This window comes from Salmo salar, chromosome 10, assembly GCF_965601325.2.
Source record: "Salmo salar chromosome 10, fSalSal1, whole genome shotgun sequence".
NCBI lineage: Eukaryota > Metazoa > Chordata > Actinopteri > Salmoniformes > Salmonidae > Salmo > Salmo salar.
Genome location: NC_138300.1, coordinates 62,696,122 through 62,768,210, shown reverse-complemented (window position 1 = coordinate 62,768,210; position 72,089 = coordinate 62,696,122). Strand labels below are relative to the sequence as shown.

The 72,089-nt window shown below is 42.2% G+C and overlaps 3 protein-coding genes and 1 long non-coding RNA gene across 4 annotated transcripts in view; 2 read left to right on the top strand and 2 right to left on the bottom strand.

Annotated features, from left to right (window-relative positions):
• Nucleotides 1-4,207: 4,207 nt before the first annotated feature.
• taf6 (TAF6 RNA polymerase II, TATA box binding protein (TBP)-associated factor) lies at nucleotides 4,208-15,343 on the top strand. The gene is made up of 15 exons (XM_014123787.2): nucleotides 4,208-4,426; nucleotides 8,292-8,452; nucleotides 8,656-8,742; nucleotides 9,123-9,276; nucleotides 9,548-9,604; nucleotides 9,764-9,880; nucleotides 10,153-10,274; nucleotides 11,161-11,238; nucleotides 11,611-11,712; nucleotides 12,645-12,827; nucleotides 12,970-13,044; nucleotides 13,133-13,258; nucleotides 13,566-13,739; nucleotides 14,000-14,191; nucleotides 14,473-15,343. Exons 2-15 carry the CDS (start codon nucleotides 8,297-8,299, stop codon nucleotides 14,767-14,769), a joined length of 1,920 nt encoding a protein of 639 aa, XP_013979262.1. The 5' UTR covers nucleotides 4,208-4,426; nucleotides 8,292-8,296; the 3' UTR covers nucleotides 14,770-15,343.
• A 19,988-nt stretch (nucleotides 15,344-35,331) lies between these two features.
• Nucleotides 35,332-58,454, top strand: sat2b (spermidine/spermine N1-acetyltransferase family member 2b). Its single transcript, NM_001173905.1, is given in 6 exon segments — nucleotides 35,332-35,432; nucleotides 40,099-40,150; nucleotides 40,240-40,323; nucleotides 57,289-57,390; nucleotides 57,642-57,682; nucleotides 57,886-58,454. Coding segments are annotated over 6 exon segments (522 nt in total). The 5' UTR covers nucleotides 35,332-35,369; the 3' UTR covers nucleotides 58,066-58,454.
• LOC106560680 (uncharacterized) lies at nucleotides 36,839-37,985 on the bottom strand. The gene is made up of 2 exons (XR_001318649.3): nucleotides 37,510-37,985; nucleotides 36,839-37,175 (listed from the first exon to the last, which is right to left on the bottom strand). It is a non-coding gene; the product is annotated as an uncharacterized LOC106560680 (long non-coding RNA).
• A 10,456-nt stretch (nucleotides 58,455-68,910) lies between the features above and the next one.
• The window catches only part of LOC106560679 (ATP synthase F(0) complex subunit g, mitochondrial), a 9,133-nt gene continuing 5,954 nt past the window's right edge, over nucleotides 68,911-72,089 (bottom strand). The window contains exons 2-3 of the mRNA XM_014123786.3: nucleotides 71,134-71,294; nucleotides 68,911-69,088 (exon numbers count right to left, since the gene is read on the bottom strand). Coding sequence (XP_013979261.1) covers nucleotides 68,990-69,088; nucleotides 71,134-71,294 — 260 coding nt within the window. The 3' untranslated portion in view covers nucleotides 68,911-68,989. The remainder of the gene's footprint in view (nucleotides 69,089-71,133; nucleotides 71,295-72,089) is intronic.

Below are 72,089 nucleotides of genomic sequence, written 5' to 3'. Positions count from 1 at the left end.
GGAGTGCCAGACGAATTCAAAGCTAGAAACCAGATATGGCAGGATTGGAGTCTAGCATTTTCTGGTGGTCAACTCTCAATAAGAACGTAGATTGGATCAATTATATATATTATAATCAGCAGCGGTTCATCAACTATACTAGGGATGCTATAAAAGGGCTAGCAGAGCAGACTGATGCTACTAGTCTAATGGCATGGCAGAATAGAATCACATTGGATATGTTACTGGCCGAGAAGGGTGGCGTATGTGTGATATTCGGATCAGCATGCTGTACTTACATCCCCAATGACACAGCTCCAGACGGATCAGTGACTAAGGCCCTCGCAGGTTTAACCACCTTAGCCCATGAGTTAGCAGAAAACTCTGGGATAGACGCTTCCCTTACAGGATGGTTTGACAACATGTTTGGGAAATGGAAAAGTGTTGTTAGTACTCTATTGTGGGCTGCTTTCACCTGTATGAGTGTGCTTGTGTTGTGTGGATGTTGTCTCGTCCCATGTGTGAGAGGTTTAATCACCAGGACTCTAGAGAGATCGATGACGCAGCAGTTGGAGAGATATGGACCGATTCCGAGCTCCGATCAGTGGGATGGCGAATGCGGGCCTCCAGGCCAGGAAGATGGCTCCGTCTCTTTCAATAACGAGGAGCCAATGTTTGATGAAACAATTTTCAACATTTAGATAAACTGTTCCTTTAATGAAAATTATTCTGAAAATCCTAAATCGAAGTGTCATAATTGGAAATAGGCCTAGGACAGTAATGGAGGAGTAGGAGGAATATTCATGTATTGGTCTTGTTTAATCCTTGTATCACAATTAAGTTCCATATAGCGTGTGATTTCACAATTATGTATTTCCATATAGCGTGTGATTATTGTATTTCCATATAGCGTGTGATTATTGTATTTCCATATAGCGTGTGATTATTGTATTTACATATAGCGTGTGATTATTAGTGATTACTTATAGCATGTGATCATCATGGTGAATTAGTGAATCATTTAAGGGTGGAATTGATAAGAGAATGATCTAATAAAGGTAAATGAATCAATAAACCATGATGAATTATTAGTCATACAGCAGGTTTAATGAATAATCAATGTAATGATCAATGTAGGGATCGATTAGTCTGATTAGTTCCGGAAAGTCCAGGAACCACTGGAGAGGGAAAGAAATGTGTGTATGCAATTAGTATATAATCAGATACAATGGAGGGAAGAGAACAATTCATCAGGTCTATTATGCCTCCACAGCTATTTGAAGTGCCAGCTATGTCTGTACACTATATTTCCAAATCTCTTCCCTAGCAACTCTAGTGTTGATGTGCTTTTCAATCAAATTCAATCAAATGTCTTTATAAAGCCCTTCTTACATCAGCTGATGTCACACAGTGCTGTACAGAAACCCAGCCTAAAACCCCAAACAGCAAGCAATGCAGGTGTAGAAGCACGGTGGCTAAGAAAAACTCCCTATAAAGGCCAGAACCTAGGAAGAAACCTAGAGAGGAACCAGGCTATGAGGGGTGGCCAGTCCTCTTCTGGCTGTGCCGGGTGGAGATTATAACAGAACATGGCCAAGATGTTCAAATGTTCATAAATGACCAGCAGGGTCAAATAATAATAATCACAGTGGTTGTCGAGGGTGCAACAGGTCAGCACCTCAGGAGTAAATGTCAGTTGGCTTTTCATAGCTGATCATTCAGAGTATCTCTACCGCTCTTGCTGTCTCTAGAGAGTTGAAAACGGCAGGTCTGGGACAGGTAGCATGTCCGGTGAATAGGTCAGGGTTCCATAGCTGCAGGCAGAACAGTTGAAACGAGCAGCAGCACGGCCAAGTGGACTGGGGACAGCAAGGACTCATCAGGACAGGTAGTCCTGAGGCATGGTCCTAGGGCTCAGGTCCTCCGAGAGAGAGAGCGAGAAAGAAAGAAAGAAAGAAAGAAAGAAAGAAAGAAAGAAAGAAAGAAAGAAAGAAAGAAATTAGAATTAGAGAGAGCATACTTAAATTCACACAGGACACCAGATAAGACAGGAGAAATACTCCAGATATAACAGACTGACCCTAGCCCTCCGACACATAAACTACTGCAGCATAAATACTGGAGGCTGAGACAGGAGGGGTCGGTAGACACTGTGGCCCCATCTGACAATACAAGGCCAAACAGGCAGGATATAACATCACCCACTTTGCCAAAGCACAGCCCCCACACTACTAGAGGGACTATAATTTGTTTTTCAACAGGACAATGACCCAACACACCTCCAGGCTGTGTAAGGGCTATTTGAGAAGCAGAGTGATGGTGCTGCATCAGATGACCTGGCCTCCACAATCAGCTGACCTCAACCCAATTGAGATGGTTTGGAATTAGTTGGACTGCAGAGTGAAGAAAAAGCAGCCAACAAGTGCTCAGCATATGTGGGAACTCCTTCAAGACTGTTGGAAATGCATTCCAGGTGAAGCTGGTTGAGAGAATGCCAAGAGTGTGCAAAGCTGTCATCAAGGCAAAGGATACTATTACTTTTAAGAATCTCAAATATAAAATATATTTCTTTAACACTTTTTTCGTTACTACATGATTCCATATGTGTTATTTCATAGTTTTGATGTCTTCACTAGTATTCTACAATGTAGAAAATAGTAAAAAATGTAAACCCTTCAATGGCCAATCCCTGCTGTACAACAAAGTACGACTTGTACATGGACATAAAATCTTGATATACAGTATCCAGCCGTCTTTTAAATAACTTGGATGGATCAAATCCCTCCCTGTCTTTCTGCAATCTCTCCAACATTTGTAAATCAACTACTTGAGGTGGGAGTAGCCACTCACAGAGATAGGTATCGTGGGGCTAAACTCCCTGCCATACAGTCCCATCTGCCTCACCTGGGTATCACCCACCCATCCAAAGCTTTTATCATTATTCATTTTTTATAATTCTTTTGTCATTTGACACACTTTTTCTCCCCAATTTTGTGATATTATGATCTTGTCTCATCGCTACAACTCCCCAACTCAGGAGAGGCGAAGGTCTAGTCATGAGTCCTCCGAAACATGACCCGCCAAACCACGCTTCATAACATACTCTTGCTTAACCCGGAATCCAGTCGCATCAATGTGTTGGAGGAAACACCTTTCAACTGACAACAGCCTGCAGTCGCCCGGCCTGCCACAAGGAGTCGCAAGAGCATGATGTGCCAAGTAAAGGCCCCCCGGCACTGAACCCGGATGACACTGGGCCAATTGTGCGCCGCCCATGGGACTCCCGGTCACAGCCAGTTGTGAGACAGCATGGGATCGAACCCCAGGCTGTAGTGACGCCACAATGCTGCGATGCAGTGCCTTAGACTGCCTGTAACACCCCTTTTGTGGGGTGAGACATCCCATGTCCCTGTCAATTAATAAAGACGACCTGTAACTCAACCAGTTGAGGCTGCTGAGGGGAGGACGGCTCATAATAATGGCTGGAATGGAGTAAATGGAATGGTATTGATACCATTCCATTCACTCCATTCCAGCCATTATACTCCATTACAGACATTATTATGAGCTGTCCTCACCTCAGCAGCTCTACTGAACTCAACCAACGATTTAGCAGGAATTTTTAATTTTATTTAACCTTTATTTAACTAGGCAAGTCAGTTAAGAACAAATTCTTATTTACAATGATGGTCTATCCCGGCCAAACCCTAACCCGGACGATGCTGAGCCACTCAAGGCCGGTTGTGATACAGCCTGGAATCAAACCAGGTTCTGTAATGACGCCTCCAGCACTGAGATGTAGTGGCTTAGACCGCTGTGCCACTCGGAGCCCAATCCGGATTATAGATTGGTCCCCAGATTAAAAAGAAGTGGATAGGTGTAAGAAATATTATGATGGCATTCCTTTCAAACCTGTGGATTAGGGTTGGAATGCGTTGTAGGAAGTAGATTTAGGGCAAATAGCTCAGAATATAACTAGAACCGTCACTGACAGGCAAAACTAGCCGATTGGTGAAAACATCCAACTAATCTTTACAGATGTATAGTATTAAATATTTCTAAAATCGTTAAAATCGTTAAAAAATAGTATATTGTGAGGAAATTATTATTGAAACTACATTTTACAATAAGACCAACTTCATAAAAATGTATACCACCATAGATACAAATTTACCACGGTTCAAAATATAGGATGACATTACATTCAAGTAAACATGTTTGAGGACCTTGAAAAACAAAACAAGATGGCGGATTTTCTGAAAAAGGGTTCAGAGCTGCAAACCATAGCTAAATCAGTTAAAAATAAATCTACAAATAAATAAATACTGTAATTAGTTAGGTTGGCAAAGGAATCACCGTCAGACATTTAAATAGTATTTGTTTGTTTTGAATAATTTTGTACTTTCTCCTGTTGCTGTATAACGACCGTATTGGTAACTTTAGAAAGGTAAGAGCGCTATGCTAGGCTAATCAACTTGGCTCGCTAGCATTAGCTAACCATTAAATCAGCAAAATGCACCGAACTGTATAAAAATTGTTTGAATAACACATATCGCAGAATCTGCTGCATATGTTGTTTTTGGTTCTGATATGTAATTCGCTTGCAAACTATCTAGTAAAATCTCAGTCCGGGTAGGTAACTTAGACTGGAACGGTCTAGTAGCTAGCTATGCTAACTAGCCTGCATGCCAGCAAGTTGTTATTACATTTCGATGACTACCGTTCACTCTCTTTGAGTTTTAAAGAAGAAGCCTAACGTAGTTTTATAGGCTGTTGACACTATGTAATCAATCAATTGGCTAATTGTTTGGATTCAAATACCAGGCTTGAGCTTCTTGTCATCTCATTTTATCTTATCTCCTGGATCGAAGGCTGGTTCAAAGATTAAGAAATGGCAGCAATTTTCCTCCACAACACACAAGGAGTTTTGAACTGATGAGAACAACCCTGCACTGTAAAAAACAAAGAATGCTGTTGTTTTTACAGTAACTTAATGGCAGACAGTCACCTGTAAGTTACTGTAAACATAGTACAGTATGTTACCCTAAATTCCAAAGAAACTTTGGTTTAACAGTACAGTATATTCCAAATAAACGTTGGTTTAACAGTACAGCACTGTTAAACCAACGTTTCTTTGGAATTTACGGTAACATACTGTACTTTTTAACATTAACTTACAGGTAACTGGCTACCAGTAAGTTACCATTAAAAAAACAGTTTTTTTACAGTGTGTGGGAGGAGCTCAGTCTATGGAAAACATGCAGACGAGGTGGTAGGAAAATGATCAGCAAATTGAACTGCGAGCAGTACAACATGGACACCGGGGTCCAAGATCACTTGCCAGTTCTGCAGGCAGACCCTCGGGCAATTGACGTGACCCACTCCAAGCCAATCCTGTTTATAATGTACATGCTCCCTCTCGGCCAAATCGTCAGAGATTATAACATCAACTTCCACGCTTTCGATAACCAGGTTTACATTAACACCAAACCGGACACCATCTCTGCCCAAGCAAAACTCAGCAGCTGCCTAGAGGACATCAGGGCATGGATGAAAGATAACTTTCTCCAACTGAACAGTAGCAAGACTGAGGCTTTGCTTATTGGGACATCCAAACAGTTTACCAGTGCTGCAAACATCTGCCCTACAATCACTGGCCAGGCCATCCACGTGTCCTCTGTCATCTCCAACCTAGGAGTCAAGTTTGATCCTTCTCTGTCCTTCGATGCCCACATTAAACAAATATGTAAAACACGTTTTCCTTTTTACACTGAACACAAATATAAATGCAACATTTTCTCAGATTTTACTGAGTTACAGTCCATATAAAGAAATCAGTCAATTGTAATAAATAAATTAGGCCCTAATCTATGGATTTCACATGACTGCATCTGTTGGTCACATATACCTTAAAAAAGGTAGGGGTGTGGATCAGAAAACCAGTCAGTATCTGGTGTGACCACCATTTGTATCATGCTGCGCGACACATCTCTTTCACATAGAGTTGATCAGGCTGTTGATTGTGGCCTGTGGAAAGTTGTCCCACTCCTCTTCAGTGGCTGTGCAAAGTTTCTGGATATTGGCTGGAACTGGAACATGCTGTTTTACACATCGATCCAAAGCATCTCAAACATGCTCAATGAGTGACATGTCAGGTGAGTATGCAGGCCATGGAAGAACTGGGACGTTTTCAGCTTCCAGGAATTGTGTACAGATCCTTGCGACATGGGGCTGTACATGAATGGCACGACAATAGGCCTCAGGATCTCGTCACGGTATCTCTGCATTCAAATTATCATTGATAAAATGCAATTGTGTTTGTTGTCCGTAGCTTATGCCTGCCTATACCATAACCCCACCGCCACCATGGGGCACTCTGTTCACCATGTTGACATCAGCAAACCGCTCGTCTCCACGATGCCATACGTCTGCCATCTGCCCGGTACAGTTGAAACTGGGATTCATCCGTGAAGAGTACACTTCTCCAGCGTGCCAGTGGCCATCGTTGGTGAGCATTTGCCCTCTAAAGTTGGTGAAGCTGAACTGCAATTAGGTCAAGACCCTGGTGAGGACGACGAGCACGCAGATGAGCTTCCCTGAGACGGTTTGTGCAGAAATTCTTTGGTTGTGCAAACCCCCAGTTTTATCAGCTATCTTGGTGGCTGGTCTCAGACGATCCTGCAAGTGAAGAAGCCGGATGTGGAGGTCCTGGGCTGGCATGGTTACACGTGGTCTGTGGTTGTGAGGCCGGTTGGGCGTGCTGCCAAATTTTATAAAACGACGTTGGTAGAGAAATGAACATTAAATTCTCTGGAAACAGCTCTGGCTGACATTCCTGCAGTCAGCATGCCAATTGCACGCTCCCTCAACTTGAGACATCTGTGGCATTGTGTTGTGTGACAAAACAGCACATTTTAAAGTGGCCTTTTATTGCCCCCAGCACAAGGTGCACCTGTGTATTGATCATGCTGTTTAATCAGCTTCTTGATATGCCACACCTGTCAGGTGGATGGATTATCTTGAGAAAGGAGAAACGCTCACTAACAGGAATGTAAACAAAATCTCTCAAAATTTTAGAGAAATACGCTTTTTGTGCGTATGGAGCATTTCTGCAATCTTTTATTTCAGCTCATGAAACATGAGACCAAGATTTTACATGTTGCATTTATATTTTTGTTCAGTGTAAATGCCTTCATGCCTTTATCTTCTCTCGGATCGACTACGGCAATGTGTTGTTTGGGAGCCTCCCAGCTAAATCACTACAGAGGCTCCAACTAATCCAGAACAGTGCTGCCAGGGACCTGACCAGGACCAAGAAGTCAGATCCCATCACCCCGGTCCTGGCCCAACTCCACTGGCTACCGGCCAACTACAGGATTGACTTCAAAATCCTCATCCTTGGATTTAAAGCCTTGAATGGATTGAGGTGCACCTACATCAGTGACCTTATCTCAATCAGCGAACCACCTCACTCTCCGCTTCAGCAACTCCCTGCTGCATCAAGTCTCCAAGACACGTCTTTGAACTATGGGGGACCGAGCCTTCTGCTCCCTTGCCTCTTGCCTATGGAATGCTTTCCCTGACCATCTGAGAGCTGCTCCGTCACGCTGAACTTTTAAAACGGCCTTAAAACCCACTACTACAGGCTTTCATAGTCCGAGACCCAATGTAAAATGTATTTAGCACCTAGCCCACTATTGATATTTTACCTCCATTGATTCTAAATGTATGTTATTTTTATTGTATATGTTTTACTTTTTTCTTCAGTAGAGCTTTGAGATAACTCTACTGAAATGCAGTTTTACAAATGAAATGTATTATTATTATGTCAAGTTGAAAACACATGCATGCAAAGCTTTTGCCCATTCTGACAGAATGAGGGAACATCCGCTGACTGGCAGCTAGTATATTTGTGCTGCCTTCAATGAGAGGTGAAATGTGTGTTTTAATGACGTTACAGTAGAGTGGCAAAGCTGGTGGTCAGTCATCTGATCTGTAATATCTTTATCTCTAATCATGAGTTTTTATGTTTTTATTTATGCAATCTTGCATTCACCATCCATTCATGAATTTACAGAAGCCTAACCTTAGATACAGTGACAGCCTGGGATGTAGCCTGGATTCAGAGGCATGCTTTGTGTTCAAAACAAGATGAGTCGTTTTTAAATGAATCAGAATAATGTTTGTTTTCAAAGATGCAGCTGGAAGTGAGTTATAACATGGCCATTAGAACCCCAAAAAAGGGAAAAATTGTTTTCTTTCAGCTTGACGTCCCTCCTCATTCACCTCCCAACTATCCCTCTGTCCCACAGCCACCATGGCGGAGGAGCGGAGGCCGAAGCAGTGCACTGTGGTTTTGCCCACTGAGTCCATGAAGGCCATGGCAGAGTCCATAGGAGTGGGGCAGCTACAGGAGGAGAGCTGTGCTGCCCTGAGCGAGGAGGTCAGCTACAGAATAAAGGAGATCGCCCAGGTAAGAACAGGGCCGTGTTCAGTAGGGCATACCGTAGCAAAATGATTTGTGGAAAATGAGAATCTGTTCTTATTGGATGACTCACTCTGACATGTTGCACCTCAGTTCATATCAATACCAATGAACACAGGGTAATTATGTTATGTTATGAAATGTGATCCTTTGCTCATATTTTCTGTTTTCCCCCTCCCTTTGTCTTCCAGGACGCGTTGAAGTTTATGCACCACGGAAAGAGACGTAAACTGACAACCAGCGACATAGATCATGCTCTTAAACTGAAGAATGTAGAGGTGAGGGGGACTATACTACGCAATCATGGAGAAATGGTTCTTTCTTTGGAGAACTTTTCACAGGACCTCAATTAAATATATAGGCTATATTGAAAGCAACATTTTAGATGTTATTTACATAAACAGACTTGGTTGAAAATGTCAATAGAGCAATTACTAAGCTATCATCAGATAAATGATTAAAGCCACTGTACAAATTCAACCAAACCTGTTTTTGGTTGCTAGTGTTACAGAATGTATTGATATCAGTCAATTGGTGGTATAGTTATTGATGGAAGTCACTACACATGAGTTGCACATTTCAAGTCACTGCACATATACATGCACCATTTCAGTTTCAGTCTGTATCTATGCAACCATCCCAGTGCTCTCCTCCACAGCCTCTGTATGGGTTCCAGTCGCAAGAGTTCATCCCGTTCCGCTTTGCCAGCGGAGGAGGGAGAGAGCTTCACTTCTACGAGGAAAAGGAGGTGGACCTTAGTGACATCATCAACACACCCCTCCCTAGAGTCCCACTTGATGTTTCACTCAAAGGTATAGTTCTATTTTGTTTTGTAAAAATGTTATATTGATTTTACAAAAACATATCTCCACACAGAATGATACTGACGCATTCAAACATTTCAAAGGTATAGGCCTACTTGTATTGATGTTGATTGTATTTTATTAGATACACTTCCAATGGTGTAGATTATGTCCTGTGTTATCCATATGTCATATGATGGTATTATCTTTAAACAAGTGTTTGGGTTTGTTGATTATACAATCTCTTGTTGTAGCTCCTCTCTTGTTTTCTGTTCCTCAGCTCATTGGTTAAGTATTGAAGGTGTCCAGCCTGCTATACCAGAAAACCCACCCCCAGGTGAGATGTCTGTGTCTGTCTGTGTTTGTCTGTTTCCATCCTTCTCTATCATCTACTTGAGTAAAGCAGCATTCTTCTCTAATCAACCACATTTGCTTCATGTGTATATTTTCACTGTGTATATACCATCTCACCTCTTTCCCCTTCTCTTTCCCTCAGCCCCCAAAGAGCAGCAGAAGGCTGAGTCTACAGAGCCCCTCAAGGTGGTCAAGCCTGGTCAGGAGGAGGAAGGCTCCATCCAGAAGGGCCAGGGAGCTACATCTGCAGAGGCTAAAGGTCAGGAGCTTCTGATGTGTCTGTACGCCATCTTAAAATTGTATGTGAACAAGTATACCCTTTTCACACATAACGTGTCAAACCGAACCATCTATGTTGGCTCTGATATTTTCTTTTCACATTGTCCTTTCCAGCACGGTTGGTAGATGTGTAACTAAGCCAGTGAAGTGCAGCTTGGCTCAGCACGGTAGTGTGAAAAGGATACTAGAAAAGCTATTCTTATTTAATCAATGTTTGTGGTCCCTGTGTCCCTCTGGTTTGGTCCCTCCCAGGTAAGAAGGAGGGTCTGATGAGGATGAAGCCCCGCAGTACTCACGAGCTCTCAGTGGAACAGCAGCTCTACTACAAGGAGATCACAGAGGCCTGCGTCGGGTCCTGTGAGGCCAAGAGAGCTGTGAGTCAACCGTTTGTGTGCACACGTGCGAGAATTTTGTGTCTGAGTCAACCAGGTTTTTGGCTAAAATGTCCTGGTACTGGGTAATGTTCATGATGCTGTTGACCTTAACAAGAGCCTAGGACCAGTGGAAACAAAATAGCCCCATAACATCAAAGATCCACCACCATATTTTACAGTAGGTATGGGGTTCTTTTCAGCTTATCACATCCTTCTCTCAAAACCATCACTGGTGTGCGTGACCAATTGAGATATATTTTAATGTCATCCAACAAATGTAAATGCCTGCATTTTGCTAAACGGCATTGGCACTTAGATTGGAACCGGTGCTATGGTCAGATGACATTAAAATAGAGCTCTTTGTCCAAGTACACCGGTGGGTTTGGCGTCGAAAGAAGAATGTGATTTTGCAATGGCCATCTCCAGACTTGAACCCCATTGAAAAGCTGTGGTTTGAATTAAAGAGAGCAGTCCACAGATTCTGTATGGAGGGATTAAGTTCTGTAGTCTCATAAAACATGATAGAAACAGGCATAGTGCCTTTATCCTCCTAAGGGGAGGGGGTATTGAAAACGGTGCCATCATTTTGACCCCTATCTTCTTCAGAGAAAATACATTTTACCTGTTAAACAAAATATCTTTCTTTGAGCAATTGTTTTAATATAAAATAATAAATCATTTTCCTAGAATTTTTTTGCATACAATATAGCTAATTATTAATATTATTTATTTTATACAGTATTTTTTGCACATTTTTATCAAGGGTGCCAATCATTTCGGTCAGGACTGTATGTATGCATTTATGTATTTATGTGTGTATGGGTTTGTTATTGTCACGTTATAATGCCATCTCTCTGACCCAGTATGTCTCTCTTGTCTTCTTCAGGAGGCTCTACAGAGTATTGCTACAGACCCTGGGCTCTACCAGATGCTCCCCAGATTCAGCACTTTTATCTCTGAGGGGGTGAGCTGCTTTTCCTTCCTTCCAATCTCTATTCTGCCGGCCTGCCATCTACCCTCCAAGATAGGTTTCTGCTGATGGCACACACTATTTCTCAATTGTCGAAACGAATCTTCCCTTTCTTCATCCTCATCTTATTCACTGCACTGATCTGAAAGAACTGACCAGGTGAAAGCTAGCCTAATGATGAGCTTAAACTATATTGTTTTCACCTGTCAAATCATTTCTAATCAGTGCAGGTGAAGGAAAGGAGATGAGGAGAAGACATATTTTCAAGTTATTTAGATAGAGCCAAAGTGTTTCAGTGCAGTAAAGATCATGACCCTGTGACCTTTAGCTTGTTCTTCTCTCTTACGTCCTCCTCTCCTCCTGTAGGTCCGTGTGAACGTGGTGCAGAACAACCTGGCCCTGCTCATCTACCTGATGAGGATGGTCAAGGCCCTCATGGACAACCCCACCCTCTACCTAGAGAAATATGTAAGAGTTCTAACACAACTAAATATCATACACAGTAAACTGAAAACTAAAGCAAAACACATGACACAGGTCAATATTACACACAGTAAACTGAAAACTAAAGCAAAACACATGACACAGGTCAATATTACACACAGTGAATTGAAAACTAAAGCAAAACACATGACACAGGTCAATATTACACACAGTAAACTGAAAACTAAAGCAAAACACATGACACAGGTCAATATTACACACAGTAAACTGAAAACTAAAGCAAAACACATGACACAGGTCAATATTACACACAGTAAACTGAAAACTAAAGCAAAACACATGACACAGGTCAATATTACACACAGTGAATTGAAAACTAAAGCAAAACACATGACACAGGTCAATATTACACACAGTAAACTGAAAACTAAAGCAAAACACATGACACAGGTCAATATTACACACAGTGAATTGAAAACTAAAGCAAAACACATGACACAGGTCAATATTACACACAGTAAACTGAAAACTAAAGCAAAACACATGACACAGGTCAATATTACACACAGTAAACTGAAAACTAAAGCAAAACACATGACACAGGTCAATATTACACACAGTGAATTGAAAACTAAAGCAAAACACATGACACAGGTCAATATTACACACAGTAAACTGAAAACTAAAGCAAAACACATGACACAGGTCAATATTACACACAGTAAACTGAAAACTAACGCAAAACGCATGACACAGGTCAATATTACATACTGAAAACTAAAGCAAAACACATGACACAGGTCAATATTACACACAGTAAACTGAAAACTAAATGATAATATAATTCTAATAACCTTTATTTCTGGAGCATTTTGATACAGACAGACCTCAACTCAGTGCTGATCATAAGCTGCCATTTGATGTGTCCCTCTCTTGGTTCCCTGGACGTGGTCTAGCTGCATGAGTTGATCCCAGCGGTGGTGACGTGTATAGTGAGTAAGCAGCTGTGTTTGCGGCCTGACGTGGACAACCACTGGGCTCTGAGGGACTTCGCTGCCCGTCTGATGGCCCAGAGCTGTAAGACCTTCAGCACCACCACCAACAACATCCAGTCACGCATCACCAAGACCTTCACCAAGGTATGATGCATCCGATTCATCAACTTTTACTTGGAAGGAAGTGTGTGTGTTTAGTTGAAATAAATAACATATAATACTGGGATTGAGACAGTAAGCGTTATTCTGAGCCATGAAAATCTCCTTCCCTTCATCTTTCTCTCAGAGCTGGTTGGATGAGAAGACCCAGTGGACGACACGGTATGGCTGCATCGCTGGACTGTCTGAACTAGGACCTGACGTGAGTACTGCCATTTGAAGAAATATTCTCACCCTGTTCTGAGCTGTGGTATAATAGTGTACTCTCATCTCTTTCTCCCCCCCTCCAGGTGATCAAGACGTTGATCCTGCCCAGGCTCACTATAGAAGGAGCTCGTATCAAAGCTGTGTCTGAGGGACCCGTGGTCTCCAACATCGATAAGATAGGAGCAGACCACGTCCAAAGCCTTTTACTGGTGAGCCAAACACAAACTGTTATTGTTCTACTTATTATTGTTGACTAAAATGTTAATATTCCATTGAAGATGCATCTTTATGATAAAACATGTTTGTTTTATTATTCTATTGTTAAAACAAATAGGACCACAGGCAACATATTATATTGACCGATACATACATATAGGGCTGGTTTCCCAGACACAGATTAAGCCTAGTTCTGGACTAAAAAGCTCCACTGAACATGCTTTTTAGTCCAAGACTGGCTACACATACCCACCTTGAAGAGAGACATTGATCCTTGACTAATATCCTCTTTTCTCTCAGAAACACTGTGCCAGCGTTATTGCCAAGACTCGTCCCCTGCCTGACAACATGGAGCAGTACCGGGCAGACTACGGTTACCTGGGGCCCATGCTCTGTTCCCACGTGGTTAAGGCCCGGGCCCAGGCAGCACTACAGGCCCAGCAAGTCAACAGAACTACACTCACCATCACACAGGTAGGACACCTAGATGTGTAAAATGATGTATATGAACTGCCTAAGGTTGGAGTCAATTCCATTTCAATTCAGTTCAATTTATATTCCAATTCAAATTTTTCTCATTGAAAAATGATTTAAATTTCTGTTTACTTCCAGAACTGAAATGAAATTGACCTCAATGCTGATATGAACTGACAATATCAGCAACTGTAATGATCCAACGTAACGTTACAAAACACTATCTGAAGTCCTACTGTATCTGTCTGTCTGTGTTGCAGCCTCGGCCCACCCTAACGGTGTCTCAGAGCGGGATAGGAGGGTCGGGGGGGTCCCGTTCCCCCAGCATCATCAAGGTTCCCAGCTCCCTCACCCTCATGTCCACCCGACCAGGCACCCCAACACAGCCATCGCCCCCTGCAACCAAGTACATCGTCATGGCAACCAGTGCAGGGGCATCTTCCACCCAGCAGGTACTGGACTTGTTGTTTTTTATCTTGATTTGCAATTATATGAAATAGTAACAAAAACAAATGTATTTAAACTCAGAAATTGTATTCACTCTATGTCCTTCTAGATTCACTTGTAAGGTGTGGTCGTAAATAAACATTTAATATACAGTCATTGATATCCTATACATTCCCTTTTTTATAGACCTTCAAGTTTCTCTGATAAAAGCTTCCATGAAAAGTGATTATCTAGATGCCCTAGTTAAGTGTTGTGATGTGTAATGTAATATTCCCCTCTCCTCCAGGTGATCACCCTGAGTTCCTCCTCGGGATCCTCGGTGACCAGCACGGTTGCCAGCGCTACCTCCACCCTGCAGCCTCTGGTCAAGCTGGAGTCCAGAGGGGCTGGCGGCCTTGGGGGGTCGCGACCCCTCCAGAAGTACATTGTGGTGTCTCTCCCCACGTCCGCCTCTTCCTCCCTGGAGAGTAAGAGTGGCATGCTCCCTCCCTCCTCTTCCTCCACCTCTCCCATCTCGCTGGAGGCCGGGATGAAGATGGATCGCTCAGACTCTCCCGGGGCCAGCACACAGTCCCCGCACTAAGATACTGGCTGCGTCCCAAATGGCACCCTACTCCCTATATAGTGCACTACTTTTGACCAGGGCTCATAGGGCTCTGTTCAAAAGTAGTCCAGGATCCATAGGGCTCTTGTCAAAAGGAGTGCACTATATGAGGAATAGGGTGCCATTTGCGACGCAGACACTGGCTTGTAATTGGCTTAGGGCGGTCAGACAGCCCTCTGATTGGCTGTTGATGGTGATAATGAGAGATACCTCTACCTCTCCGATAGGACAGAGATTAGGTGCCTGAAGAGGGAGGAAGGGATTACATTTGGAAGCAGGGGTGGAAACTAGCTACTTCTGAGTCTAGAGTAGCAGAAGAATTGTCAGAAAATGGGGATATTATGCGAAAATGATTGATAGAGACCAGATGGGATGGAGGGAGGAGTGGATGGATGGGTGCATGCAGTAAAGTGCACAAATCGCATCTCTTTTCTTATTGTACATACATTCACACTTGTCTAAAAGCTGTGTGGGCATTTATAATGGTTCAACCAACATTCTAATTGATTTCATGTTCCTTTTTTACACTATAATAAACCTGATTTTGTAATGATTTTATGGCGATTGCTTCGTATTTTAATTAGTGGAGGTAGCCTGGGTGTCAGTCAGTTTCTGCTCTCTTGTCAATTCCTTATGGATTTTTCTTCCAGACTTGACATGTTTGGCTTTACAATGACAGCAATGGAGTTGGCATGAGAGCAAACGGATCTGGAACTAAGCTAGAGTGCAGGAGGATGATTGACAATATGGTTAACAGCTGACAATAGAAATACAATTCAGTAGCCTAAAGACCTACATTCCTTACATAAACATCCTTACATTCTTAGGAAGCAATGCAGGTTGTTGTTGCTGACACTTAACATTGAAGAGGTGGGAAAGGAATTGTGACAAACGTGCCATATACAGTGACTTCTGTAAATATTGGGACTTTGAAGTGTTTTTTTCTTCTTTTGACTCATTACTCCAAAAGTTTGGATTAGAACTCAAATAATGACTATGAGGTTAACGTGCAGACTGTCAGCTTTCATTTGAGGGTATTTTCATCCATATCTGGTGAACCGTTTAGTAATTACAGCACTTTTGTACATAGCCCCTCCCATTCTAGGGGGGACAAAAGTATTGGGACAAATTCACTTATGTGTATTAAAGTAGTGAAATATATTTGGTCCCATATACATCAAGCTTGTGACTACACATTTGTTGGATGCATTTGCTCTTTGTTTTGCTTGTGTTTCAGATTATTTTGTGCCCAATAGAAATTAATGGTAAATAATGTATTGTGTCATTTTAGAGTCACTTTTATTGTAAATAAGAATAGAATATGCTTCTAAACACTTCTACATTAATGTGGAGGCTACCGTGATTACAGATAATCCTGAATGAATCGTGAATAATGATGAGTTACAGGTGCACAAATATCATACCCCAAAGACATGCTAACCTCTCACCATTAGTGGTAGGTCAGCATTTTTGGGGGGGTATGATATTTGTTAACCGCTAGGCTAGCTGCCGCTAGGATGCTGCTCATCCTTTAAACAATTAAAGAGCTGTGCCTGCCTTAGCTCTGGTCCTGGGCCCGTTTCCCAAATCAAGAGCTGTGCCTGCCTTAGCTCTGGTCCTGGGCCCGTTTCCAAAATAAAGAGCTGTGCCTGCCTTAGCTCTGGTCCTGGGCCCGTTTCCCAAATCAAGAGCTGTGCCTGCCTTAGCTCTGGTCCTGGGCCCGTTTCCCAAATAAAGAGCTGTGCCTGCCTTAGCTCTGGTCCTGGGGCCATTTCCCAAATAGAGAGCTGTGCCTGCCTTAGCTCTGGTGCTGGGCCCGTTTCCCAATAGCCATGGAATTTAGGCTTACAAGTGTTTTAAACTATGCCTATTTTCCACTACGTCCGTAAATGTAACATGTGTTTCCCAAAACGCCATGCAGAGAGAACGGTTGCTAAGTGCGTCGTTGGAGCAATGCTGCTTTCGCATCAGTTTTCTCCATTCAAATCTTTCCTTAACATTAGAATTATGTCACAATACTAACGACTGAGATATTACCACCTACGGCAGCAAATATTGAGGCGGTTTATTATAACGCTTACCCAATAAAAATGCACAAAATCCCCGATTTGGCACATCATTGCGCACATGTTAGGTCACACATCATTGAATACAGTATATTGAGAAAAATTACAGACAGTGGCCTACATGTTGCAAAATAGAACTCAATTGAATGAACATGAAATGTAGGTATATAGCCTACTGCTAATTAAGATGGTTCTGTACTGGATGGCCACCGTTTTGCAAGCTCTGATCCAACTTTTTTTGTGATTATTTTGTCATTTATTTTTACTCTATTTTCACTAAATGTATCTGCTATTATTTCTTACAACCAACAAGAAGTCTTTAACATCAGATTGGGCTCTCTATGTAATTCCAATCCAATTTTCGGGCTACCCAATAGGAAAGCCAGCCTTACAGAGGCAAGAGAGGGGGGATCCTGGTGAGATTAAGGCGAAGGGAAAACCGACCACCTCTTCCTTCTACTGGCTAACGTACAGTCACTTGATAATAAAATCGATGACCTCCGATCACAGATTTGCTACCAACGGGACTCTCAGAACTGCAATATTCTTTGCTTTCAGAAACATGGCTCCCGGACAAAATACCCCCATGGCTATCCAACTTGATGGGATTCTCCATTCATCAGGCAGACAGGACAGTGGAGTCGGGGAAATCTTGAGTGGGGGAGGGGTTTGCCTCTTCATCAACTCCAACTGGTTTGCTAAGCTAATTCCAGCGTGATGGAAGTGTCTTGGAATACCTGATGGTGAAATGCCTACCCTTCTACCTCCCGAGGGAGTTTTCAGTTGTTATCGTGACTGCTGTATACATTCCACCTCCAGAAAATAAAAAGAACAAGCTGGTGCTAAACAAACTGTACTAGTCTATAAACAAGCAGGAAAACCTACACCCAGAGGCTGCCTTTCTGGTTGCCGGTCATTTTAATTTGGCGTCACTAAGACACATGATGCCCAACTTCCATTAACACGTCTCCATGACTCCGTACTATTGCAGTAGCAGTAGCAGAAAACGGAAGTACCCGCGATTCCCTCCGTTGAGAAATGGTCACCAGAATCAGAGGTCATGCTACACGACTGCTTTGCTAGCGCTAATTGGAATATGTTTCGAGACTCCGCCGATAACATTGACGAGCTAACCACCTCCGACACTGGCTTCATTAAAAAATGCATCGGCGATGTTGTACCCACGGTTAGGGTTCGCTGCTTCCCCAATCAAAAGCCAAACTAAACTAAAGAACAGGGCTACAGCACACAGAGCTATAGTAGACAACCCTGACACTACGGCAGAGGACAGGAATAAGAGAAGTCCCGCTATGACCTCCGCAGAGTCATCAAACGAGCAAAATGACAATATACTGTAAGAAGTAGGTGGCTCCAACACCCACCACATGTGGCATGGGCTACAGTCCATTACGGATTATCCAACTGTGATCTGCCCAACGATGCCTCTCTACCAGACAAACTCAATGCTTTTTATGCAGGCTTTGACAACAACAACATTGAGCTGGGTGTGAGAGCCACCACCAACCCAGAGGATTGGGTGACTCTCCAAGGCCAAGGGCAGAAGTGTCTTTAATCAGATCAACACCCACAAGACTGCAGGCCCCAACAGCATTCCAGGATGCATTCTTAGAACACCTGTCAGGCATAGTCACAGTAATTTTCAACCTCTCCTTGTCCCAGTCTGTAATCCCCACATGTTTTAAGATGATCACAATCATTTGTGTTCCTAAGAACACTAAGGCTTCATGCCACAATGACTACCACCCTGTAGCACTCACTTCTGTAATCATTTACATTTAGCAGACACTCTTATCCAGAGCAACTTACAGTAGAATACATTTCATTTATTTTTTTTATTTTTTTGTACTGGCCCCCCATGGGAATTGAACCCACAACCCTGGCGTTGCACACACCATGCTGGCGTTGCAAACACCATGCTCTACCAACTGAGCCACAGGGAAGCTGTATGAAGTGCTTTGAGAGGCTGGTTATGGCACACATCAACTCCATCATCCCAGACAGCATAGACCCACTCCAATTTGCATACCGCCCCAACAGATCCTAGACTATGCTCTCCACACTGCCCTCACCGACCAAGATAAGAGGAATACCTATGTGAGAATGCTGTTCATTGACTACAGCTCAGCGTTCAACACCATTGTCCCCTCCACGCAACCAAGCTTAGGACTCTGGGTCTGAACACCTCCCTCTGCAACTGGATCCTGGACTTCTTGATGGGCCGAACCCAGGTGGTAGACAACATCACCTCCACCATGCTGAACTTTAACACAAGGGCCCCACATGGGTGTGTGCTTAGTGCCCTCCTGTACTCCCTGTTCACCCTCGACCGTGTGGCCACACACGACTCCAACACCATTATCAAGTTTGCTGACGACACGACGGTGCTATCACGACGGCCTGATCACCGGCGACGATGAGTCAGCATAGCATACAGGGAGCATGTCAGTGACCTGGCAGTGTGGTGCTGGAGCAACAACCTCTCCCTCAACGTCAGTAAGACCAAGGAGCTGATCGTGGACTACAGGAAACCGGGGGTGAGCACGCCCCCATCCACATTGACGGGCGGCAGTGGAGCAGGTAGACTGCTTCAAGTTCCTCTGTGTCCAAATCACCGGAGACTTAAAATGGTCCAAACACGCACAGTCATGAAGAAGTGCGACAGTGCCTCTTCCCCCTCAGGAGGTTGAATTTTTTTTGGAATGGGCCCTCAAATCCTCAGAATGTCTCTACAGATGTACCATTGAGAACATATTGGATGGTGATCAGGATCAGGAACCAAGATGGCAGCATGTCAAGTCGTTTGTCTGTGACTAGTAGATTTTAACCTACTAATAACCTATTAATTTATGGTGGAGCAAATCCACAATTTCCTTGTTGTGTAGTGCAAACGATTTTGTTTTGCTGGTGTAAAGATCGCGGGTCTCCCTCAACTCGGATACATTTCTTTTCTTGCTTTTTGCACTTCTTTACTTGAAGTTTACCAAAGTAACCCTATCTCTGGTTGGCCTGGGTTCTATCCTCAGCTTTCCCTCTGCGGAGTGTCTCGTCCAAGCTGCTCCTCTTCCCTCTCCGCCTGGCTGTCAGAGGCAGCTCAACAATCCCCAACCCGTTCTCTCAATCAACCCCCACACCCAATCTACTCACACGCGCACACACAGACTCATACATACACACAGTCTGTCTCTCCCCTTACCTTTCCTTGGCCTCTATTTCTTACATCTCTCAGAGAAAATTACAATTTTCGTGGTATTTCTTTATGCACTGACTTTACTGAACTCTGGAGAAAACGAACATTGTCGCTGGGTGAGTACATCTGACAATGTGCTCTCCTGTCCATTAGACATTTTGTCTGCAGGAACTCGCTCTTTTTCACTCGGTCCACTCGTCCAAGTGCCGATGCATTTTGTGGCATGATGTGAACAGTATAAACTTGTGTCACTACCAAAGTCTAATCGTTTCAAAATACTGTTTTGTATTGTCTGGAAACTCACTTGTAGAATTCGCTTGCAGTAGGTCTCTTAAAAAAGAGAAGCCGTGCAAGGTTATTAAACAGAGGTGCCTAGTTATTCTTCCGTTGTTGATATCAGGTAACGTGCAGCCTAACCCTGGCCCTGATATGCAATGTCTCCAAACTCCTCTGATTTAAAATCTAGATCTGGTTTTGGTATTTTGGTATTTGTCAAAAATGGATCGGGTTAGGATTTGGGCTAAATCAACTAATGCTGATGTAATTGTGTTTTCTGAATTCTGTTCTTGATAAGGATATTTGTATAAATGGTTACAATGTGTATCGCACTGATCAAGTTAAGAAAGGTGGGGGTGTGGCTAAATTCCTTGTAAGTGTGGCAAAGTCTGAAACTATTTGTAAACAGTTGGAATTTCTTGCTTTGAATCTTGAAGTTTCAAAGGGTCTCTATATAACTGTGATTGGCTGTTATAGACCCCCCTCTGCTCTCTATAACTGTGATTGGCTGTTATAGACCTCCCTCTACTCTCTGTATCTGTGATTGGCTGTTATAGACCCCCCTCTGCTCTCGGTGATGCATTTTCTTCTCTGACGAACCTTATGTCTAAACTTCTCTACAGTGAAATGATCTTGATTGGTCAACATCTCAACTGGTGTTGGTTATAGCCGGTATCTGATGATTTAAAAATGTTTTGTAATTCTATGAATCTTACCCAGTTGATTAACTCATCCACCCGCCCAAATATCAAATGTCCAGAGAAATCTACCCTGATTGATTTGATATTGACAAATGTTCCACATAAATATTCTGCGGTTGGTGTTTTTTGTAATGATTTAAGTGACCATTGTGCTGTTGTTGCTGTTAGAAATATGAAGGTTCCTAAGACAAACCCACACTTTATTCACAAGATAAATCTTAAGAGTTTTAATGATTTTTAATGAAGAGTTTTCATGATTTGTTTTATTTTGACTGGAGCAAGATTGAGCTTATCCCTGATGTGGAAACTGCCTGGAAATGCTTTCATGATGGTTTTTTCCAAATAGTAAACAAACATGCCCCATTCCGCAGGTTCAGAGTTAAAGGGTGAGATAATCCATGGTTTTCTTCTGAGCTGTCTTGTATTATTCATGACCGTAATCTAGCCTGGGCTAAAGCAAGGAAATCATGTTCTGATGCTGATTGGCTTCTTTTTAGGCAGCTACAAAACAAGTGTTATTTTCTTCTCAGGAAGGCCAAGTCTGAATATTTTATGTCTGTTACCACTGATAACCTGAATGACCCCAGAAAGTTTTGGAAGGCTATTAAGTCCATGTCTGGAAACAGTGATATTAATGAATTACCGTCATGTGTATTGAAGGACTCTGTTGCTGTATATGACACAACTGAAATGCTAAATTGTTTCAATGAGCACTTTGTATCATCTAGTAGGCTGTTTGATTCAGTGTCCTCTGTCTCTGTACAACCCTGTGTGGATGAACCAGTGAGAGCTGGTCAAACTTTGAGCTTTTTGCCATTCTCAGTGCAGGAGGTACATAAAGCCCTGAAATCCTTAGATCAGAGAAAGCCTGTAGGTCCTGTTCTTCTTGATCCTTGCTTTTTAAATCTGGCAGCTGATTTCATAGCTGAACCACTTACATATCTGTTCAGTCTTACCCTGGAATGTAATGACATTCCAAAGATCTGGAAACCAGCATTTGTCCTACCACTTTAAAAAAGGGGGAGATCCAACTCTTTTAAATAATTATAGGCCAATCTCAAAGCTGTCACCCCTGGCAAAAATACTTGAAACCGTTGTTAGTGAACAGCTAAAAGAGGTTTTATATACTAACTCTATTTCATCAATGTACCAATCGGGCTTCAGGAAGAAGCATAGCACAATTACAGCAGCCATGAAGGTTTTAAATGATATCACTGAAGCCCTTGCCAAAAAACAGCACTGTGTCTCACTTTTTATTGATCTCTCTAAGGCTTTTGATACAGGAGGCAGAGATTGTCAAGCGTAGGTCATTCAGAGCATGCAGTTGCATCGTTTGCTAACTATCTGTCTGATAGAACGCAGTGCACTCAATTTGATGGGCTCGTGTCTGTTAAATTGTCTGTCTGTAATGGTGTGCCCCAGGGCTCTGTACTTGGTCCCCTCTTATTCACTATTTATATAAATAATTTAGACAAAAATGTGCAAAATGCGCACCTTCACTTTTATGCCGTTATTTATTGTTGTGCCTCGTCTCTCACAAAAGCTTCCCAAAACTTGCAAACTGCTTTTTATACTGTTCAACATACCTTGTGTCAATTGAAGCTTATCCTCAATATTGACAAAACTAAACTAATGGTGTTTACTAAAAAGAAATAGACCTCTGAACCTTTCACCTATTACTACCTGTTAGGGAAATGAGATTGAGACTGTAACCTCATATAAATATCTTGGAATTTTAATTGATGACGACCTCTCTTTTAAATTGCATATTCAACAACTTACAAAACAATTGAAGCTGAAGTTGGGATTTTATTTTAGGAATAAGGCCTGTTTTTCTTTTGAAGCCAGGATCAGCAGCATGTATGCCTTTACTAGACTATGGGGATATTTTATATATGAATGCTTCCGCTCAGTGTTTCAGATCAATTGACACCCTTTACCATGGAGCATTGAGATGTATTTTAAACTGCAAAACCCTTACGCACCACTGCACTTTATATACCAGGGTTGGCTGGCCTTCTCTAGTCACTCATAGGCTCAGTCACTGGTATACTTTTATTTACAAAGCCATTTTGGGTTTATTACCATTTTATTTGGCCATTTGTATTGCTCAGAAATGTGGTGGGTACTCTCTTTGTTTGCAGGACTTTATCCTGCTAATTGTTCCAAATGTCCAAACTGAATTTGGTAAAAGGGCTTTTATGGACTCTGCGCCATCGGCTTGGAATGCCTTACAAAATACTTTTAAACTGGAAGAACTTATCCCGATTGGTGTTTTTAAATCATTGATGAAGGATTTTGAGGCTGATTGTGTAATGACTTGGTGCTGTAAATCTTGGCCAGGACGCTCTTGAAAAATAGATTTCAAATCTCAATGAGCCCTTCTTGGTTAAATAAAGGTTAAATAAAATAAACAAAATATTGACTGGCTGCATCACTGCTTGGTATGGCAACAGCACTGCCCTCGATCGCATGGCGCTACAGAGGGTAGTGTGGACAGCCCAGTACATCACTGGGGCCGAGCTCCCTGCCATCCAGGACCTCTATACCAGGCGGTATGAAAAGAAGGCCCAGAAAATGGTCAAAGACTCCAACCACCCAAGCCATAGACTATTTTCTCTGCTGCCGCTCGGCAAGAGGTACTGGTGCATCAAGTCTGACACCAACAGGCTCTTGAACAGCTTCTATCCCCAAGCAATACGACTGATAAATAGCTAACAAAATAGCTACATGGACTATCTGACTTAGCCTTGTATCTTTATTGACCTTTTATTGTTATTTTTGCACTGTCTCTATGCCCACTCACAGGGCTCTACACACTCACTGTCACTCCAACACACACACAAACAGTCACTCCATAATTTTCTCACTCACACATAATATGCACATACATTTAAACTGACACTAGACTCCCGCACAACCACTAACATATAAGCTGCTGTTACTCTGTTTATCTTATTTCCTGTTGCATAGTCCCCTTACCCCGATACATATCCACCTCCATCACTCCAGTATCCCTGCACATGTAAATATGGTATTGGAACTGACTTTTTAAATAATTCCTGAATATAGTTTGCTTACTTACTTACTTATTTCAGAATTCCTATTCTTATTTCTCGTGTTTTTTTTTGTAGTAATACATTATTATTGATCATTGCATTGTTGGGTTTTGAGTTAGCAAGAAAGGCATTTCACTGTACTTGTGCATGTGACATTAAAACTTGAACTTGAAAAAAAAAGTTAAGTGAAATTTGCTTTTTTCTGAAGCAGAAAAAGACAGGAAATTATCAATCTAATTTGACCAATGCACTAACAAGGCTTTTCAGCATAAGCAGCTTGACTACTGCTAGAGTACTGTACCTTTGTTGATCTACTGTACCTCAACAACAGATGTACTCACATTGGATGGGTTGGTTAGGATTCAAACCTTCTCTCAAACAGCCTAATACATACTCTTAGAGTAGGTTTACCCCATGAATGTACTTGGTGATGTAAACGTGTTTACAAACTTCTTGTTTTGCTTTGGGGATGGTTGTGTGGAGTTTTTGGGGGCACAGGGGAGGGGAGTGAGTTTTTTACCCTGGTTTACATTCGCTCTTCTGCTCGTATTTTCCCTATAAACAATGGCTTGACTTAGTTTTGATATTACCCTAATAAAGTTTAGAAACTTTAGTGAAGGTTTGGTATGGTGTGACTATTAGCCTACTACACTGCAGGCCTATGACATGAAGGCAGTGCATCCCGGCACTCCAACTGACTCTATCAGTTGAACTTGAGGTGAGGAAGACTGTTTGAGGCCTACCAGAGTTACTTCTATAATCTAACAATATAATGCTTCTCTTTATACAAAATATTTGGATTACAATTTTGGGAATTACCCTCCTTTTGTATAGCAGACGCAGTAGCCTTCTGACATAAAGAAATGCATGTCGGTGTCGAAGCATGACACCGGCATATCTCTGTCTCTCTGGGTTAGGCCTAGGCATCCGTTTTTCATTTTGTTTTTGTATTTATTTTATTTTACCTTTATTTAACTAGGCAAGTCAGTTAAGAGCAAACTTTTATTTACAATGATGACTGTTTTTCATGGTTTGGGCTAGGCCCCTTAGTTCCAGTGAAGGGAAATTTTTATGCTACAGCATACAATGACATTCTAGATGATTCTGTGCTTCCAACTTTGTGGCAACAGTTTGGTGAAGGACTTTTCCTGTTTCAGCATGACAATGCCCCCATGCACAAAGTGAGGTCAATACAGAAAATGTTTGTCAACATCGGTGTGGAAGAACTTGACTGGCCTGCACAGAGCCTTGACCTCATCCCCATTGAGCACCTTTGGGATGAATTGGAACGCCGACTGCGAGCCAGGCTTAATTGCCCAACATCAGTGCCTGACCTCACTAATGCTCTTGTGGCTGACTGGAAGCATGTCCCTGCAGCAATGTTCCAACATCTAGTGGAAAGCCTTCCTAGAAGAGTGGAGGCTGTTATAGCAGTAAAGCGGGGACTATATTAATGCCCATGATTTTGGAATGAGATGTTAGATGAGGTGTCCACATACATTTGATCATGTAGTGTATTTATTAAAATATTAATTTCATAATGTGGGCACCAAAGCCTATAGGCCTTTGCAAGCAATGCCCTGAAGCATTTAGTGCTCAAATCTTTGACAGCTGAACCGTGAGGTGGACAAATATTGTTTTAGGAAAGTAGGACAGGAAGAGTTGGGTTCCTATGAGGGGTTCATGGCTCTGTTCAGGGGTGTCTTCAACCATCCACCAGAGGGCATTGAGGGGGTTGAGCACCTACTCCAACTACGGCAGGATGGCCAGGCCACAGCGGAGTACACGCTCACCTTTCGGACAGTGGCAGCATCCAGCGGACACCCTCCGCCTCCCTTGGACATCGAGGGGAGCCCCACCTCTGCCGTCAGATCCCCGGTCTACTAACCACAGGTCCTGGCAACCATCATTACGCACACCTGCGTCTCATCAGTCACACCTGGACTTCATTACTCCCTTGATAATTTTATTTAGCGCTCTTTTGTTATCAGTCAACAGGTAGTATTGTTTATGTTTCTATGTCAGAAGCTTCTCTTGTTTAGTATCGCTCCATGTTCCTTATTATTAAACTCACTAATTGCACTGCGTCTATATTACAATATCTCTTTAATCAAATCAAAATCAAATCAAACTATTTTCCACATGCGCCAAATACAAGTTGTGGCAGACCAGGGGGTTGGGTCAAAATGTTTACACAGATCAGACACGGACAGAGTAGGATTAGCTCAGTTTCAAAGGTGTTTATTAAAATAATAGTCCAAAAGAAAAGAATAGGTCTCTCCCAAGAGACCCTCTCCGGGATACCGTCTTGCTGTGCCCTGTGGGGATCAAAACTGAACTCCCTCCTGTTACCTCTGGTACCATCCCCAACTATACAGGAGTCTGGCAGCTTTATGGGACTTGTACAGCTGGTGAGCAATCAGCCCTTGATTGCTCACCAATCCCCAATCAACCCCAATTAGTCCTGGCCGGAGAGTCCGTTGAGACTGGCATGTCCAGCAGATGGAGCCATTGCCTCGTGATGTATACTCCATCTGTCACCAAGCCTCAACAAGTCTCCCCCTGGTGGCTGACCTGCTGTACACCACAAAGTGTAGACTTTACAGTGAAATGCTTACTTACAAGCCCTTAACCAACAGTGCAGTTCAAGAAGAAAAAAATATTTACCAAGTAGGCTAAAATAAAAAGTAATAATAAAAAGTAACACAATAAGAATAATAATAACGAGGCTATATACAGGGGCACTGGTACCGAGTCAGTGAAGAGGCTATATGCAGGGGCACTGGTACCGAGTCAGTGAAGAGGCTATATACAGGGGCACTGGTACCGAGTCAGTGTGGAGGCTATATACAGGGGCACTGGTACTGAGTCAGTGTGCAGGGGTACAGGCTAGTTGAGGTAACCTGTACATGTAGGTGGGGGCGAAGTGACTATGCATAGCTAACAAACAAACAGCGAGTAGCGGCAGAGTACAAGAGGGGGGGTGTCAATGTAAATTGTCCGGTGGCGATTTTTATGAATTGTTCAGCAGTCTAATGGCTTGGGGGTAGAAGCTGTTGAGGAGCCTTTTGGTCCTAGACTTGGCACTCAGGGAACCGCTTACGGTGCGGTAGCAGAGAAAACAGTCTCTGACTTGAGTGACTGGAGTCTCTGACAATTTAATGGGCTTTCCACTAACAATGCCTACTATATAGGTCCTGGATGGCAGGAAGCTTGGCCCTAGTAATGTACTGGGCCGTTCCACTACCCTCTGTAGCGCCTTACGGTCAGATGCCGAGCAGTTGCCATACCAGGCGGTGATGAAACCAGTCAGGATATTCTCGATGGTGCAGCTGTAGAACCTTTTGAGGATCTGGGGGCCCATGCAAAATCTTTTCAGTCTCCTGAAGAGAAAAAAGTATTGTCGTGCCCTCTTCACGACTGTCTTGGTGTGTTTGGACCATGATAGTTGGTTGGTGATGTGGACACCAAGGAACTCAAAACTCTCGACCCGCTCCACTACAGCCCTGTTGATGTTAATGGGGGCCTGTTCGGCCTGCCTTTTCCTGTAGTCCATGATCAGCTCCTTTGTCTTGCTCACATTGAGGGAGAGGTTGTTGTCCTGGCACCACACTGCCAGTTCTCTGACCTCCTCCTTATAGGCCGTCTCATCGTTGTTGGTGATCAGGCCTACCAGTATTGTGTCGTCAGCAAACTTAATGATGGTGTTGGAGTCGTGTTTTGCCACGCAGTCGTGCGTGAACAGGGAATACAGGAGGGGACTAAGTACACACCCCTGAAGTGCCCCAGTTTTAAGGATCAGCATGGCGGATGTGTTGTTGCCTGCCCTTACCACCTGGGGTTGGCCCGTCAGGAAGTCCAGAATCCAGTTGCAGATAGACCCAGAGTCCTTAGCTTAGTGATGAGCTTCATGGGCACTATGGTGTTGAACGCTGAGCTGTAGTCGATGAACAGCATTCTCACGTAGGTGTTCCTTTTTGTCCATGTGGGAAAGGGCGGTGTGGAGTGCGATTGAGATTGCGTCATCTGTGGATCTGTTGGGGCGGTATGCAAATTGACGTGGGTGTAGGGTGTCCGGGAGGATGCTGTTGATGTGAGCCATTACCAGCCTTTCAAAGCACTTCATGGCTACCGACGTAAGTGCCACGGGGCGGTAATCATTTAGGCAGGTTACCTTCGCATCCTTGGGCACAGGGACTATGGTGGTCTGCTTGAAACATGTAGGTATTACAGACTCAGTCAGGAAGAGGTAGAAAATGTCAGTGAAGACACTTGAGAGGTGGTCCGCGCATTCTTTGAGTACGTCCTGGTAATCCGTCTGGCCCAGCGGCTTTGTGAATGTTGACCTGTTTAACCTAGTCAACAGCCAGTGGAATCGCGTGGCGCGAAATACAAATACCTCAAAAATGCTATAACTTCAATTTCTCAAACATATGACTATTTTACACCATTTTAAAGACAAGACTCTCGTTAATCTAACCACATTGTCCAATTTCAAAAAGGCTTTACAGCGAAAGCAAAACATTAGATTATGTCAGGAGAGTACCATTCCAAAAATAATCACACAGCCATTTTCAAAGCACGCATATATGTCACAAAAACCAAAACCACAGCTAAATGCAGCACTAACCTTTGATGATCTTCATCAGATGACACTCCTAGGACATTATGTTATACAATACATGCATGTTTTGTTCAATCAAGTTCATATTTATATCAAAAACCAGCTTTTTACATTAGCATGTGATGTTCAGAACTAGCATACCCAGCGAAAACTTCCGGTGAATTTACTAAATTACTCATGATAAACGTTCACAAAATACATAACAATTATTTTAAGAATTATAGATACAGAACTCCTTTATGCAATCGCGGTGTAAGATTTTAAAATAGCTTTTCGGCGAAAGCACATTTTGCAATATTCTGAGTAGATAGCTCGGCCATCACGGCTAGCTATTTTGACACCCACCAAGTTTGGGACTCACTAAACTCAGAATTACTATTGGAAAAATGTGATTACCTTTGCTGTTCTTTGTCAGAATGCACTCACAGGACTTCTACTTCAACAACAAATGTTGTTTTGGTTCCAAATAATCCATAGTTATATTCAAATAGCTCCGTTTTGTTCGTGCATTCAGGTCACTATCCGAAGGGTGACGCGCGAGCGCATTTCGTGACAGAAAACGTATAAATATTCCATTACCGTACTTCGAAGCATGTCAAACGCTGTTTAAAATCAATTTTTATGCTATTTTTCTCATAAAATAGCGATAATATTCCAACCGGGCGGCATTGTATTCATTCAAAGGCTGAAAGAAAAAAATTTAGAATTCTCGTGAACGCGCCTCTCAGTCTCACTGTCCCCAGGCTGACCACTCACAAATTCTCCTGCTGTTCTTCGCCCAGAGACAGCAGACACCCCATTCCACTTCCTGGCGCCTTCTGAGAGCCAATGGAAGCCTTAGAAAATGTCACGTTACAGCACATATGCTGTATTTTCGATAGAGATGCAACAGAAGGACAACAACTTGTCAGACAGGGAACTTCCTGTATGGAATCTTCTCAGGTTTTGGCCTGCCATATGAGTTCTGTTATACTCACAGACACCATTCAAACAGTTTTAGAAACTTTAGAGTGTTTTCTATCCAAATCTACTAATTATATGCATATTCTCGTTTCTGGGCAAGAGTAGTAACCAGTTTAAATCGGGTACGTTTTTTATCCGGCCGTGCAAATACTGCCCCCTAGCCCCAACAGGTTAACCTCTACAGGATCGGTGTCCTCCCGTAGGACGGTTGCACTAACATAGGCTAATGTGATTAGCATGAGGTTGTAAGTAACAAGAAAATTTCCCAGGACATAGACATATATAATATGGACAGAACACTGTCCAATTTACAGTAGTTATTACAGTGAAATAATACCATGCTATTGTTTGAGGAGAGTGTACAGTTATGAACTTGAAAATGTATTAATAAACCAATTAGGCACATTTGGGCAGTCTTGATACAACATTTTGAGCAGAAATGCAATGGTTAATTTGATCAGTCTTAAACGTTGCACATACACTGTTGCCATCTAGTGGCATCTAGATTCCTAAGTCATATACTGGCCTTTCTCTTGCATTTTAAAGATGATGGAACATAGAAAAAACTAAAAAACGCATGTTTTTTTCTTTGTATGATCTTTTACCAGATCTAATGTGTTATATTCTCCTACATTAATTTTATATTTCCATAAACTTCAAAGTGTTTCCTTTCAAATGGTATCAAGAATATGCATGTCCTTGCTTCAGGTCCTGAGCTACAGGCAGTTAGATTTGGGTATGTCATTTTAGGCGAGAATTGAAAAAAAGGGTCCGATCCTTAAATTAAAATGAAAAAATGAGTCTCAGCGTCACTCTATGGAATTGCCCGATACTGTTTGAGTTCCCTTATAGTTTTATATTGGAAATGCACTGTTAAAGTTGTTGCAATATGATTACAATAAAATGGAATGGAATGGTTTATATCTCCAACATTCTTAACAGGCCCTCTCCAGGCCAGAGTCCACCCCAAAGCACCATGCCATGCCAATGACATAGTTTTCTACACTAGTTACGTTGTTACTGTGTGTACCCTTCTCTTCGCATTGCACATTATCTCACCACCAGAGTGATGTGCGACTAGACCAGTTATGGTGAGACTGAGTGGCCTGAGGCCTCACATGGGCCAACAAACATTAACAGAGGGTGCGTCCCAAAAAAGTAGTGCACTACTTTTGCACTATATAGATAAAAAGGTTCCATTTGGGACACAGTCAGAGTTTAGGAGGTGTTAATGTGTCACTGACTGTCTGTGTACTTGAGTTTAGGTTTTAAAAAATATAATTTTCGAATACCGCTGAGGACTTTCTCTTGACCAACAGCTTGCTCTTGTGACATTGACGCATGGAGATTTGTACTGTAAATGGAGATTTGTACTGTAAATATTTGATCTGTGGGTTTGGGGATACATTTTATGTTTCAGCCTCTAGTAAACATATAGGGCGGAATTTGGCACCTTCTTGAATTCTATGATCATACCAATAGCCTATTAGGTTGAAAAATGCTTGAAGCCAGGATCAAGAAAAAGATTGAGGCCAGACCAAGTTTAACCATGGTCCAGAAGTAGGCTTTAGTTCCATTAATGATGACATCTAAATTATTATAATCTAGTGCAATTTATTTCAAGAGTCTAACCTCAAAATAACGGTCAAATTCTTGTTTATTTACTGGTGCTAATGTTCAAGGATGCAATTTTAAAATGTAATGTTTAAGAAAATGCTTACTGTATTTATGTTGTATTGCACAAACAAATTGCACTGTACAGGAAAAATGATTGATTTTGTGTCCATAAAACTGGGTCCAGTCTACTCAGTAGAGTCCCTACAATACAAAACAGGTGAGTTTGAAAAAAAAGCAAGGTCATAGCAAGTGTTGCTGGACTTTTACTGTGGTCAAATAGGTTGCATGGGCACCTGGACACTATACAGTACAACTATAGCACTGTAGAGGGAACCTTACTACCTTTTCTCAGCTAAAGTGGGGTGGGAAATACTCAGTAAGTTCTCTTCTCATCAAATATGATTTGTTTTTGAAGGGGTCTGTGTTGTACATATCCAGCAACACTTTGTTTTCCAGACCCTCCTTAGCTCCCAATGCAATACACTGTAGTACACTGCACATGGGATAAATATTGGACTGTAGAGAGAACCGTACTACATGTCTCTGCTAAAGTGCAGTGGGAAATACTCAGTAGGGTCTCTACTAACCAAATAGGATTTGTTTTTGAGGGGGACTGTCACACGGCCTGCTGATGGCTTTTCACTCCGCCCCTTCCATAGCCCTCAATGTAATTCAATACAATGCAATGTAATAGACTATAAATAAGGCACAGTACAGGAAAAGCGATTGTGTATCCATAATACCAGGGTCCGGTCTACTCATTGGAGTGCCTAAAATACAAATCAGATAAGTTTGAACAAAAAGCTATGTCAATTATCTTATCAATGAAACCAATCTCCATTTGTTATTTTAAACAAAATCCTCATTGGTTAGTGAAGACATTTTCCTCTGAGTTGGCTTAGAAATGTCTTTATGTTGAGAGGAATCCCATTCCTTGCATTTGACATATAGATTCTACAGACCCTACTGAATACTCCCCACACATCTTTTACATTGGCACAAAGATTAGTTTTCCTGTACAGTGCTATATTTGTAACATATAGTGTCCAGGAAGTCCATGTTTAGCAGTTTGACCACAGTAAAAGGCCAGCAACACTCCGTATTATTCAGAGCCTCATGAAATGACACCATATATACATTCTACAGACCCTACTGAGTACTCCCCACCCCCCTTTTACTAACCCTAATAATATTTTTCTTCTCTACAATCTAAGATAGAGGCCCTCAATCTCACACAAATGATCAAGGAACCTAACAGGTACAACCCTAAATCTGTAACCATGGCACCCTCATAGATATCATCCTGACCAACTGGCCCTCTAAATACACCTCTGCTGTCTTCAACCAGGATCTCAGTGATCATTGCCTGCATGCGTAACGGGTCCGCGGTCAAACGACCACCCCTCATCACTGTCAAACACTCCCTAAAACACTTCAGCGAACAGGCCTTTCTAATCGACCTGGCCCGGGTATCCTGGAAGGATATTGACCTCATCAATTCCATACAACACTTCTTCCGAGGCCTCCAACTGCTTTTAAATGCAAGGTAAACTAAGTGCATGCTCTTCAACCGATTGCTGCCCGTACCCTCCCGCCCGACTAGCATCACTACTCTGGACAGTTCTGACTTAGAATATGTGGACAACTACAAATACCTAGGTGTCTGGTTAGACTATAAACTCTCTTTCCAGACTCACATTAACCATCTCCAATCCAAAATGAAATCTAGAATCAGCTTCCTATTTCGCAACAAAGCCTCCTTCCCTCATGCTGCCATACATACCCTCGTAAAACTGACTATCCTACCTATCCTCGACTTCGGTGATGTCATCTATAAAATAGCCTCCAACACTCTACTCAACAAATTGGATGCAGTCTATCACAGTGCCATCCGTTTTGTCACCAAACCTCATATACTACCCACCACCACGACCTGTATGCTCTCGTTGGCTGGCCCTCACTACATATTCGTCGCTAAACCCACTGGTTCCAGGTCATCTATAAGTCTATGCTAGGTAAAGCCCCGCCTAATCTCAGCTCACTGGTCACCATATCAACACCCACCCATTGCACGCGCTCCAGCAGGTATATTTCACTGGTCACCCCCAAAGCCAACACTTCCTTAGGCTGCCTTTCCTTCCAGTTCTCTGCTACCAATAACTGGAACGAATTGCAAAAATAACTGAAGCTGGAGTCTTATATGTCCCTCTCTAACTTTAAGCATCAGCTGTCAGAGCAGTTTGCCGATCACTGTACCGGTACACAGCCAATCTGTAAATAGCCCACCCAACTCGCTCATCCCCATATTGTTACTTATCCTCTTGCTCTTTTGCACCCCAGTATCTCTATTCTCTACTTGCATATCATCATCTGCACATCTGTCATTCCAGTGTTAATGCTAAATTGTAATTATTTCGCCTCTGTGGCCTATTTATTGCCTACCTCCCTACTCTTCTACATTTGCACACACTGTACATTGATTTTTTTATTGTGTTATTGACTGTTCCTTTGGTTATGTGCAACTCTGTGTTGTTGTTTTTGTCGCACTGCTTTGCTTCATCTTGGCCAGGTCGCAGTTGTAAATGAGAACTTGTTCTCAACTGGCCTACCTGGTTAAATAAAGGAGAAATAAATAATATAAAATATAAACCAATATGTATTGCATATCCAGTGATATGCACTCGGGAGTTTATTATACACACATTTAAATATGAAGACATATGAATCATTGTTCTATTTTAGGCAATTATTTTTCATAAATCGTGAATAAATATAGGTTAATGACAATTGTTCTACTATTACGTGGGGGACTTTTATTTCGAACATTTCCAAAATTCCGGAAGTACTATTTTAGCTGATTGTGAAATCTTTAATATGATATTTGGCAGCTTTACATAATGTTGATACGTAAAAAAATATATATAACTACATGGGGGAAATCTAAACTAAAGAGAATGACTTTAAATAAAATACATAATATAATAATGTGGAGCACATTGAGAAATGTTTGGAGCTAAGTAAATCAATGTCAAGAACATAATTATGGCCTACTGGTTAAATACATATATATATTATATATATATATATATGTACAAATTTAATAAGTCAATATTTTGATGGTATGATTCTTGTTTATTTACTGCTGCTATTGTTCAATGATTCAATTTTTAAATTATGGTTTAAGAAAAGTCTTACTGTATTTTTGTTGTATTGCACAAACAAATTGCACTGTACGGGAAAACGATTGATGTGTGTCCATTAAACCAGGGTCCAGTCTACTCACAAGAGTTCCTAGAATGCAAATCAGATGAGCTTGAACAAAAAGCTAGGTCATAGGAAGTGTTGCTGGACTTGTACTGTGGTCAAAGATCTTAAATAGAGCACTGTGCAGGAAAAACAATGATTTGTGTGATGGCAAAGTGGAGTAGGGTCAGTAAGGTCTGTAGAATCAATAAATGGTGTCATTTCATGGGGCACTGAATAATATGGAGTGTTGCTGCTGGCTTTTTAATCCACCCATTCCATTGGCCACAATGCAAATCACTGTATATGGAATACATATATAGAGCAAAAACTATTCCATGTGCTGCAGTAAAAGTACTCTAAGGAATACTCAGTAAGGTCTGTAGAATGTATATATTGTATCATTTCATGGGGCACTGAATAATACAGAGTGTTGCTGAACTTTTACTGTTGTCAAACAGCTTAAAATGGGGTGCCTGGACACTATACGGTACAAATATAGCACTGTACAGGAAAAACGATTCTTTGTGCCGATGTTTCATTCTTAAGTTTTTATTTTATCAGAATATAAAAAGTTATGAATCATTGTTAATGTTTAAACAATTATTTTTTGCATATCGTTAATAAATACAGGCTATTGACGTTTTATACTATTACGTGGATTACTTTTATTTTTTTTAATCTGAAATTCCGTGAACCGGAAGTCGCTGACGAGACAGTGATGAAATCTTTCCAATTGATTTGTTCAAGTCGATATCAGTCGAGTCGTTGCTGTAGTTTGTTTATACTGTAGCCTACGTCCGCTAAAATACAGGTTTAAAAATGAATTTTAAAGTCCGCGCTGCAAGAAAAGAGGATTGTAAGGAAATATCTAGAATGATTATGGTGAGTTTGCTAAACAACGTCGTACACTCAACCTGTCACATGTTGCAGTCAGAAAGTAATTTTGCAGTTCAAGTGCAGATGTATTTTTACATTCTGCAAGTTATGTAAGGATGGAAGTAGAATGTTGGTTAGAAACCTGGGGTGCATTGTTTGATTAAAGGTTTGTTACGTTGCGTAATGGCTTGTACTGTGTAATCATTCGTCCAAAACGTTTTACTCTGCTGCTACTTGCTGTTTGTTATCTATGCATAGTCACTTTACCCCTACCTACATGTACAAATGCCTTGACTAACCTGTACCCCCGCACATTGACTCAGTTTCTCCTGTATATAGCCTCCAGGTAATCAAATGGCTACCTGGACTATTTGCATTGTGTGTCGTCGTCCCCCCCGTCCCCCCCAAACCCTCTTTTTACGCTGCTGCTACTCTCTGTTTATCATATACGCATAGTCACTTTAACTATAAATTCACATACATACTACCTCAATTGGGCCGACCAACCAGTGCTCCCGCACATTGGCTAACCGGGCTATCTGCGTTGTGTCCCGCCACCCACATCTACATGTACATACTACATCAATCAGCCTGACTAACCGGTGTCTGTATGTAGCCTCGCTACTGTATATATCGTCGCTACTGTATATAGCCTGTCTTTTTACTGTTGTTTTATTTCTTTACTTACCTATTCTTCACCTAACACCTTTTTTGCACTATTGGTTAGAGCCTGTAAGTAAGCATTTCACTAAGGTCTACACCTGTTGTATTCAGCATTTCACTGTGAGGTCTACACCTGTTGTATTCAGCATTTCACTGTGAGGTCTACACCTGCTGTATTTAGCATTTCACTGTAAGGTCTACACCTGCTGTATTTAGCATTTCACTGTAAGGTCTACACCTGTTGTATTCAGCATTTCACTGTAAGGTCTACACCTGTTGTATTCGCACGTGACAAATAATAAACTTTGATTTGACATTGACTCGGTACCCCCCGTATATAGCCTCTACATTGACTCTGTACCGGTACCCCCTGTATATAGCCTCCACATTGACTCGGTACCGGTACCCCCTGTATTAGACCGCATATTGCATTGGAGGCATACATGTCTACTGTATAGCCTTACCTATACTGTGCACCCATAAAATGGGGTATCAGCCTACTCAGTGACACCCAAAGATTACAACTCTGTAGATTTTACAATAAAATGAGCGTCATAGCTCTTATTGCAGCTTTTTGAATGTAGCAAGTGAGGACCCATAAAGGTCATTTTGAGGTGTCATGAAAAAAATGCACCTCCTTTCTCCATTGTTAAACATATTTTCACATGACTCCTCTTGTAGGGTAAACATTGTTTTGCACCCCCTCATTGAATTAACTCAAAAATAATGATTACGGCCACAAATAACAATAACTGTAGAGACCCTTTATTTATAAGATTGAATATCGATTACCACTTCAGCATGCTTTTGTGGCACAGTCCATGCCACGCAGGGCTACAGGCCAGAAGGTCGAGAGTTCGCCGACCACCACAGACGAGACGCTGCCTGCCTGTTTTATTACACTACAATCAGAGCCAGCTGCAGAGAGCAAGGGGGCACCTGGACGGTACGTTGGGCAATGGGCCGGAGAGGTGATGAACCAGGCCGGGGAGATGCTAAATCAAGGGCCGATGAACCACCTGTAGATTGGCCCTCAGGGCTCTGCTCCGTCTCTGAACTGTCCAAAACACCATCCCCTTTCAACACCTACAAGCAGATGGTGAATACAATAGAAGCCATCTTAAATCATCTCCATGGGCTCCTTTTGAGTTAAAAAGCTTAATCAAAAGAACTGATTTCATAAACATCTCAATCTAATTAACACATTTGTAGTGGCCATTGAAGTGTCTGTTTCCAGATGTTCTAACTAGGTCTGCTAATCATTATGATGACAACACAGGAATCTAATATTTCCCCCTCACAATTTCTCCCATCCAGAAAAGAGTTGATTTGACATGTTCTAACTAGGTCTGCTAAACATAAGATCACAAAACACACACTGTACAAAAGGACTCGGCTGCATGACAAGTACATACCGTACCTGGCATATTAGTGTCTGTCTTGCGATGTTTGACGTGAACACGAAACCAATCCAGTTGTCAGACAATAGGTGGGACACAAACACCAGCCCTACTCCTAGCCGCCTTCAACATTTTCAGATTGCGAACATACATGGAGAAAGATTCGGGACCTGTATCTTTGATATCAGTATCAGTGTTCAAATTTCGTGATATCTCCCTCCAGCTGTTTTTTGTGTCCTTGTCCGAAAGCTACCGCATCGAAGAATTGTGAAGGTTCTCATTTTCACCAGCTCGCACAGACGCTCCTCAAAACTGGACAAAGACATCTCTCAAATAAAAGCATAAAAAAGGACGCTTGCAAGTAGCAGAACGTCCATCTCTTCCATGTTTATACCAAAAGGGATACCGTCAAATACTTCAGTTGAAAAACTCACTCAATACTTCCCCTCAGTCTTTGCAAGGAATGAGACGTCGAGTTTCAATTTCCAGGTAGAATAAAACGGCGTTGAACAACTGAGCATATTACAAGGAGCCACTCCTCTTGTGACGAAAAATGAAATTGCAACACTGCACTACGCTCCGTCGACTTTGTTTGCATATTGTCTGTAAACCCCTTAAGAATGAATTTAATTAGGAGATACATCTTCAGCCTTGCGGACAAACACGCTGCTATGGCCTAATAGTCATTGCATAGGCTATAAAACATAGACGTGTAGGCCTACAACGTTTTACATTGGGGATGGGCACGATTATTTGAAAAGACGTTAGTATTGAAGTACTTCGGAGAGTATATCATTTTTAGAAAAAATATATAGGCCTATTTTAAGAGGCTCCATGTGAAGTGGGGTTTTTCTAATCAATGCAAAATGGAATTAAAATTATGGAATTAAGTTGGCTAAATGAGAAGGAGTAGGCTACATGATCATACCCAATACTTACCCGAATAGTGAGCTGAGATCTAGACCGCCGTGTGCCCGGTGTGTTGATGCTCAGGAGGAGACTTGTGCGTAATCCTCTCTGACAACTCCTGCTGGACAATGGAACAAAACGAACAACAACAATCACTCACATTACAAGTATTCTGAAGAGCAAGTATCCACTCCCCCCTTTCTAGTTTTTATAAAGTTACTAAACCCGTCCCCCAACCCAAATCTTTACCCTAAACCGGGTCTGTAATCTATTCCCAACCCTACCCCCTGAACCTTTACCCTAAGCCAGGTTTGTTTTCTCTACTCAACCCAACCCCCCTCCTAAATTATCTTTTTTTATTTTTCTTCTTTGCATTTTATTATGCAATAAAGTTTGTTTTTAATTCAAACCAAGTCACGGAAAACCAAAGGAGAACTCCAACACCCCTCCCCTTGTCCCTTGCCAATTGCTGGTGACCAGCATGCTGCTACACTGGTGCTGGTCACCAGCAAATGAAAAACATTAAGGCATTGCTAACTACAGCTAAGAATTTAGCCCACTAAGCTACTACTAACTAGCCGAGCTGTACAGACCCCACGGTCCGGCTTTAAGTAGCACACGTATAACCCAGCTAACAGAACATCTCGCCCATAGCTATGGCTACTGCTTCCCCCGTACTGGATGAACTAAACCAAGCACTCGAATTTGAACGCTTCGTGCTGCTTATTCCCACCAAGGTGGAAGAAAGAAAAGGGGTGATTCCAACGCCAATATAGCCCAATAAATATATGTTAACAATATGTTCACCTGACTGGATGGGTTTAACATGCAGTATTTTCTAAAATTCCTTAGACGAATTATCATACTACATATATAGTTAGCATAACGTAGTATAAAACGACTTCTAATTTCTTCAAATTGTTAAACTCTATTTTGCATGAAGATCTGGTAATAATATGACCACCCTACTCAAAGTGAGTGGGCTTAAGTTACTGTAATGATGTATTCCGTGCAAATAGGCTGGGTAGCCATTTGATTAGGTGTCCAGGAATCTTATGGCTTGGGGTTAGGAGCTGTTTAGAAGCCTCTTGGACCTAGACTTGGCGCTCTGGTTCTGCTTGCCGTGCGGTACCAGAGAGAACAGTCAATGACTAGGGTGGCTGGAGTCTTTGACATTTTTTAGGGCCTTCCTCTGACACTGACTGGTATAGAGGTCCTGGATGGCAGGAAGCTTATATGGTTACTAATGTCATAACAATATGACCACCCTATCTTGAGATATTGGACAGAAAGTGTTGAATTTAAGAATCCAGACAGGTAATTTGGTGCCTCATCAGAAGGGATTATAATTGACCTTTTCCGATGACTTGAAAATAAGATCAACAATAGTAAGTCCTATCCTGATGAAATATAGTGTTCTGTGTTTCTGAGAAGCTCCACTATATCATGGAATACACCAGAACCAAAGTCTTATTTTGACCCCCATCACCCTACTTACATGGGAAGTGAAGTGGTCCGCTATTGACCGTTGCTCTTGTCTGTCTATGAAAGACATTGTGTCATTGGATCTTCCTGAGACTCTGCCCCTACGAGGAGACACCATCATAGAACCATGGTTACTTTAAGTAACCTTAAGTTTCTTCATGTAGGCGTACTGTCTTTTTACATTTCCACCCCCCACATTTGTCTGTTTCTCTTAGGAGTTGGCTGTGTATGAGAAAATGCCAGACCAGGTGAAGACTTCTCATGAAGGTTATTTTACAACTTTTGCCAGTAATTTAAAGTTATTTCTTTAAACTTGAGCCTGAACTTAACATGTCTCCGTTTCTCTGGCACCCCAGAGTTGGAGCGTGATGGGTTCTCTCCAAACCCCTTCTATGAGTGCCTGATCGCTGAAGTGCCAGATGAACACAGGACCAAAGATGGTAAAAGATCTGCATTTCAATGCAACTTAATGCCTGTACATGTGAAAATGTATTGTGCTTGTATGGAAGCTCATATGTTCATATCAAATTTGATCAGATTGCAGTGCCTAATCATTAGTATTCACCTTGGATTTCTTTACATTTTATTACAAAGTGGGATTAAAATTGATTTAATTGTCATTGATCTATACCAAATACTCTGTCAAAGGTTTTTTTTTTTCTCGACTGAGGGACCATTGTGGGGTACTAGTCATTCAACAATCATGTTGCACACAGAGTGAGTTCATACAAATTATGTGATTTGCTAAGCAATTGTTTACTCCTGAACTGTTAATACTTTGTGTACCCTCCCCTTGTGAGGATAACGGCACTGAGCCTTTTTCTATAATGTTTTATAAGATGGGAGAACACATTGGGAGGGATCTTAGACCATTACTCCATGGAGAATCTTTCCTTATTGTTGGGTCGCGTCAATTCGAATCTGGTATTAGAACAAATTATTTAGCAAAGAGTAACTCATGTTTTCTTTGTACTTTAATTAATGCAAACACTTGAATGGTAAATATGATGTTCGTATATACGGTCTCACTGTAACACCACGCAGGGCAAAACAGCGAAGAGAACTACACATCCTTTGTTCATCCTTAAATACTCTGACAGAGATAGTTCCGGCTCACTGCTGGCCTGTCAGAGGGAGGATGAGCATGTTTAAACTTACTCATCCTATCGTTGGCGTGCAGGCTGGTCCTAGCCTCGTGACGCACTTCCTGTTGTCGGGTGTAGTTCTTCAGCAGTTGACTTATCCATAGTTTATATACTTAATATTGTAGCATAGCTTCTCCGTTATATTACACTGCTCAAAAAAATAAAGGGAACACTTAAACAACACATCCTAGATCTGAATGAAATAAATAATCTTATTAAATACTTTTTTCTTTACATAGTTGAATGTGCTGACAACACTATCACACAAAAATAATCAATGGAAATCCAATTTATCAACCCATGGAGGTCTGGATTTGGAGTCACACTCAAAATTAAAGTGGAAAACCACACTACAGGCTGATCCAACTTTGATGTAATGTCCTTAAAACAAGTCAAAATGAGGCTCAGTAGTGTGTGTGGCCTCCACGTGCCTGTATGACCTCCCTACAACGCCTGGGCATGCTCCTGATGAGGTGGCGGATGGTCTCCTGAGGGATCTCCCCCCAGACCTGGACTAAAGCATCCGCCAACTCCTGGACAGTCTGTGGTGCAACGTGGCGTTGGTGGATGGAGCGAGACATGATGTCCCAGATGTGCTCAGTTGGATTCAGGTCTGGGGAACGGGCGGGCCAGTCCATAGCATCAATGCCTTCCTCTTGCAGGAACTGCTGACACACTCCAGCCACATGAGGTCTAGCATTGTCTTGCATTAGGAGGAACCCAGGGCCAACTGCACCAGCATATGGTCTCACAAGGGGTCTGAGGATCTCATCTCGGTACCTAATGGCAGTCAAGCTACCTCTGGCGAGCACATGGAGGGCTGTGCAGCCCCCCAAAGAAATGCCACCCCACACCATGACTGACCCACCGCCAAACCGGTCATGCTGGAGGATGTTGCAGGCAGTAGAACGTTCTCCACGGCGTCTCCAGACTCTGTCACGTCTGTCACGTGCTCAGTGTGAACCTGCTTTCATCTGTGAAGAGCACAGGGCGCCAGTGGCGAATTTGCCAATCTTGGTGTTCTCTGACAAATGCCAAACGTCCTGCACGGTGTTGGGCTGTAAGCACAACCCCCACCTGTGGACGTCGGGCCCTCATACCACCCTCATGGAGTCTGTTTCTGACCGTTTGAGCAGACACATGCACATTTGTGGCCTGCTGGAGGTCATTTTGCAGGGCTCTGGCAGTGCTCCTCCTGCTCCTCCTTGCACAAAGGCGGAGGTAGCGGTCCTGCTGCTGGGTTGTTGCCCTCCCACGGCCTCCTCCACGTCTCCTGATGTACTGGCCTGTCTCCTGGTAGCGCCTCCATGCTCTGGACACTACGCTGACAGACACAGCAAACCTTCTTGCCACAGCTCGCATTGATGTGTCATCCTGGATGAGCTGCATTACCTGAGCCACTTGTGTGGGTTGTAGACTCCGTCTCATGCTACCACTAGAGTGAAAGCACCGCCAGCATTCAAAAGTGACCAAAACATCAGCCAGGAAGCATAGGAACTGAGAAGTGGTCTGTGGTCACCACCTGCTGAACCACTCCTTTATTGGGGGTGTCTTGCTTATTGGCTATAATTTCCACCTGTTGTCTATTTCATTTGCACAACAGCATGTGAAATTTATTGTCAATCAGTGTTGCTTCCTAAGTGGACAGTTTGATTTCACAGAAGTGTGATTGACTTGGAGTTACATTGTGTTGTTTAAGTGTTCCCTTTATTTTTTTGAGCAGTATATATAGGCTATGCAAACAAATAGCCAGTTCAACCCTAACATTATCTTTGATATCCTTCGATCTGCACTTATGGACAGCCCTCTTCCATTCAAACCACAGGTTTTCAATTGGATTCAAGTATGGTGACTGAGATGGCCATTGCAAAATGTTGATTTTTATGTGTGTTTGAGGTCATTGTCTTGCTGGAAGATACACTTGCGGCCATGTTTCAGTCTCTGGGCAGAGGCAACCAGGTTTGTGGCTAAAATGACTTGGTAGTTGGTAGAGTTCATGATGCTGTTGATCACAAGGTCCCCAGGACCAGTGGAAGCAAAACAGCCCCATCACCATGTTTTACAGCTTTAGGTATGGTATTATTTTCTGTGCATGCATCATTCTTTCAAAGCCAAACCCAGCACTGGTCTGCATGGCCAAAGAGCTCTATTTTCATCTCATCTGCCCATAGCACCCAATTCCAATCCAAGTGCCAATGCCATTTAGCAAACTGCAGCCGTTTACATTTTCTGGTTGCTCTCAATAAAGGCTTTTTTATGTCAACCCTTCCAAGTAGCCTATTATTATGGCTGTGGTGTCTAATTGTAGACCCCAAGATGCAACCAAGTTCTGAAATTCTCCAACTGTGGCCTTTGGACTTTTCTTTGCCTCCTGAAGCATCTTCCTCACTGTGCGGGGGGACAAAACACATTTGGATCCTCTACCAGGCAGGTTAAACGTCTTAAATGTTGCCCTAATGATGGTAAGATCTATATTTGTTTTTTCAGTAGTTTCCTTTTGTACCCATTGCCTGATTTATGAAAGTCAACAAACATTTGTCTCTTTCCCCATGGTGATGATGACAGGGATTGTACACGCAAATTTTTCTACCCCAGTGGCGACATGAAAAAAATGCTATAGTATACTATGGTCTAAATACTGTAGTATTACTATATTTATATACTATAGTATTCACAAGTGTTTGGACATGACTGTAGTAAAATATAGTTTTCACTTGTGTTTTTGAGGACTTAACTGTAGTATATAGTAACACCTGCCGATTTAGAGTTAGCAAAAATGGCATAACTACCAGACTAAGCCGGTTACTGTTTAATGAGGGGAACACCTAATCCAGAACATAAGACTCACAGGTTCGTGACAGGCCACCTATTGAGTTGGGTCAACCGTTCTGAGAAATGCAACGGACCAGACAACACCTTAGCAAAAATATAAACGATGTATTACAATTGTAACATCTAAACGTTAGACAGGTTCTAGGCCAAATAAAGGGAAACCATATAGAGGCAGATATGAAGAACAAGCAACGTTTAAAGTTTGAGGATTAGGTTTGCTTGTTTGACACACATAATTCATTAACAAGAGTGCACCAAAATGACTTCTTTGATCTGTTACTTCCACTGGATATACAACAATGGTTTCAGAGATTCAAGTTCACAAAAACAGAGAGAAACAATACTGTGCTTCTGATGGTAGAAAATAACAGTTAATTTACGTGAATCGATATTTTAGAAATACAAATTACTACTTAAAGACAGTAACCTTATTGGAGGGCGCTGCCAATAAACTGCCTGGACCTCAAACCAGCAAAGCCTCTTCAAACAAATCAGCTGAAAACAAAAGGATGACATTGCAGTGGCTTTACATAAGGAACATCTTAAAAATTGTAACTCAACACACCATTCAGAACTATCGACCACACCCCTAACATTTATTCAAGACAGCATGGTCACCAAATGGTTTCTCACAGAAACAAACCGACGCTGCCGTACAGTCTATACACAAAAAAGACCTTCCCGTTACAAAGCTCTCCCCTGAACATGATCAAGGGGTGCTTTTATACAGTTCTTGCATGTCCTCCTCTAATAAGGGTGCCCAGGGAAACACTGACCAAAACCTTGGTTCCTAGCCTGTCACACAATATTCTTCTGTTACAAGATTGTAACTGATTGATTGAGATTAAGATGAGGGTTATGGTGATGCCCATCTACTGTGTGACTCCAGTTAAAGAGCAGGCGGAGGCAGTGATGCAGTTCAATTTAAGTCTTCATAGATTCAGGTAATGGAGATGATACAGTACAGGGGATGAGTGACAGTTGTTGACATGAGACCAAGACTCTTGAATTGAGTCTTGTTTGGCTTTGTATGGAGTAAAGGTTATCTAAAAGGAGACGCAAGGTGCAAATAATAATGGGCAATAACAGCAATGAACATACATAATGAATCATCTTTTAGTGGCAATAATCAATGACTATATGCAAATGAAAAAAGCATATAAATGGGTAAAGCTATATATATATATATATATATATATACTCTCTCTCTCTTTGATAATGATATGTGACTTCAAGTCTTAAGTATTTATGATTGTCTGAGTAGAGCAAGTCACTATCTGGGTATTTATACTGACCAAAAATATAAACACATGTAACAACTTGTAAGACTTTACTGAGTATAAATTCATATGAGGAAATCAGTCAATTTAAATAAATAAATTAGGCCCTAGTCTATGGATTTCACATGTCTGGGAATACAGATATGCATCTGTTGGTCACAGATGCCTCACAATGGGCCTCAGGATCTCGTCACGAAGACACATTTCCGAGTTGAGCAGGACTATTGTGAGATGGAGTTACATTGAGATGCCACCGGGCTGCAAGCAAAGTCGGGAGAAGAGGAATATTGGGACAGGGACTATTGAGAATTTTCCAGAACATGTGTGGCCATTATACATTTCAGGATAGTCCGCAAGATGAGTGCACTCTATATGTGGGTCTGGGTCATTAGACACCATTAGACATGCACCTGTCTGGGGAGTGGACGTGACTGGTTATTTCTGTGATAGTGTTGTGCCCTAATATGTACTGTTGCTATGGTTACACCTCTTGGGTCTTTTCCAGAACATGGGTGTTCCTTTCGGAGGAGCTAGCAGGATGACGTGTGGTTATTTTTGTAAAGTGCTATGGACTGTTGCTATGGTCCTACATCCATGCACCTCTTAGTCGAGAACATGTCTGTATTTTTGAACTATTGGTGTGGCTCTACAGTTTCCATGCCCTAATATGACACCAAACTAAAATTAGTGCAAGGCAATAAGATAACGGTGGCTAAATGCCAGAGGGAATGAGTCATTAAGAGGAGTTACTATGTGTGACGTAAGGAGGAAAAATGTATAACATGCTGACCAGACCGGACACGTCGCGTGCGCAAGCGTTGCAAAATACATTTTGAAATCCATGTTATTCAATTATTGCACCCACACTGCTCGTGTGCGTCAACGAGCGTCTGCGTTGCCAAGGGCTAAAATAAAGTCATTCCTATTTCGGACGCAGATCACGCTGCAAGTCCTGCCTCTCCCATCTCCTCATTGGTTTATAGAAGCAGGTACCCACGTGCCATCTCATCATTGGTTATACCCACGTGGGTGATTGAAAGACGAACTGTTTTGCCGGTCGTCGTGATAATACTATGAAAGTTTAGATGCCAATCACCATATAAGTTCAAAGATGAAAAAGCCTGGAAGGAGGAGAGATGACTAGAAACGATTCGGTTGGCTGTTTTATGTGTGGATTAATTGTCGGAGTAGAGGACCTAGTGCATTTCAGGTAAAATAACAACTCAATGTTTATATCCCAGGACAAATTAGCTAGCAACAGCAAGCTAACTAGCTAAATTGCCATACATGTTTAATGCTTTTCGACCTGTCCCCAAATTAATGTAATTGGTTCAGAGTTTGCTTTGATATTTTGACCTGCGTGTCGTGATCGCGTTTGATGTAGGGGGACAAAAATAAATGTATGCACGATGGCGCATGCTTGCAGCCTGTTTGGGTTCCGTGTAAGAAGTATGTGCCAAGACTGGAAAGTCAGTTGTTTTCATGAACCAACTCAGCTTTTATTATGGTGTAATAAAAGTCTGTTTGAACTCACAGGCTCTGTTATTTGAGAAATATGATTGACTGAATATTTCCACGATAGGACACCGAAAGGTGGATTTCTGAGGAGGAATGGAGGGGGGGAAAAGATGAAGGGAATGTGGAAAGCAGAGGTTGGATTTGAATTTGAGGAAGATGGCAATAAAAATGGAGATGGAGTGTCGAAGAAGATTGGTGTCACGTGCGAACAGTGAGCTTTGCACCACACCGAGTTCTGGAGGTGAAGTGGAAGTGAATGAGGGCGAGTTAAGTGAGGTGGAAGGTGTGGTGAAGAGCTCAGAACCCGAGCCTGACATCAATGGACACGATAAAGAAGAATCTGGTGCAGTAGGAATGGGTGGGAAAGGAGTTGGGTGCAGTTGAATCAGTGAAAGTAACTTGAAGTGGACTTGTAATATTTGTTTGTGTTTCTTCCAACCAGATGGAGCAGGTGATCCGTGTCACGCAACTTCGGTCAAGATCTGTTTTTTGCTTTGCACCGTTGAAAGGAGTGATTTCTGGGGTAGCGTTAAGTGTCGCGGTGGAGCAATTGAAGTTGAAGATTCCTGGTGTTTGTGACGCCCATCGTTTGTTGTGACGCAGACCCGGTGGGAAGCGTGGTGAAATAGAGGAGTCACTGTCAGTCCTTTTGAGTTGAGTCAGTCTTTACCCGACATTCATGCTAGGATACAGTTGAAGTCAGAAGTTTACATACACTTAGGTTGGAGTCATTAAAACTCGTTTTTCAACCACTCCACAAATTTCTTGTTAACAAACTATGGTTTTGGCAAGTCGGTTAGGACATCTACTTTGTGCATGACACAAGTTATTTTTCCAACAATTGTTTACAGACAGATTATTTCACTTATAATTCACTGTATCACAATTCCAGTAGGTCAGAAGTTTACATACTATGCCTTTAAACAGCTTGGAAAATTCCAGAAAATGATGTCATGGCTTTAGAAGCTTCTGATAGGATAATTGACATCATTTGAATCAATTGGAAGTGTACCTGTGGATGTATTTCAAGGCCTACCTTCAAACTCAGTGCCTCTTTGCTTGACATCATGGGAAAATCAAAAGAAATCAGCCAAGACCTCAGAAAAATATATTGTAGACCTCCACAATTGTGGTTCATCCTTGGGAGCAATTTCCAAATGCCTGAAGGTACCACATTCATCTGTACAAACAAGTATAAACACCATGGGACCATGCAGCCGTCATACCGCTCAGGAAGGAGATGTGTTCTGTCTCCTAGAGATTAACGTACTTTGGTGCGAAAAGTGCAAATCAATCCCAGAACAGCAGCAAAGGACCTTGTGAAGATGCTGGAGGAAAAAGGTACAAAAGTATCAAAATCCACAGTAAAACGAGTCCTGTATCGACAACCTGAAAGGCTTCTCAGCAAGGAAGAAGCCACTGCTCCAAAACCGCCATAAAAAAGCCAGACCATGGTTTGCAACTGCACATGGGGACAAAGATCATACTTTTTGGAGAAATGTCCTCTGGTCTGATGAAACAGAAAATGGAACTGTTTGGCCAGAATGACCATCGTTATGTTTGGAGGAAAAAGGGGGAGGCTTGCAAGCCGAAGAACACCATCCCAACCGTGAAGCACGGGGGTGGCAGCATTGGGGGTGGCAGCATATTATTGACATTTCACGTTCTTAAAATAAAGTGGTGATCCTAACTGACCTAAGACAGGGAATTTTTACTAGTATTATATGTCAGGAATTGTGAAAAACTGAGTTTAAATAATGTATTTGGCTAAGGTGTATGTAAACTTCTGACTTCAACTGTGCAGTACCAGTCAAAAGTTTGGACACACCTACTCATTTTTTAAAACTATTTTCTACATTGTAGAATAATAGTGAAGACATCAAAACTATGAAATAACACATTTGGAATCATGTAGTAACCAGAAAAGTGTTAAACAAATCAAAATAAACTTTAGATTCTTCAAAATAGCCACCCTTTGCCTTGATGACAGCTTTGCGCACACTTGCCATTCTCTCAACCAGCTTCACCTGGAATGCTTTTCCAACAGTCTTGAAGAAGTTCCCACATTTGATGAGCACATGTTGGCTGCTTTTCCTTCACTCTGCGGTCCAACTCATCCCAAACCATCTCAATTCGGTTGAGGTCGGGTGATTGTGGAGGCCAGGTCATCTGATGCAGCACTCCATCAATCTCCTTTTTGGTCAAATTGCCCTTACACAGCCTGGAGATGTGTTGGGTCATTGTCCTGTTGAAAAAAACAAATGATAGTCCCACTAAGCGCAAACCAGATTGGGTGGCATATCGCTTCAGAATGCTGTGGTAGCCATGCTGGTTAAGTGTGCCTTCTAAATAAATCACTGACAGTGTCACCAGCAAAGCACCCATCACACATCCATGCTTCACGGTGGGAACCATACATGCAGAGATCATCTGTTCCCACCCTCCGTGGTTGGAACCAAAAATCTCAAATTTGGACTCATCAGACCAAAGGACAGATTTCCACCGGTCTAGTGTCCATTGCTCATGTTTCTTCGGAGGGGGGGGGCGGCAGTTTTTGTCTCACCTAGGGTGGCAGAATGTCCAGTGAGTATAATGTCCCTGAGTATACTATAGTATTTACAGTAGAGTTTTTGCAGACATGACTGTAGTATACTGTAGTAATTACTCTTGTGTTTTCACGTTCATGACTGTGGTATATTGTAGTAACACCTACTGACTAATGTTACCTAAAATAGAATAAGTACCAGACTAAGCCAGTTACTGTTTAATGAGGGGAACACCTCACGCAGAACATAAGACACATGACAGGCCACCTATTGAGTTGGGTCAACAGTTCTGAGAAATGCAACGGACCAGACAACACCTTTGCAAAACATTATATATATTTTTAACATCTAAACAATAAAGGGATGTAACTTGTGTCATGCACAAATAGATGTCGTAACCGACTTGACAAAACTATAGTTTGTTAACAAGAAATTTGTGGAGTGGTTGAAAAACGAGTTCTAATGACTACAACCTAAGTGTATGTAAACTTCCGACTTTATTATTATTATTACATTTTTTTGCTAAATAGGTGTTGGATGGTGTTAAAAAAACTCAGGAGCCTCCAAGCAACATGATGCTTCATCAGAGAGAACCAGGTTCAGTGAGTGCGTGCTGCATGGCACAAAAAAGGGCCTTGGATTGATATCCTGCACTCTCTTTTGAACTTGTCATACCCTTGCCCTCTCATGTCCATGTCCATGTCCATGTTGTCATGTTTCTGTAGTTTTGAAATGAGCAACTCCTGTTGCGTCAAGCAGTTCACTAAACTCCAGGAAGTGCTCTAGTGCACACTGACCCATCATCCTCGGTTGAAACAAAACGCACCACCATGGCCGTCTGCTCTGTTTTGCTCTTGTCTGGTGTGCTGTCCAAAATTATAGAAAAATATTTAGCCGCTTTTAGCTCACTGCACACTGTCTGCTGCATCTCTTGTGCCAGCATGTCAATGATTTCGTTCTGGATTATTTTAGAGGTCGCGCATGTGTTTCTTTGGATTGTACACTCCTTACATGCTCCTTCATGATTCCATCAAAAATACCCAGCATTTCCACAAACTTCAGAAAGTTCCCATTATTTGGCTCATTGCCATTACACGTATCAGGGCTATGAGTCAATGCAGCACCTACTGCCAGTGGAGAGTCTCTCCGTCAATAGCCGGGCTTGGGCATCAATAGTTTGCTTGGACACCAGCCTGATCTCCAGCTCCTTCCACCTCTGGAAACTGTAGGTGGTCATGTGACTTCTCATGCGAGCTGAGGAGGAAGCACAGATTCTTCCAGTCCCTGGTTCCATCCCTGACCAGCGCAGATTTGCAATCGTGTGTAAAAAGTTTGCAGCAAAAACAGAAGGCTGGATCGTTTTGCTTGGAATAGACAAGCCATGGTCTCTCCACTCTCTCCCCGTTCGCCATCCTCCTATTGTAGTGGCCCCTCATCTCTTGGGAAATGCCCCCCTTTTCCCTGATGTGGCCCAGCCTGCACTAACATATATCCTGTAAAGATCCATTCATACATTTTTGCCACTCACCGGGATCTTTTATGTTTTTTGTCTGGGAGTCGGATTTAGCAGCAGCACCACCACTGTCATCAGGGACGGGAAGCGACAAATCTGAGTCCGGGTCCAAGATGGTAGCTCTCCGCCGGCATTGCTTTGAGGTGTGGCTAGGCCTGGTGCTACCACCTGTTCTTGTCCACACAGAGAGCTGTCGTCATCGGTGGAAGTGGATGGCTCGGACTCCTCCGGTTCGCCCTCTTCGCTGTTAGAACCAGCGAACTGGGGCTCGTCCATCTTGGCGAATTAACAGCTTGTCCTCGGAGGCTTGCCCTTCTCCACACCGGCTGATGGACAATGCTGCATGTTCCTTTCATTTAAGCAGAGGATTTATTTGGTTTAGAGATTGTGCCTCTTTTCTCATTCGTTTTTTTAAATATTTGCTTCCTGATAGTTTTTGTCTCTTAGACATGGTAGCAAATCTTGTTTGAAATCTCTATAGCTTACTTTTAGCTGAAATTATATCCACTAGTAGTAGCTAGCTAATGTTAACAGGCTAGGTTAGGCTACTGCCTTAATCACAAATCGTCTAAGTCGCACACAAACATTAAAAAACAAAACAATAATTTGATTGGCAGATTCATTTTTATTGATGTTTCACAATTGGATAATCCCATATAAACACACACATCACCATAGCTACTAAGGACAGTGGGAGTGAACTTCGGGAGAAGCAGGAATGGGGTGGGGGCAGGAACTGAAGCAACGGCTATGAGCTGGTGGCTGGGGCACCGGCTGTGTAGTAGCCAATCGGGGGTGCCGGAGGGCGGCAGCCAATAGGCTCTATGCCACCCCAAATTCAAGTGCCGACATAGGCGGCCGCCTAATCTTGCCTAATGGGAGAGCCGGCCCTGAGAATACTACAGTCATGTCCGCAAAAACACTACAGTGAGTACTACCGTAAAGTCCGCAAAAATACTACAGTGAATACTGTAGTATAATACAGACGTCCACAAAAAACACAATAGTGAATACTAGTGCTGAGTGATTTAAAAAAATAAAAAACAGTTCAAATACTTATATTCCATTTAGTTAGTATTTTTTGTGAGCCCAACGCACTGTTTCTCGAGAGACATGAAATCATTTGCAAGAGAAATCAAATCTAGAACCTTGTGGGACGCTGGGCTAATGGCAGTTTTCATTAGGCAAATATTCAAACCTAGTTCAGTGCAGAAACGTGGTAATTAACTACAATGACCATAATCCACTGCGTCAGTTGTTTTCTGTTTCGGACAGAGACCGATCAGAGAGGAAGTCGAAGTGAGAGGTTTCACTCTCGCCAAAATCTGTCAAAAATAAGGCCTTTGCGTTTCTATGGGATTATTTTGTCGCCTGCCTTCCCGCCTTTGGGACAATGACTCCTATTGTTAGGGCGGAGGCATGAGCATCTCATCGTTATACAGATCTCTGGATGGATACACTTTTACGCCTGCTACGATACGTTAGATACACGCAAACTGCATAGATCGCATGAGAGAGGAATGTACACAACAGAACCACGAGAGGGACAGAGACAGTTTGTGAAAGTATAACTTATCTACTTTGAAGAACAAGTCATGATTTCATCAGACTGCTCTGAAGAATACTTAGGCAATCTAGCTAAATAGGGAGAATAACTGGTTGGCTGACTGCTACTGTCTGAGCAGAGATGAGATAACTTTAAGGTAAAAAAATAATAAAGTCATCAAATAAAAACTAAGTAATATACACAATTTAAATATTTTATTATTTCATAGTAACTTCAAATTGTTCTATTGAGGTCTACCCAATGTGGACCTGACAGAGACGATGGAATATATATTTTTTTGAGTTTCCTTTTAAAAAGCTCTAAATCATTGTAATGTCAATATAAAAGTACCCAGGCAAGATGGCGCCGACAGACATGGCAGCTCTGCTTCTAGCTCCTAAGCAACTTTGCAGTATTAAAAAAATATTTTTATTTTTTTATTTAACCTTTTACTTAATTATGCAAGTCATTCAAGAACAAATTCTTATTTACAATGACGTCCTACCCCGGCCAAACCCAGACGACGCTGGGTCAGTTGTGCTCTGCCCTATGGGACTCCCAATCACGGCCGGTTGTGATACAGCCTGGAATCGAACCAAGGCCTGTAGTGACGCCTCTAGCACTGCGATGCAGTGCCTTAGACCGCTGCCTGTGTTATTTCTTACATTATTAGCCCAGAACGATTTTTGTGTTATTACATACAGCCGGAAATAACTTTTGGATATCAGAGCGGTGGTAACTCACCAGCATTACGACCAGGAATATGACTTTACCGAATTGGATCCTTTGTTCGTTCCCCCCAGGGCAATTGAACTCATCCCAGAGGCTTCTAGTCCGACTCAGGAGGCGTGCACACCATCCACTGCTTCCGAGTATATTACTTGCTAATGTTCAGTCTCTGGACAATAAAGTAGACGAGCTCAGGATGAGGATCTTCTTCCAGAGAGACATCAGGGACTGTAACATACTCACAGAATCATGGCTCTCTAGGGATATACTGTCCCCATCCATGCAGCCAGTTGGGTTCTCAGTACATCGCGCAGACAGGAATAAAGAACTCTCCGGGAATAAGAAAGGCGGTGGTGTATGTTTCATGATTAACTACTCATGGTGTGATTGTGACAACGTACAGAAATACGTACAAGTCCTTTTGTTCATACGACCTAGAATACCTCACAATCAAATGCCGACCGAGAGAATTATCTTCGGTTATAGTCACAGCTGTGTATATTCCCCCTCAAGCCAATACCACAGATAGAACAATGAGACAGATATTTCACTGGGCGTATAAATATGAAGCATCCGCTTGGAGTTTCCACTCACTACCAAATATGGAGGTGAGAGGAAGCCCACTGGTGGGCAGTGGGAGAAGATGTAGCGAGAGGGATTTTGGCCAATATTCTGCACATTTTCTCATCAATGAAACATTTGCTCTCAATACATTTTTTTTTTTTTTTTTCCCAAAACTATAGTCTGCAATGGACAGAGTGGACTAAGTTTTGTAGACTTTACCCTTTGCAAAAGTTTTAAAAAATTGCGCTGTGTAGAAGGAGTGCAAAGGCGAATTGAGTCCCTGCACACGCGCACTTCAGAATAGGCTTTCCCTAACGGAAATATGCAGACGCATGCTAGAATGTGCCAATAGGATCTCTCTAGTTCTTGCCTGGCTCTGCCCATCTCCTTGCTTGTTCAGCCCACTATGACTCATTTGAATACAAACAGTGTAGTTATTCCCTCTGTAAGGCAATCAAACAGCCAAAACGTCAGGACAGAGACAGTGGAGTCGCAATTCAACAGCTCAGACACAAGACGTATGTGGCAAGATCTACAGACAATCACGGATTACAAAAAGAAAACCAGCCACATCACGGACACCGACGTCTTGCTCCCGGACAAGCTAAATACCTTATTCGCCCGCTTTGTGGATAGCACAGTGCCACCGACGCGGCCCGCTCCCAAGAGTTGTGGGCTCTCGTTCTCCATGGCCGACGTGAGTAGGACATTTAAGCGTGTTAACCCTTGCAAGGCTATTGGCCTAGACGGCATCTCTAGCCGCTTCCTCAAAGTATGTGCAGACCAGCTGGCTGGAGTGTTTACAGACATATTCAATCTCTCCCTATCCTAATCCCCAATTGCTTCGAGATGCCACCATTGTTCCTGTACCCAAGAAAGCAAAAGTAACTGAACTCAATGACTATCGCCCCATATCACTCACTTCTGTCGTTATGAAGTGCTTTGAGAGGCTAGTTAAGGATCATATCACCTCTACCTTACCTGATACCCTAGACCCACTTTAATTTGCCTACCGCCCCAAAAAACAGACGATGCAATCGCCATCACACTGTCCTATCCCATCTGGACAAGAAGGAATACCTATGTAAGGATGCTGTTCATTGACTATAGCTCAGCCTTCAACACCATAGTACCCTCCAAGCTCATCATTAAGATCGGGGCCCTGGGTCTGTGCAACTGGGTCCTGGACTTCCTGACGGACCACTTCGAGGTGTTGAATGTAGGAAACAACACCTCCACTTTGCTGATCCTCAACACAGGGGCCCCACAAGGGTGCGTTCTCAGCACCCTCCTGTACTCCCTGTTCACCCATGACTGCGTGGCAACGCAGGCCTATAACTCAATCATCAAGTTTGCAGACGACATCACAGTAGTAGGCCTGATTACCAACAATGATGAGACAGCCTACAGGGAGGAAGTGAGGGCCCTGGTGGAGTGCTGTCATGAAAATAACCTCTCCCTCAACGTCAACAAAACAAAGGAGCTGATCGTGGACTTCAGGAAACAGCAGAGGGAACACGCCCCTATCCACATCAACGGGACCGCAGTGGAGAAGGTGAAAAGCTTAAAGTTCCTCAGCGTACACATCACTAACAATCTGAAATGGTCTACCCACACAGACAGTGTGGTGAAGCAGATGCAACAGCACCTCTTCAACCTCAGGAGGCTGAAGAAATTTGGCTTGGCCCCTAAGAATCTCACAAATTTTTACAGATGCACAATTGACAGCATCCTGTCACGCTGTATCTCCGCCTGGTACGGCAACTGCACCGCCCGCAACCACAGGGCTCTCCAGAGCATGATGCGGTCTGCCCAATGCATCATCGGGGGCAAACTACCTGCCTTCATTTTGACAGCTATCTTTTTGAGATTAAATTTTTAAACAAAAGCTCTTTCTCTGAGAAATTGTATTAGTATAATCTAATTTCCCCCTTTTTTGCATACAATATAGCTCAGAATTTGTATTATTTATTTAGTCTTTTTTTCTCATCTTTATCAAGGGTGTCAATAATTTGAGGTGACTGCATATAACTAAGACATTTTAGTTATTTCGTTTTTATTTATTTGTAAACATTTATATTTCTTTTCACTGACGTTATGGAGTATTTTGTGTAGATCCGTGACAGCCGTTTAATGTCCCATCTGAAAGACGGCACCCTACACATAGCAATGTCCCCAATCACTGCCCTGGGGCATTGGGAAAAGTTTTTTAGACCAGAGGAAAGGGTGCCTCTTACTAGCCCTTCAACACCACTTCCAGCAGCATCTGTTCTCCCAAGTTCTAGAGTTTCATCAGAATGTTGCAACAACATTAATGTGAAAAATTAATTCCACATCATGTCTTGTTACTGTTGTCGAACCAATAAAGGCCCTGTTAGATGAACTACCGATCCATTCATAGCTGTTTGTCTGTTGGCAAGGTTAGAGATACTCACACACAGTGCTTTTAACATACAGTGCCTTCAGAAAGTATTCCACATTTTGTTGTGTTACAGCCTGAATTCAAAATGGAGTCAATTGTCGTTGTTTTCACCCATCTACAGAAAATACTACAGGAACATTCAGTGTCATCTAGGTAAGCAACAATAGTTGAACTTGATAGGTGGGAGCAATAGGGTGAATGCACGTTGAAGTAAATCTCAGTAAAAAGTCAAAAGAACACTTTTGATCATAGTGATTGAGGAGTATCTTTAGAACAGGTTAATATGCCCCACCAACATTAGATAACTATTCAGAATCAATGATGACCAACACAGACATGGTGGCGTAGCAGAAAGATCTGAATGCTGTGAGCCAAGAGGTTGCAAATTCAAACCCAGGTAAGGACATGTTGAATAATAATTACTGAATAAATGAACATGCACAATGTCATCATGTATGTCAAATACTGTATATAAGTTTAGGCCTCCTGAGTGGCGCAGCGGGTTAAGGCACTACATCGCATCGCAGTACTGAGGTGCCACTACAGCTATGACTAGGAGCCCCATAGGGTGGCACACAATTGACCGTCCGGGGGAGGGTTTGGCTGGGGGGCTTTGTCTCATCGTGCTCTAGCGTCTCTTTGTGGCGGGCCGGAGCAAAGCTGACTTGGGTTGTCAGTTGAACAGTGTTTCCTCTGACACGTTGGTGCGGGTGACTTCCAGGTTAAGCGAGCAGTGTGTCAAGCAGCGCGGCTTGGTGGGACACGTTTTGGCGACGAGACAAGGTCGTAACTACCAATTGGGTATCTCAAAATTGAGGAGAAAATTTGTGTAAAAAAAAAAAGTATGTCAAAAGCACTGTGTGTGAGTATCCCAAACAACGCCAACAGACAAAAAGAGCTGTGAATTGATCAGTGGTTCACCAATCAAGGAATTTATGGGCTTGGCAACAGTAACAAGGTGTGATGTGTAATGAAACATAAACATTTGGGACCATCAGGTGACATCCTGACAACTGATACACATTAATGTTCTTGCACTGTCCCATAAAATGTGTCTAGAACATTAATATTCAGAAAACATTGTAACTGTGCTCTAGATAAGTTCTGCTTGACATTAAGGGAATGTTCTCCTAACTTTAACACCAAAACGGTCTAAAACAGTTCTCAGAAGGTTTTTTGCTAACATAGAATGTTCTCCTAACTAATGGAAAACTGGACGCTCAAAAATTAGGGGAACATTACAAAAACGTTCTCTCTTCCTATAATTGTTAGTTGGGTATCAGCTGACACTGCTTGTTTGTTGTGTGAAGGGTACACCGTTGTTGGATACGCCCTTTACTTCTACACCTACAGCACATGGAAAGGGCGGTCAGTGTACATGGAGGACCTCTATGTAATGCCTGACTTTAGAGGTAAATATGCATGGACACTTATTAGCCTACTGTACAACTATACTACAGTATCTGTACAACAGTATCTGTTAAGTTCATAATTGAATCAGCCAGATGTTCTACCAGATGTATAGAAAGAAATGGAAAATTGGAAGAAATAAATTACACTTTGGGCTTTGCATTTGGTGTTTAAACACGGGAATGATTTGAGAAAGTACTGCTGTTAGGCTAGAAATGCTCCACCTCATGTCTGTTTATTTTTCTCCCTGTAGGAAAAGGCATCGGAAAGGGACTGATGGCCAAAGTAGCTCAGGTCGGTTTCATGTTCCACTGTATGGCTGATCCCAACTGGAACTCCTCCATCTATCTACCATGTTCATAATTATGTATGACTGACACATGAATGACATTGTGTGATAAGAAGGTTCATTTATTGCCATTGAACCACATCCTCTGAATAGAAGTGATGCTGTGTTCTCTCTATGATTGATTAGTTGTGTATGGTTGCTTCTCTAGGTAGGGGTGGAGAAGCAGTGTGTGCGGCTGCAGTTATCTGTCCTAGAATGGAACAAACCATCACTAGATTTCTACATTGCCAAGGGTGCCGAGGACCTGACTGCCAAAGAAGGTTGGCACTTCTTACGGTTTGATGGACAAACCCTGGACACATTAGCTAAGGAAGCACCTAAAGATTAGAGCATTTTATAGGCCTGGGTCTAGTTTACCTCCGCCCATAACATCACACAGTGGGCAGGTTCATTTTGCATTGGTGGGTGGAAATTTCACTTTTCACTTTAGGACTAATGGAAACTCCGCTCAGCCGGAGCCCCGGGCGATGCAAAACAAACTCCCAGTCCTTCTTTATGTTTAATGTGCATTTAAATATAGTCAAACATTATTACATTTATTTATATATATATATAAATATATATAAATATAAATATATAAATAAGTTTGGACACACCTACTCATTCAAGCTGTCATCAAGGCAAACGGTGAATACTTCAAATTTATTTTGATTTGTTTAACACTTTTTTGGTTACTCCATAATGTGTTATTTCATAGTTTTGATGTCTTCACTATTATTCTGCAATGTAGAGAAAAATAAAGAAAAATCCTGGAATGAGTGGTACTATGTACTTTATGTGTATAAATATAATTTGTTTAGGTTGATGTGTCCTCAAGCTGTATTAAACCTAAATCTATAATTCAGAAAATGTAAATTCATAACTTGGAGGTACAGCAGTAGTTTTGCAGGCCGTGCAGGAAGTGGTGATATAGCAGCAACATTGCACTAGCACATAGCCGGTTGAGCATTTGTCTGAACATTGTGAGCATATTAACCCTCTACCACTTGAGGGTGCCAAATAATTTAGGAAAACTCAATCAACTTTAGTTTTGCTAAATAATTAAAGTCATAACTTTTAATATAGATTTTAGCAGCCTGCATATATAAATACAGACAATTTAAAAAAAGGTTTTACATAAGAAATAAGTAATTTTTGTGAGGTAATCTTGACCTGAGTACATGTTAAAAATCATTTTCTGCCATAAAAATAGTAAGCCCTAAAACACATTTAGAACAAACATAGAGAGATGTACCATTGTTTCAACTACAAAATAAATATATTGCAATTAGGCTTTAATCGTCTCTAACCACTGGCCACATCGTCAATTCAACATCTAGGTACCGGAGCGCCAAGTCTAGGGACAAAATGCTCCTTAACAGCTTCTACCCCCAAAACGGTGCCCACAAACTGTTAGGGCCTACATAAAGCTGTCCCAACAGCAGAGCTTTCTTTTCAGCACCATGGAGTGAATCCTTACCACCACTACACCTGGCTATCAGCGGAGCTTTGTCTGTTAGCAAAACAGTTCCTTCAGCCTCATTTACTGCCTTTAAAAAAAACATGGCTGAGTTGCTTTAACAAATGTGGTTTCTACTGACAATTGAGATGTACAAACTATGGCATAAGGGGACGATGGGTGGATAAAAGGCAATCTGTAATTTCGATTAAAACATTTATGAGCGAGCTAGGACGGACGTAGTCAACGTAACTATTTGTTCCGCACTTTTGAAATGTACAGCGACCGAATTCAGAACATGGGCCGTTCTTACAGTATTCTCCTTGTACACCAAGTCAGAACCATAGGATAAATAAAGGGGGCATTTTAGCAGACAATGAAAGCTCTTACAATATTCAATGATTACATTTCTCTAAAACAGGCTACAGGCTTTATGTGCACCACCAAGTCAGAACAGTAGGCTAAGTTATGAGAAGGGAAGGGACCAAATTATTAGGTGAGACACATGGGCTACTAACAGCTTACTACTTTCTTAGCTACAGTATACAGTTGAAGTCGGAAGTTTACATACACCTTAGCCAAATACATTTAAACTCAGTTTTTCACAATTCCTGACATTTAATCCTAGTAAAAATTCCCTGTCTTAGGTCAGTTTATTTTAAGAATGTGAAATGTCAGAATAATAGTGGAGTGATTTATTTCAGCTTTTATTTCTTTCATCACATTCCCAGTGGGTCAGAAGTTTACATACACTCAATTAGTATTTGGTAGCATTGCCTTTAAATTGTTTAACTTGGGTCAAACGTTTCAGGTAGCCTCCCACAATAAGTTGGGTGAATTTTGGCCCATAGCTTCAGGAGCAATCAGAAGCTTCTAAAGCCACAATATCATTTTCTGGAATTTTCCAAGCTGTTTAAAGGCACAGTCATTTTAATGTATGTAAACTTCTGACCCACTGGAATTGTGATACAGTGAATTATAAGTGAAATAATCTGTAAACAATTGTTGGAAATATTACTTGTGTCATGCACAAAGTAATGTCCTAACCGACTTACCAAAACTATAGTTTGTTAACAAGAAATTTGTGGAGTGGTTGAAAAACGAGTTTTAATGACTCCAACCAAAGTATATGTGAACTTCCGACTTCAACTGTACATATCTCCCTGGTATATTACATAATTCATTCACCAGCATACAATACATGTTTGGAATCACCTTGTGCTGTGCTCACTTGAACAGGAAGGTGGCGCGGCGGTCCTTTGTGGGCAAACCTTCTCATCAAAGTCTGTCATTCTCTGTATTTATAGTGCTTTCAAGACAACTGGGAACTCGAGAAAAAAACAAGTTTGAATCATGACATCAGTGATCTTCATGTCAGAGCTCTAGAACGAGGCCTGAGTTCCCAACTTGGAATTCCGAGTTGGATGACCATTCAAAACGTCTTTTCCCAGTCTGAGAGAGTTTTTTTTTTTTTTTTTTTCCCTGAGTTCCCGGTTGTCTTGAACTCACTGAAGTCCTGAGATTTCCCAGTTCTGAGTTTCCAGTTGTTTTGAACATGGCAGAAGTCATATCCTTTTAAGCTTGAAAACGTGACCCTTAAACTCAGACTTAGACCACACGCCCACTCCACTGAATAGCTGGCTAGTGATTGCTTTGCAACACTTGTAGTTAGCCACTGATTCCTTCCAAACCACTCATTGTTGAATTTGTGATTTCCATCTTGTTGTGTAATGTTTATGTCCAATGGCCGATGAGCACCGATACATTTTATAATTTCTCTTCATATGACAAGGATTGAAAAGGATTTGCCAGTAGATTGTTGACGTGATTCATGATGACTGCTTGTCTAGTTTGCTAGCTAAGATTTTGAAAGTATGATGTTGACATGATCAGTCCAGTCAAAGCTACTGTAGATATAACGTGATTTGATATCATTTTATCTGTGGCCAATGACCTTGAGCCTTTTTGGATGGGCACTTCCAAGGGGCTTGAATTTTTTAGCTCTCCTTGTAGATTTTGCGGTGACATAGTGTCCCCATGAGTGACAGAACACAGACAATCACAGTTTAACTAGAGAAGATTACCTACATTCCATATTTTCCGCTGGCTGCCCAACCACCACAGAATGCACTGAGCTTGGTTGAAACACCTGCATTTTAGAGAGAAAAAGAGACCATGTTTGTATGCAGCTTTTTTTCTATAATTATTTCATTTTTTAAGCTTAACAGGTGGGCCTCAAAACAGCTGGGGCTTTTCCCTGAATAACAGGTTGCCTCTGCTGGTGACAATAAAACAGTCATTGAAATTGTTGAGGGGTTAGGTCTTTATGGTTTTGTTCAACAAAATGTCCATTAGAGTGTAGTGTTGAGAATGTTGAGCTGATAGGCCTGATAAGTACAGTAGATGAAGTTAGTTTTATTTATAGGCTATACAATTAAAGATAGGCTACATCATAATTATAATCAAGTATGATGATGATGACAATAACAATAATAGTAAATTATAATTCTTAATGTTCCATAATAGTAAATAAAGAATGTTTTAATACATTTCCTTTTGTATGAATAATTGAAATGTATCATTAAAATATTGAAATTACTCATACAATTTATCCTTCTTTACAATAAGAATTAAGTGTCCCACTTTGCCAATATCGACTTAAAAAATGCGGTTTAGCGTTTAATATTTATTTATTTTTTATTTTGTATAGTATAGTAGAGTTCTTAAGCTATTTCAAATTGTATCATATTGGGGGTTAAGACAATGGGATGATTCTGTAAGGTGTTCCAGAAAGCACATTTTCAGTGTCCCTCTTTACCAATATACCCGACAGTATACAGTACATTCGGAAAGTATTCGGACCCTTTGACTTTTTCCTCATTTTGTTACGTTACAGCCTTGTTCTAAAATGCATTCAAAAATATATATTTCCTCATCAATCTACACACAATACCCCATCATGACAAAGTGAAAACAGGTTTTTAAAGATTTTTGGACTTTTATTACAAATAAAATCCAGAAATACCTTATTTACATAATCATTCTTAAATGATGGAGTTTGGAACCACCAAATCTCTTCCTAGAGCCAGCTAAACTGAGCAATCGGGGTAGAAGGGCAAGGGAGAATGTCAGGGAGGTGACCAAGAACCCGATGACAGAGCTCCAGGGTTCCTCTGTGGAGATGGGAGAACCTTCCAGAAGGACAACCATCTCTGCAGCACTCCACCATTCAAGCCTTTATGGTAGAGTGGCCAGACGCAAGCCACTCCTCGGTAAAAGACATAGGACAGCCCGCTTGGAGTATGCCAAAAGGTACCTAAAGGACTCTGACCATAAGAAACAAGATTCTCTGGTCTGATGAAACCAAGATTGAATTCTTTGGCCTGAATGCCAAGATTGGGAGACTAGTCAGGATCGAGGGAAAGATGAACAGAGCAAAGTAAAGAGAGATCCTTGATGAAAACCTGCTCCAGAGCATTCAGGACCTCAGATTAGGGCAAAGGTTCACCGTCCAACAGGACAACGACCCTAACCACACAGCCAAGACAATGTAGGAGTCTTTGAATGTCCTTGAGTGGCCCAGCCAGAGCCCGGACTTGAACATCTATGGAGAGACCTGAAAATAGCTGTGCAGCAACGCTCCCCATCCAACCTGACAGAGAAGAATGTGAGAAACTCCCCAAATACAGCTGTGCCAAGCTTGTAGCGTCATACCCGAGAAGACTCAAGGCTGTAATCGCTGCCAAAGGTTCTTCAACAAAGTACTGAGTAAAGGGTCTGAATACTTATGTAAATGGATTATTTCGGTATTATTATTATTTTTGTGCTAATATTTGTAAAAACCTGTTTTTATTTTTGTCATTATGGGGTATTGTGTGTAGATTCATTTAGAGAAAAAAACGATTGAATCCATTTTAGAATAAGGCTGTAACGTAACAAAATGTGGAAAAAGTCAAGGGGTCTGAATACTTTCCAAAGGCACTGTATGTGAAGGCTACTCCAGCACTAAGGGATGATGCCTTCGCTTGCCAAGCAAGTTACCTCATGTAGAGCAGGTATTACATTCTTCACATTTTCAAACAGTCCATTTATCTGGCCTGAGTTGCATCGTTTCACTGCCCAAAATAAAATGAAACCATCTAGTGTTCAGCGAAATAACAACACAATGTCAAATACAGGTATCCTAGTCAAATAATTAACATCCAATCACATTAACCGTTACTCTCTTGCGGGAATTCCACTAATATGTAGCCAAACGTAGCTGCTGCTGATGTTGGTATCTGTACTGATGGCGCAAAAGCCATGACAGGGAGACATGGTGCGAGTGCATTTGCTAAAAGTCGTATTCGGAGAATACGACTGCCGCAGGCCTGATGAAAACAGCTACCTGTCAGAAGATGCTTAGACTCGGTCACCTTGTTATGACCCTATACTTGAGAAGAAAGGTCATGTTTCAGTCAAACCCACTTCTGAGCCTTTAATTGCTGACACTTTGCCGAACCTGGGGAGAGCGATCATATACTGTACTCTGTACCAACTTCTGCCTACAATTGTATTACTAAAGGAGAATTGTAATACTTTCCTTTCCATTACTAATATATGTTTGATAATTATGTAGACCTGATCATCTGTTGAAGAAATTGACCAAGAGCTTCATCAATAATTGCATCGACGATGTCGTCTCCACTGTGACCATACGTACATATCCCAACCAGAAGCCATGGATTACAGGCAACATCCGCATCAAGCTAAAGGCTAGAGCTGCCGCTTTCAAGGAGCGGGACACTAATCCGGACGCTTATAAAAAAATCACGTTATGACCTCAGACAAACCATCAAACAAGCAAAGCGTTAATACAGGATTAAAATTGAATCCTACTACACCGGCTCTGACGCTCGTCGGATGTGGCAGGGCTTGAAAACTATTACGGACTACAAAAGGAAACCCAGACGCGAGCTGCCCAGTGATGCGAGCCTACCAGATGAGCTAAATGCCTTTTATGCTCGCTTTGAGGCAAGCAACACTAAAACATGCATGAGAGCACCAGCTGTTCTGGATGACTGTGTGATAACACTCTCGGTAGCCGATGTGAGCAAGACCTTTAAACAGGTAAACATTCACGGGGCCAGATGGATTACCAGGATGTTTAATCAAAGCATGCGTGGACACACTGGCAAGTATCTTCACTGACATTTTCAACCTCTCCCTGACTGAGTCTGTAATACCTACATGTTTCAAGCAGACCACCATAGTCCCTGTGCCCAAGGATGCGAAGGTAACCTGCCTAAATGATTACCGCCCCGTGGCACTCACGCCAGTAGCCATGAAGTGTTTTGAAAGGCTGGTCATGGCTCACATCAACAGCATCCTCCCGGATACCCTAGAAACACGTCAATTTGCATACCGCCTCAACAGATCCACAGATGACGCAATCGCACTCCACACTGCCCTTTCCCACCTGGAAAAAAGGAACACCTATTGTGAGAATGCTGTTCATTGACTACAGCTCAGCGTTCAACACCATAGTTCCCACGAAGCTCATCACTAAGCTAAGGACCCTGGGACTAAACACCTCCCTCTGCAACTGGATCCTGGACTACCTGACGGGCCGACCCCAGGTGGTAAGAGTAGGCAACAACACGTCTGCCACGCTGATCCTTAAAACTGGGGCCCCTCAGGGGTGTGTACATATTCCCTTTCTGTACTCCCTGTTCACCCATGACCGCGTGGACAAACACGACTCCAATACCATCATTAAGTTTGCCGATGACACAACAGTGGTATGCCTGATCACCGACAACGATGAGACAGCCTATAGGGAGGTCAGAGAACTGGCAGTGTGGTACCAGGACAACAACCTCTCCCTCAATGTGAGCAAGACAAAGGAGCTGATCGTGGACTACAGGAAAAGGCGGGCCGAACAGGCCCCCATTAAAAGCAACGGGGATGTAGTGGAGCGGGTCGAGAGTTTCGAGTTCCTTGGTGCCCACATTACCAACCAACTATCATGGTCCAAACACACCAAGACAGTCGTGAAGAGGGCACGACAAAACCTTTTCCCCCTCAGAAGACTGAAAAGATTTGGCGTGAGTCCCCAGATTCTGAAAGAGTTCTACAGCTGCACCATTGAGAGCATCCTAACTGGTTGCATCACCGCCTGGTATGGCAACTGCTCGACATCTGATCGGAAGGTGCTACAGAGGGTAGTGCGTACGGCCCAGTACATCACTGGGGCCAAGCTTCCTGCCATCCAGGACCTATATAATAGGTGGCGTCAGAGGAAAGCCCATAAAATTTTCAGAGACTCCAGTCAGCCAAGTCATAGACTGTTTTCTCTGCTACCGCATGGCAAGCGGTACCGAAGTGCCAAGTCTAGGACCAAAAGGCTCCTCAACAGCTTTGCTTGGCCATTCCCAGAGCGCCTCCCCAGGGTGCTGTTAGACACATCGCTGACACATCGGCGCCTTTTGGACATCTTTTTTGGGTGCAGTCCGGACTGGCCTTGATTTCCACATCCACCCATTGACATTGGTTTTTGGTCCGGTCAGGACTTTCATTCAGAATTGAAAATGAACATAATTTCAACATCCGGAAAATGCTTATTTTTCAACGTACAGAAAAGATGCCTTTTAGATGTCTTGTCAACTTCACTTTGCAGAACAGCAAGGACTGGCCCTGGAGGAGAGTTCAGGCTACCCAAAGTGTCAGAGAAGACTCATTCATACCTCCCAGTCCAATAATCAGATTCTTTGTCAATCAATCATTCAGCAAAAGCTTGGTAGATGACTTCTACAACTCCAAGTGCACCATTAAACCATTGTTGTGTTCAAAGGATACTGGAGTTTGAATCTCAGAATGAGGGAAGTGGTGACAAACATGTCTTGAAGTGGAACTTTGGGACTGTGCTGGAGATTTTAAGTAAGGACCAATAGGCCATTTCAAACACTTTTCAAACCCTTTTCACATCTGAACTGTACCAGTGGAGGCTGCTGAGGGGAGGACGGTTCATAATAATGGCTGGAATGGAGTAAATGGAGTGGTATCAAACATGTATTTGATACCATTCCACTCGTCCCGTTCCAGCCATTACCACGAGCCCGTCCTCCCCAATTAAGGTGCCACCAACCTCCTGTGAACTGTACAGTGTACACCTAACGTAGAAACTCACTCACAGCTTTTGGGAATTAGTCAATTAACAGGTTCACTCTTTCACTTCAGTGTTAATTATTAATCTGTCCATCAGAATTCACTGCAAAATTGAATACTGCATTGCAGTTACATTATGTCCATCTAATCAAAGCTACTACTTTACTAACTAGCCTCTTCTGATGCATGTTTAAGTCATGCTGGCCAGCGTCTATGAAAGACTCCAACAGTGAAGTGATAGTGTTCAACCACACCACCTGACAGAACTAGAGACATGGCACCACATGCTCATCTCTTCACAGGGGCTGGCACACCACAAACCTGGCAGTGGAGCAGATAACCTAAGACCCAACCAGTGGAGGCTGGTGGGGGAGCTATAGGAGGATGAGCTCATTGTAATGGCTGGAATGGAATAAATGGAACAGTATCAAAAACATATGGAAATCTCGTTTGACTACGTTCCATTAATTCCTTTGCAGCCATTACAATGAGCCCGTCCTCCTATAGCCCCCCCCCCCCCCCCCCAGATTCCACTGGACACAACCTAGGTAGGCCTAAAAATCAACAAGCTCATCCTTGTGTGTTACATCATGTATCATTTGCAAATACATTAGTTTTTTCCCATTGACATTTGAACATTTCCAACGCTCCTGATGCTAAAGGGAACCTTTTGTGAGTACATGCCATATCATGCGTCACTTCTTTAAAGACAGGGCATACGCCTCTGCTGTTCGGTTCATACCAGAGGCCACAATTGTCATTTGATTTCTTTGACATGTTTTTGCATGCGTGTGCAGCCTCACATTTGAGCAGGTTACTGCTGATGCACTAACGTGGAGGAGGATCCTGAGGATGTGCGCCAGGGGTTCCGCAGGTACTTGGTCAACATCGTGCAAACACTGTCAGAGGACCGGGAGGAGATGTCTATCATTAGTTAATATTGTCCGAAACCCAAGCTTCTTCATCGATCATCGCCGATGTTTGGATTTACTCTGTAGTCAAAGGATCTGCAACCTCTTTGTGACTGCACCTCAGACATTTCTGTGCATGTTATACAGTGGAGGCTCCTCAGAGGAGGAAGGGGTGGACCATCCTCAGTGAATTTCAGAAAAATAGTAAACTATATTCACGTCACCAAAGAATTGATTAAAACACAATGTTTTGCAATGAATGTTTACAGTAGCCTCAAACACTCTTTTGGGTAGCGCCATGGTGTAGCCGGAGGACAGCTAGCTTCCATCCTCCTATTGGTACATTGACTTCAATACAAAACCTAGGAGGCTCTTGATTCTCACCCCCTTCCATAGACTTACACAGTAATTATGACAACTTCGGGAGGACGTCCTCCGACCTATCAGAGCTCTTGCAGCCTGAACTGACATGTCCACCCAATCAACAGATCTGAGAATGAATCTAGTACTGAAAGCATAAGCTGCAGCTAGCTAGCACTGCAGTGCATAAAAATGTGGTGAGTAGTTTTGAAAACATTTTGCCTACTCAAACACCGAGATCAAACAGAGGGATGCTATGTTAGCTAGCTGGCTTTGACTATCCAACAACACTGGAACCCTTCCCATTCAAGGTAAGCTTTCGGTTTTACTCATTTATTGCCACCGGGGCCCACCGGTGGAATTGCTAAACTGCACACAAATGTTACTGCATGATTGTAGCAGGTTTACTAAGGCCTTAGTTATATTAGCTATGTTGACTTTGACGTTACTTTAGCTAATACTTTTGACAGTGAAGTAGGCTGTGTGTAGCAGTTTTGAAATTGTTTGGTTTGGAAAGGTTTTTTCACCTGGTCACATACAGCCGATGTGTTGTGAATTGAAGTACACAAGCAAAGGGAAAATATGAGAGACGGAGAGCACATAGATGTGAGAAGGAATACAATGTGGCTGCTATGAAAGTAAACTCTTTACTTGTGATCAGGAGTGTATACATTCTGCCGATTCTGTTATAAAATGTTTATTGAAACAGAAGCAAACGGAGCGGGGATAAACATACCATATTTTTCTCTGGATCTGTGTGCACCTACGTTGTAAACTTTCAGTATCATGTAGTAGCCTAAACCTTCACTGTTCCATTGAACTGGATGAATGGAATATGCATGAGTCATCCAATATGCCATAATAGAAATAAGGCCATGATCATGAGACCAAAAAAATCATCCTCATCTTAAAACGACACCGACCGCCATTGACGTCAGAATTTATTCCAACTTTAAGCAGTCAGCGACCTCCCATTTTACATAACACAATTCCACCCATTTCTAGATTTGAGGTGGCACAAGTAAAGTTTAACCAGAAATTGAATCTTGGTCAACCTTTAACTGCACTTGGGATGTTTTGTTCACAGGTTGGTGGAACCTTAATTGGGGAGGACGGGCTCATGGTAATGGCTGGAACGGGATGAGTGGAATGGTATTAAATACAGTTTCCATGTGTTTGATGCCGTTCCATTTACTCTGTTCCAGGCACTATTATGAGCTGTCCTCCCCTCACCAGCCTCCACTGGTTGTGTTGTGTGTGTGTGTGTGTGTGTGTGTGTATGCGTGTATATATAAAGGTTCAAGTTACAGTGCAACAGTTCTTTAAACAATAGACATTTTATTAATTGGATCTCCACAAGTGGAAGTTAAGAGTGTACAATAGCGACAGAACAAGGTTTAAACGGCGTATCCAACAATGCCTCCTTTTCCGATGCACTCTCCAATGTAGAACCACATCAGCACTTCAGTGCAGACCAATCCATTTCTGAACGCATCCTGTAACAAAAGCACATTGACATTAATCCCAAACAAATACCATTGAGTCATATCTAAAAACCAACATGACAGACAATTCCATATTTCCCAATTGGTTAGGATGTAGGCCTAATGTCTCCTAGTGGATTGCAGCTACTTATTTTGATAATGAAGGGACTACTTGTAAGAGTTGAGATAAGTCACAACCAATGCTCCCGCTAAGCTGTGCGTTTGTGCAAGCAGCAGCCCCAAGACTACCACGAGCTGCCGCTCAGAAATATCATCCCACAGAGAGAAGCAGGAGATTGAACTTGACAATTTTCTAGAGCAGTGGTCACAAACCAGTCGATAGCAAACCTGATCAATCTCCAAGGCATTCCTAGTCGGTCGACTGTCAACACTTTGTATTCAACCCTTATATAAACCATAAAATGCATTTTCCAATCAGCGCTACAACAGTAATGAATGAGTGGGAAAGTATATTTTGGCTTGGGTTATTTGTGGCCTGGGTCTTTAATATCGAGGAATATTTCACGTTCTCTGTTCATAGGTGTAACATGATTTTGTACATGAGGAAATAATGGAAGACTGTGTCCCTTTTTGGTCAGTGTCAGCGAAGAGATGAGAGGCGGAACTTCAGTCTGCTGCTCTCTCCCTCCACTAAAGCTGACTACAGATGTAGACTCCATCATTCCAGTAAAATAAAAAGCAAATTATTGAAATGTAGGCTCACTCAACTGTGTTTCACAAGTAATACAACAGATCCATTACCAGTGTGATCATATAGACTAGTTCCATTTTTTTAATAGAATTTGTACAAAAGAAAATGTCCCGAACAGTGCATTGGCAGGGCAATTCAAGCAAAGCCAATATGCGGTGGTAATGTATTGGGCCTATAGCTTACTGCACAAACCTCATTGCTAGAGTACTGTTTTTAATTGGTTAATGTTGCATATTCTTACAAATCACCAGCGGTAGATCTCGGCTTGTATTTGAATAAAGTTGGTGACCACTGTTATAGAGTTCCCTGTTAACACTTTCAACATTTCCCTTTACTGTGGCAATTGTGACACGCAATATTAGCCACTTTCAATGCAACATACCAAAACAAACTATGCAACAGATTGTTGTAGGCAGAATGCATTGCAGTAGGATTCTATTGCATTAACACGCACTACTCAGACCGTACTCTAAACAGACCAGTGCAGCATAAACAATCAGAGCTGCAGTAGGTCTATATGCAAATAGACCATTTCCATTGAACTGGACTGTGTTTACAGCATGAGTGGTTGTGAGTAGATGTGCTTGTTTAGAGATCAAAGCCAGAGATGCATGTAGCCACGTGTGCACATTTGTTCATATCCTTTACTAGTTAGTGAGTTATTAGCCCAGTTATAGATCATTTGTAGTCAGCACAAAACGTGTACATTTCTAGACATATTTGAAAAGCGAATAAGGAGCTTTTTTTTGTCTTAAAGGGGCAGTGATGTATTTTGAGACAGGCTTGAATAAGTTAATTGGCCAATAGGCAGAGGGTAGCATCATTTGTCTGATTCTCTGTAATAATGGTATGGGAATAATAATGCATTTTATTTTGTAAAGTGGTTTCTTACATCAAACAACATGTCCAGTCACCACCTTGTCTGAAGGACAAGTGGATAAACAAGTTGATGTCAAGCCCTGCATGTTTTAAGAAAAAAAAAAAAAGTCTCATGGAATGTAGGCCTGCATGGATTGGATTCTACTGTAGACAATGATAGAACAGCTATTTCTATATGTTAAAATGCTATGGGATGCACTTTCTCCATTGTTTTTGATGGTAGGCCTACATTATGATCAAATAGCCACAGTACAGCCCCAGTATTCACAGGAAATGCACGCCGGAAGTTCACAACGTTCAAGTTTGCGCTCAGCAGACCTGAAATTTGCTCAGTGAAAAATTGTTTTTGAGGGAACATTGATCACAAAACCCACATTCAGAGAGCCAATGGGCAAAATAATGAACTTGCTAGCTACTTATACAGTATTGCATTGATACCCACTCAAGCAATCTTCTCAGTTCTCACCTTCACTGTCGTCTGTCCAAGGCGTCCACTGTTGACACCGGTGAGGATGTTCTTGATTCCTGCAATGGCCTGGGGAATCTCGGCAGGGGAAGGGGGCACAAGCTCGACTTTAGCGTAGTGCCAGAAGGTCGCTAGCCGGGGCTTGGAGTAGGTGGCAGCGGCTGAAAAAACAAAATGAACACGCCATGTCATGAAATGTGTCCTCTGCTGCACACTGCTGGGTCAAGCGAGATAAGAAACATTAGCTAACGTTAGATGTAGTTTACAGGTGAGACAGCTAGGTGACTCAAAGAGCTTGTCAGAACACCTACCTGAGATTGACATTTAGCTAGTTAGCCAACTAACACTATCTACTATAATCAGTTACCACATCTAACTAACACTATCTACTATAAATAGTTACATCTAACTAGCTAGCCAACACTTAGTTGGAAACAAGTTTTTATTCGAGATTGATGGTGACTTGGCTTGTTCGTTTGTCTACCATTAGCTAACTACACTGAGTGTACAAAACATTACCACCACAAGGATATACACTTTATTCAGTACTACTGCAGTTACTAAATAATTCCAATAGATGGCAGCATAAGACCACAAATGACATTTCAGAATATTATTTAGCTTTCTCCCTGGATACACCACTCCCCTCACAGAAGAATTCCTGCTTTTTTCTGTCCCTTCCTTTCCACACTGCTAACACAAGAGGAAGAACTGAAAAAGCGTTTAACATATTACTGTGACGTATTATAATGATGCTTCATGTTTATTATTACCAGTTTTTATGCTCATGTTTATACTTCATTACTATAACAATTATCAATAAGGCTGAACATTAATTCAGTCACCTCTGGTTGACAAAAACGTATTTTCCTAGTACATTCATTGACAAATTCATCAACCAGCATCGACCCGCTCTGCCTTCTCGCGCAAGCGAGGGCATGTTGAGGTAAATTCGC

Excerpts from the sequence above, each read along its gene's own strand:
- taf6 (XM_014123787.2), top strand. The coding sequence starts at position 8,297 with ATGGCGGAGGAGCGGAGGCCGAAGCAGTGCACTGTGGTTTTGCCCACT. Across the intron at positions 10,275-11,160 it reads CCTGTGAGGCCAAGAGAGCT|GAGGCTCTACAGAGTATTGC; the intron begins GTGAGTCAACCG and ends TGTCTTCTTCAG. Across the intron at positions 11,713-12,644 it reads CCCTCTACCTAGAGAAATAT|CTGCATGAGTTGATCCCAGC; the intron begins GTAAGAGTTCTA and ends GACGTGGTCTAG.